Genomic DNA, 70,888 nt, shown 5'->3' with positions numbered 1-70,888 from the left:
AGATTGCCAACCAGAACAACAACCTGCTCACCACGATGATTATTGACGATCCAACGGCTGACTACGTGCGAACTGTGGAAGACGTGCGTATACCAATGATCACTCGGTTTGATCGATTGATGTTCGTGTTCCGCGATATGGATGGCAAGATGATGCGACTGAACGGCGAATTCGAACTCCAATTGACGATAGAAGACGTGATGGAGGAAGTACCTTCCTCAATTGCCTCTGCAAACCAGTTCTCCATGATCGAAGTGTTCGGTAATACCACCAAGAAGGAAGTGAAGCTGGACAATCCTCTGTCGTTTGATCAATGCTACATCTCGTCTGTGTCGTTGTATACGGACTTCGTGTTGCACAACGTGCCGACTGATCAAGTGGTGCTAATCAATGCTGGCGCTACGATTCAAGAGATCGCGATACCACGCGGTGCATACGACATCGAAACGATCATTGCAAAGCTGAATGCGAGTGATGCCCTGTTCGAATTGGTATACAGTGGTGAGAACGCATTCCACGTCACGGTGAATCACTTCTACACGATCGATTTCACGAAAGCACCAGAGATCAAATCGATCCTTGGATTTGAATCTGACATCTTGGTGAAAGGAGTGGACAACCCGAAGCGCTACTACATGTCGTCCTCGTGCAATCACGTGGTTGTTACTAACGGCACGGACTCGCACGTGTTGATACTGCCTACTGGATACTACACGTTCAGCGAGTTCATCGAGGCTGTGGGTGCTGAAATGGTGAAAGTGCTACCACTCACATCCATGACGATCGAGGATGACCATGTACGCTTCAATGACCAAAGTGAATCGTGGTACTTCGATCGATCCAGTGTTGATACGACGATCGATGGTTTTGAATGGACTCCATGGTTCAAACTGTCTCCGTCTGTGCAGAACCTGTGCATCGAGCGACCTATTGAGACTCAATTCGATCCTGCGAATAGTGAAACCCCACCCGATGAGACGAATGATCAAGGACTTGGTGGTCATGCATACCTCGATCCATGCTATGTCGAGTATGACTGGCAATTGCGCACGAATACATCCTTCTTCATACTGAAGCCACAAGTGACGTACACGATGACGAATAGTGATGGTTCATTGTTCGATTCTGGCACATTCTACGTAACGGAAGACACGGAAACACTGATGTCATTGGAAACACTCAGGAACTCGTGCTTATCACAGTTGAATGCGAAATATCAACAGGCACGTGATATCACATCATCGCACCAGGAAGCCATTGCATGGACTGGTGGCAAAGCAGATGATAGAGTAACATGGACTGCGAAAGCTTACGCGCCTGATCTCGAGTTTGACATGACAGCTGAGAACATGAATGTGCCCATTACGATTAACGAGGATAAGCGAGGTGGATCATTCGGGCCATTGTACTCCAAGGACAGTGTGTACAACGATAGTGTCTGGGTTGATACCACACATCTCGTCCTTGGACTAGAAGGTTACGACAAGACAGTGGATGTAACAATCGCACGAGGATCATACAGTGCTTTGAAGATCGCGCAGATGGTTGCTAATGGTTTCAATGCAATCGATGGATATCGGATATTTGATCGAGTGGAAAATGGTGGTCTGGTATACATAGGTCCTCGAAGTAATGATCATCCTTCGATGCTAGTCATATCCAATGACAACCCCTTCTTGCCATTGACTCCAGGATTGACTCGTAGAATCGATTTCACCTTTCATCGCAATTACTACATCAGGATGCCCGAGTTGACAACGCCTTACGAGTTTGCGATGGCAAACATTGATGGACTAACGGCGACGAACATGCTTAATAGGAGTGTGATCACGAATCGTGAAATGACTGTGACGTTCATACAGCCTACACGCGTTGGATTCATAGGTTCCCACTCGTTCACGTCGGCTGACTTCGTTGATTGGGAAGAGTCACAAACGTACAAGGGTGATTCAACGATGCGCTTCCCGTACGGCGTGATGAGTCTCGATGGAGAGAATGTTGAGACTGATATCACGTACACGGATGATGCTCAGACATTCACGTGGAGCATACCATCACGACTGACTCAGACTGATTTGGTGTGGCGCTTGAACCAGTGTTTTGATTCGGCTGCACTGAACATACAATGGATACCCGAGTCAGATGGCTATTACATTCACGCAGACTATGTGTTCTCGTTGAGTGGCAACCTGGGAACCATCGTTCCCGCTTCAGGATCGCAATCGCATACATGGCGTATCCCTTTCGACGATGGTGTGTACTATGCCAACTATGGTCCAATGGTTGCCGAGTATCCTGTCGATATCACGAACGGTCTATCGAACATACAGCTGTATTGCAACATCGTGAAAAGCAAGACGATACCACTGCTTGCGAATGTCCCGATGGACAGCTTGTACAAGAACTACTTCTACAAGAACCGCATGTTGGTACCATGTTCTGAATTGCTTGATCGCATCGTGTACGAACTTAAGGATGAAAATGGTGACCCGCTATCGTTCATTGGGAACGTGTACCTGCTAATCGGATTCACCGTTTCAGGAGGAAATAATAAATGAATCTAGTATTCAACATTGCTCGAACGTACGAACATGAATTCACAAGTAACAATCTCATCAAAAGCGACATGGTAATCGACAGAGTGACTATGAAGGGAGAATCGCCTGGCACCTGCCTTGTCCTTGATCGAGTGAACAACATGCAAGAACGACGACAGTCTCCGTTGGTTGTATTGAACCAACAGTACACGGAGAATGCACACATGAACGTCGTGGTACCCAAAAGTCGCAAATGGTCATTCTCGTTGAGCGATAAGACCGGTGCAACGATTGCCTTACCAATGCCGATTACAGTGTGCATTCACTTTCATGTTCTCCAAAGTAATTAGGGGGCAACTGCGTTGCCCCGGGGGAGACTACGTCTCCCCATACATAAATGAGTCATAATCGTGCACTACCGGTGAGTGTGATTAACCACAATACAGTAATTCCGAAGAACAACGAACGATACCATGAAACGTTCAACACAGTGATCATGCCTCGTGACCTTGTGTACAAGATCACTTCGATTACATGCAAGATCGATACCACTTCTCTCTGGAACATTCGTGCAATGAATGTGGTGAAGGTTCAAATGCTGTCAGGGTTTGAAATGGTTTACAATGTCGGTCCTGGCTACTACTCGATTACCGAGTTATGCCGTGCGATAGCCGATTCCATCCAGGTAGACGATGTCAACCGAGCATACCTGAACAGTGATGTGGCGACCGCTGTTGACCTTAGTGGCGCACCTGATTACACGAGCATCCTCAAGTTGGATAGTGTGGTAAGTGCTTCCACGGTTGCCACGGAACCTTACGACATCACGAATGGCATGAGTGTGATCCGAGTGTACAGTAGTATCAATGCTCAAACATTCGGTCTGAAGAGTCCGTTGATCGATAACCTGATTCATGTATCGATGGGACTGAACAACATGATCACCTGGGACAACCTATCGATCGATGTGATTGAACAATCGAACCTGGACTACATTGATTGGGTACTGACGGACGCGAATGACCGTCCGATCTCCTTGAATTCGAATGTGTACATCTCATTCACGATTTCGTGTTATTCGAAAGATACAAAGTAAAGAAGGGGAGACGGCAAAGTCGCCCCACATTGTTCCTCCCATAGTAAATGGATGAATACGTTGCTACAATTCCAATCATTCGATACAAGCCACACAAAGTGAAGTCGAGAAACATGATGGACAAGATGTTGAATCGTTATTTCGATAAAGTCGTTGAAAGTGAATTCAATCAACAGCGAATGAGGAGCGAACAATGGCGACAGAAGCGAACCTTGTTTGATTCGTATATGAATCTCTCACCCGCTGAACGTCGCCGTGTATCCGTCTCTGACATGCGTGGATATCAAATGCAGCGAATTGACGATGAGAACGTACTGTTGTACTCATTCGAGGACAATGTGGTCTACAATGCTAAAATTGAGAAACGATTCAACAAGATCATTGTCCAATCTGTGAATCACGAGTTGTCTGATATGGAGAAACGAGCTATCTTTGATAATCCATTTGGATATGAACCTGTATCACCCTATCGTCTCAAGTACAAGAGAACACAGGTTGGCGATGCACAAATCGTGAATATACCTGGTGATCTTGGAGCCAGCATCAACGAAATGAAGAATGCTGCTGATGCCATAACGGGTGCAGCTCAACAGATGGGAGAAAGTATCAACACATTTGCTCAACAGAGTGCAATAATTCATAATGATTTTTCTGGCTTGCGAGATAATGTGACAGCACAAGATGATCCAGAGCGAACATTCCTGTTGTGGAATGATGATAATACTACGGTATATGTTAGTGGTAAGACGCACAAAGTGCAACGAGGTAGCCCGAAATACAAGGATTTGGATTCTGCAGGCTATGTTGAACGTGGTCGATGGATGGTCAAACCCGAAGTACAACCTCTGAATGTGACGAATCAGATCGTACAAAAGATGGATGTGAAGCCCATTCTCGAGAAGTTGGATGAAGTGATTGCTGTGATGAACAGCTTCGATATCCAGGTGAACCTTGGCAATATTTATAATGCAATAGCTTATGTAGCACAACGAATCAATTTCCTGGAAGATAAGGACAAGGGTTATCCTAAGATGTTAGAATTGTTGGAAGGTGTAGAAACAAAATTGACAAATACGAACGATGGAATCAAGTCGTTGAGTGATAAGTATGCTAAACTGGCAAGAAGCATTGCGACAGGAGACGACAAGTTGATCCAGAAAATTGGTGACTTGGTAAATCAACAGAAGGCTGTGATTGAGGAGAGTAATAGATATCTGAAAGGAGTCGAAGCTCGTCTCCAAGGAATTGAAAACAAACCTGATCCTCCTGCAATTGCTGATATCCAAGCATTGATTCCAACACAAAGTGAAATGCGAATCGATGGATTGACAGAGTTCATGAAGGCACAGTACAATGATTTCTTGAAACAATGGCTAGAGCGAAACAGCTTCATTCAGCAATTTGTATCTGCTGAGTTGGCAAAAGCATATGATGAAATCAACAAACGGTTGGTTGAATCATTCAATACATTCACACCTTTGATTCAAAACGTGTCCAATGAATTGCAGACTACGAATCAGAATCTGATAGCTCTTGGTAATGCGGTTGCAGAAGAGGGAAAGGCAACTAGGAAACAACTATTGGATGGTACGAATGCTCTGGGCAACCAATATGAACAAGGACAAGCTCAAACAACCAAGTTAATCAAAGATTCTACGGGTGCAATTGTTAATCAACTTGCTGACAATCAGACTCAAACTAACAACCTGTTGACAAATGTTGGTAATGCAGTTGTTGATGGACATGCTCAAACTGGTCAGCTGATTACTACAATGAGTAATCATTTTGCTGATACTCAGCTGTCCCGGGAACAATTATATCAACAATTGTATCAGCAGAATATGAGAGGAATCCAGAACTTAATGGATACCATTTGGCAATCATATGAATATTTCCGGAATCAGCCACAAATTCAACCTGTGATTGTACTGGACGGTCGTCAATCTGAAAGTGTAAATGCTAGTTTCACACCTCAAGCAATCGATCAAGTGAATCGAGCTGCAGCCTTGATTGACGCGTATGAAAGTAAAGATTCTAATGACACCAAGGAAAGTTGGGAAAGCGATGATACTCGCGAAGATTTCATTGCTTTCTCAAGTTTGCTTGCTCGCAATTTCAACAATCCTGTTTTCGCTCAATTTGCAAATGACCTTGGATTCTCACGTCTCTTCAGGGCTTATCGTGATCGAAATGAAGACTCCGAACTGATGAGTTTCTTCATACGAGTAGCTAATAGTAAGGACCTAACTCATGATTATTTGAACTACATGAAAAACAAGATCAAACGGTTTGCTGTCAATGTAGATCAACAATTCGAACAATATCTACAAAATACGTACAACACGATCAAGGATATGTTCATTACACAGGGTTTCAATGGCTAAATGAAGACGGACAATATTCTTTTCACTTTGACTTCATGGGGCAGCGAAGCTGCTCCGGGGAAATCGTAGATTTCCCCCATACATAAATGGCAATTCCATTCACTGTTGATATATCTGCTTTCTATGGCGAACCTGATTTCCGAGAACAGGATAGTGGAACGATCGTGGACCGACGCAAGACATTGAATCTTCACAAGGAACTCGAAGCACCAGTGCAATCAAAGAGAGGGAAGAAACGAGGAGCGACGAAGCGAACTTCGGCGAAAAGTGCTGGAGCTATTGCTTTCAATGGGGCGACCAAGGACACCGGTGGAGCTATTGCTTTTAACGACGTTAGCTCAGGAGGAGGTGCGGCAGGGGGAAGCACAGCTTCCCCCTCGGCGGAACTTCGTTCCGCCGGTGCATGTAAATCTAATGCTTCTGGTGGTGCCATTGGCTTCTCTTCGGACACAGGTGGCGCACTGGCATTCAATGAAGCGCAATTGATGAACGAGCTGACCGGACTCAAGAAAGGTGGGGCACTTGGTACTCTTGCTGCCACGATCATCCCGGCACTCATTCAGATGGCTCCACAGATCATCTCGAGTCTCAAAGAGCTAGTGAAGGGTAAGGAGGGTGGCGCGCTGAAATTCGGTGGTGCTTCTGCTGTGTTCCTCAATGGAATCAACCCTAGCGAATACGACGACGTATTGAAGACCATGAAAGCCATTGAACGACAAAGTAAAAACATCGAAGTCCGAGGTGGAGCCTTGTACGCCGGTTCAAGTCGTGTTGGCACGTTCTTCAAGAATGCCTGGAACAAGATCAAAGGTTGGTACGACAACAATGCCGACAAGTTAAAACCTATCACCGATATTCTGGTGAATGCTGGCACGAATGCTGCGAATAACGCGATCAACAAGGGTGTGAACTATGTGAGCAACAAGACAGGATCGGACACCGTGAAGCAGCTCGCGAATGTGATAGGTGACATGGCAAAGGATGGCATCGCAGACGTCGCAAACCAGATTCAGGGAAAGGAAAGCAAAGCTGGCACTGGTTACGATATTTCTGACCTGGACAACGAGACACAAGCAATTGAAGTCCCGACGAAAAAAAAGAATCGCATCCTCACAGCCCTTCCACAGAACGAGAACAAGATGCACGAGTCAGTGATCCGAAGGAGAGTGTACTGAGGGGCAGCAACGCTGCCCCGGGAGGAAGCTCTGCTTCCTCCGTATTGAAGAAATTGTATATGCACGGCTACATGAATGTGGATGCTGAACCAATGACTTTCGATGAAGTTCGAAAACTGGCCAAGCAACTCGAGATACCCGATTTTGATGTGATGGAATTGGACAAGTACAAGAGACTGGCCAAAGAGTACAAAGAACCGATGAATTGCATCATCTGGATACCATTCGAGGATAATGGTAAGCTTGGTCATTTCGTCTCTTGCTTCCGTGAAGACGATGGCACGCTGAACTACCAGGACAGCTTTGGCGAGATGAATGACTTCCCGTTGACAGGTACGAACCGTGTGTTCCGTGTGAACAAAGTGAAATACCAGTCGATCTTTGCCAACAACTGTGGCTACTTGGCACTCCTTCACTTGTACACGCACGACGCTGTTGACCCAGCTATCCAGAGGGTGTAAGGGGAAGCGAAGCTTCCCCGGGGGCACGTAGTGTCCCCTACTGTAACTATTGTACTTAAAAGAGTTCAATACATAAATACAAATAGAAATGAAATTCGAAGAGATTGACTTCTACGACTACAAGATTCGTATGTGCCTTGATAATGGTATTCGAATGTACCTTGTCTCTGATCTGTTGAGACAGTACAACGAGAAGCACGGTACAAACAAGCTATTCAAGAATTACCTACAAAACAAGCAGACCCAAGAACTGATCGAACATATGGCAAAAAGCGTAGGCTGGAATTCCAGCCTACGGTCTGAAGGTGAAAATAGTGCCAAAAACGGTCAATCTACAGCTCGTGGGAATTCCCACCCCCTGTCAAACGAGGGGGAAAATGGTAAGTTTGACATTTGCGACGTGATTCAATACATCACGACATCATCGTCTGTCGGTACAAACAAGGGTTACATAGTATGCGAGGAACTGCTCCATGCTTGCCTTATGTGGGCAGATCCTGCATTTGCCTGCGATGTGCTTAGATTCCTAACACGTCTTCGACAGGAGGACAATGACTACCTTCGAAAGGCAAACGAAGAGCTGACCCATGAGAACAAGGAATTGAAGGATCGCCGTGTGCCAAATAAAGTAGGTCAACAATGGTACTTTTTCATAACGTACATCGTTGAAAATGATGATAATGTGCACATCTATTCACAACATGTTAAATCAGATAAATGGAAGAGTACATGTTCCAAAATGGATAGAGAGGGACGTGTATGTGTGTATAGAGTGAAAGACATACCGAATGGTTTCACGTTCAAAGACGAGATCGATAAAATCCTTTTAGACTTGTGTAAGAAGTATGGTGGGAAAAAGGTACGTAAGACTCATTATACGATTCCAATGGATGTATGGGAAAAAGAGAGATTTGACATTATTCCAGAAATAGAGAAAGAAGCAAAGCAGGCTCGTGTTGGCCTTGGTTGGCGAAGTGACTTGGATGGTTAGCCCAAAGTAAACATGGCGACCTTTTTTACTTTGGCCATCACGGTTATGTCAAGTCGTACTTGGAACGCAGTCCCTTACCTTTCTTCTGCTTGGTAGAAGTGTCGCTCGTGTAGTTCTGTGTTCCATCTCTCGGCTTTTGTACGAACTGGAATTCCTTGGTGTTGATGGCTTTGCTGTAGTCCTGTGGTTTGATTTCAACGGCTTCTTTGATGTCCAAGAGATTGTACGTGCGTCCCTTATTCACTTTGGAGGCAACGAAGTTGCCTCGGGAGGAAGCGAAGCTTCCTCCCTCTTTGGTCTTCTTATTGTCGGAAGTGCGTCCAAGTTCCTCTTCGAGTTGCTGCACTTGTCGTTGCTTCTCTTCCACTTCTTTGCGTTTTCGTTCATCACTCAGGCATGCCTTCGGTAACTTCGATCGCATCTTGTTGATTGCCTGTTGTTTGCTACTCAGTTCGTATGGGACGTACTCGACCAGCGAATCGTCATCCAGGTAGTACCATCGTGTGTGCATGCCCATCTGGATATCACGAAGTACCTCGCTCAAATTGGACGGTGGTGGTATCTTCATTTTGCGCCACAGATCCTCTCGTCCAAGGATATCGTAGTACAAGAAGATTCGAGTGGCGTTGTCCAGGATCTTGTTGCTCAATCGAGAGAATCCTTGGAAGGCAATGAAGCAACTGGTCTTCCGATGTCGACTCATGCAAGCCATGGTGTCCATGAAGTTCACCACCCAGTGATCGTTCGGCTTCGTGTACAAGTCGTCGAAGATGTAGATGGATGGATACGTGGTGTCATTGTAGATCGCCACACTTGATCCATCGTCATTCAATTGTTTGTACGCGACGTCCTCACTGTCCGTGAATTCTGGACGCACCTCGCTATCGGTGTTGATCCATTGCGTCTTGATGCCTGCTTTGTTTGCGACATGTTTGAGCACTTGTGGACACTTGTTTTCATAGCTCACCTTTCCCATGAAGAAGCAGATCTTGTCGAACGAGTGAGGTATCTCGTAGCACAACTGATTGATGAGGAACGACTTACCCGACTTGGAAGGAGCAATGATGAGCGTGAATTGATTGAGGAATGTGTCCTGACAATCAAGTTCCCAGTCGAACTTCATAATGCCCATGCTTTCCTTGTTTTGTCGAAGATCCTGCAATTGCTCGTCAATGGTTTGCTCTGGTTGGATGTAGTCGGCTAGTTCTCGCAGTATTTTGGCATATTGCTTGCTCTTTTCTTCATCGGTTTCATTCTCCATCCGTTGTTTGATGGTATCCTGCATTACTTCGGCTTGATTGAGCGTATTTTCTGTTCTTCTCGTCAATCGTTTGTTGTTGTACGGACATCGATGGTTAAATCGTCTTATTCGGTTCTTGATCGAGAGTAGTGTAGTGTCTATGTTGGGAATGTACGGACTATCTTCCATTTATTAGGGAGGAACTTCGTGGGAAGCCGAAGGCTTCCCGGGGCAACTGCGTTGCCCCTATTTACTTTGGTTATCACGACATCCGCGACGCCCAAAGTGAAAAAGGAATCTATCACACATACCTCTTACAAGAAATCGCAATCGAAGACACTATTCATACTCTTGATCTTGATTTGAGTTGCCGTGAGTGATATGTACGAAAACATATCACCATTTTTGCCCTCAAATTCATTGCTCGTACCAGTTACTACGATATCGATCGTTGCGTCCTTGTATTCACGAAGATCAGTACAGGGTACATTTCGTAGATCGATCTTAATGGGCTTCTTGTCGTTATTCACGATCTTCGTGTTCGGACTCAATTTCACTTTGAACTGGATCTCACCTTCGTATTCACTGTACGATCGACTATCTCTCTTCGTCTCATCAAGAATTCTTTTGAACTCTTCCGATTGCTCCTTGGGCAGTGTGATGGAGATAGTGTTGAACAGTTTCTTCTTGTCTGTTTCGAACTTCGAGTTGTCACCCACGAAAACAATGGTAGCATCGGTGATCTTGCAAACATACTTCGCCGATTCGCCTTCTTTCTTGAATCCAGTCGAGGTGAGAGAAATGTTAGAAGTGTTGGAAAGATCGAAAACCTGAATCTTGTTGCTCATATCTATTTATATTTATGTTTTGAAATCTTTAAGTGATATTAGTTATGGAGGCATCTGCGATGCCTCCCGAGGCGACGAAGTCGCCTCAAAGTTACCATACAAAACTGCGGCTCCCCTACGCTCCTACCGTGTTGGCACGGATCATGATGAGGTGCATCTGGAAAGGATCTGTATGTTTTTCCTCAAAATCGATTTCGAACTGGATCTGATTCGATGCTCGCATCGGGAACCACTCGGCCAACGGGAAGGCGAAGATGCGGAACTGATTCAACCACGTCTTGTACGTCAACAGCGTGTCGTACTCGTCGGACCGACTATTGCAGAGGTAGTCCATCCATTCGAAGAACGTGTGATCAATACCATCAGGTGTGTTCGTGTTGTCCACATTGATGATGCGCTTCTGTTCACCAGCGATATTCAATGAGATCCGACTAACCCGAATATTTTTGAGTGATAAGAAATCACCATTTTTATCCGTGAACATCATGAACATCATCTTGACGGGGAAGTTGACCAACACACGATCATCGATGAAAGTTTTACTATTGTTACCGCCAGGAGTAATATTGAACGTTTTGGTCATGATCTGGTTCTTCACCAACTGCGTGTCCTCAGGATCGAAGGTGGAATCATCGCTCGTCTTGTAACTGTGATACCACAGCGTACATGTATCGAAATACACACCGGCGAAAGCCGTGTCGTTCTCTGCACCATCCGGGGTATCCGCGGTCTTGATATTGGTTCCATTGATGTAGAAGTAAGCATCGTCGTTCGTTGGATAGATCTGAGCATCCATCTGTGTGAGATTGATGAATCGTTCCTGAGAACATCCTTCGAAGATATCCGCAAAGTTCACATTGATCGTCGTGGTTGCATAAGTCTGACCAGCTGGTTGTACGAACTTGAGCCTGTTGTAGAACAACTTGCCACTATAAGGTCGATTCATGATAGCCGCAGCTCTCACGGTTTTATCGGTTGTATCGTAGTCCAATGCATCGTAGTAGATGTAGGACAGCTCCTTCAGACCTTCGTTTACCGTATGGGTGTTCTTGTTGTCTGTGAGTGCATTCAACAGAGACCGAATCTGACCGATGTTTTCATTGTCTGCGCTCAGAGGCAAGGACGCCAAGTTCTCACCATTCCAGTAGGTGTACGTGACCTTCGTGTTGTTCACGATACCCGACATGTTCTTCTTCACCGGAACATAGATATCCTTGGGTGAACTGCTAGCATTATTTGCCAACCCGGTGATCTTGAGCTTGAAAGTCATTCGAGACTTGTACAGATTGAAGTACACGTCATCACCGGATGGTGCGATCGTCCAATTGATCACATCGGTCGACTTGATGTTATTGTACTGATTGCTGAACACAATCTGCGATTCGTAGTTATGCACAGGAGGAATTGTAGTAGCCATTTACTATAGGGGAGAAAAATCGTTCTCGCTATATAATAAATGTCAAGCACAGCAGAGAAACTTGTATATCTCCAGAATGGAGTGTTCAAACGCAAGGAGATGACGAATGGTCTCCAGTACTACCATAATGGAGCATTCAAGACCTTCGCATTACCGAGCGGGAATGGCACCTTCGTGCTCAGCAATTACAACAACGACTTCACCTGGGTTGATGCGAGTAGCCTAGAGTCTGAAGACTTCACCACGCTCGACAATTCGTACTTCAAAGACAGCAACAGTCAGGCAATCACCATTGCCACTCAAGGTACGATTCCATACTTTACCAGCAATAGCACATTCGGAGAGCTCGATCTGCCTAGTAGCGGCAAGTACGTGCTGAACATGGACGAAGATGGCAATCCTTCGTTCTTGTTATTCAGTGCGACTACGATCAACACGGCTATCGGTCTCGGTACCACATCGAACAAGTTCGCGATTGCCAACTGGAACTCGACAACGAGCACTCGTACAGATCTGTTCCTGCCAGATCAGTCCGGGACGTACATCCTGAAAGGAGTAGAGGCTGGGGCTTTCGGAATTCAGTACACATTCGAGACATTGAACGCCTCAACTCTATTCCACGATACCCTCGGTGTACAATCGACAAACATGTGTCTCATTGCTTACAAGGATAATACTGCATATGGTGTAACCGTACCTGCAATGGGTGTTTCTTCTGGTTATTTTGTATTCAAGAAGGAAACAAATAATGAAGTACCCACGACGAGCGTCCTTGACGCCTCTACCATCTACCAGGACATCCTCGGCTGCACTAGCACGGAGCGGTGTATCGTGATCAACGATGGAGCGGGTGTGAGCAAGTTGACCTTACCGTCCACAGCAGGATCGTACGTCTTGAATGTATCTAGCAGTGGTGTGTCCTTTTCAACACCGCCTGCCAAGCTCTCCAAGACGTTCACGTACACCTGGTCAGGCAGCGGTCACAGTGTCGTGTCCGAGTATCTCGGATCAGACAATTCGAACTTGACGGAAGGACTCATGTTATCTTCGAACAGCAAGTACCTGGTCACGATCGATTTGAGTCTCAAGTGTGGTAACTACGAACAGGCATTCGTAGGCTTTACAGACACGCCGACCTTGGTAATCACTACGTCTCAAGCAACGTTGCTGAAGACAACACTTGACAGTCCAGTACCATCTATGAAGGTGTCTGGCACATCGATTGTTACACCGACAAAGGACGGTGCACTATCGCTCGTTGTAACACGCAGTGGTGATACGACGATATCCCATACATATTCAAATTTCCAGGTAACCATCGTCGAACTTTAAGGGACAAAGTGGGGCGACAAAGTCGCCCCGGGAAGCCTTCGGCTTCCCACAAAGTGAAATAAGGGCGACTTAGAAACCATAGCTTCCAGTCTTTTACTTTGGCGGTAATCGTTTACCCGATACACATTCGAGTTGATCAAATGCAACACCATCGATATCAATGAGAATTATACCACCACCTAATGTCATCACACGATGACCTTCGATATCATAGATATTCTCATTGAAAGCACGGAGTTCAGCAATGTTTCGGGGAAGCGAACCTTCCCCGGCGGGACTTTGTCCCGCAAGTCCTCCTACTTCGTGGGGAGGCTTCGCCTCCCCGGGGCGACTTTGTCGCCCCACTTCACCCCACTTCACTATGTATTTATCATCATTACATGATTTCACAAGAAGATGTTGAAGATCAGGTGAATTTATCAACATATATGGAGGATTATACTCATTATGATAATTTGTACCTTTGGGATCATCAACAAATGAATTAATCATATCATGCACGTATTTACGTGTGATATCAAGACGTTCATCATTCATCCAACAGTTCATTTGTATTTCTATTTATGTTTACATTATTTAAATCTATTTAGGCATCCCTCATTTCACTTTAATCTCTGTCGGACTGATCGATATATCACTCCCACTGTCGTCATCGGATCCATTCTTCTCGTTGTACACGCATAGGCAGTGACATCTGTCCTTGCATTTCGAGTCCACCACTAGCTTGTGGTTCTTTCTTCCACTCATCCATTTCCATGCACTTTTCAGCCATTGAATAAAGCGGTTCATTTATGAACGAGATCAAGGAACTACGGAAACCAGCCAAGCGAAAAGGTGCAACTCGAGTGATCATCAGTTCATTCAAGAGAAACATATACTTCATCGATCTCATCGATTTCTCTTCCAAACAAGACAAATGGATTCAGGAAGTGTTGGGCAGACAGAAGTCCACCGGATTCCACAAGAATCGTGGATACAAGTATGTCCTTGTATGCATTGATGGATATTCGAAATACCTGATGGCTCGGCGACTGAAAAGCAAGAGTGCTACAGAAGTCACGCATGCGATGAAGGACATCATTCAAACATACGGACCACCAAAGCATATTTGCTCGGATCGAGGCACCGAGTTCACCAATGCCATCTTTCGTACCAACATCTTGGACAAGTATGACATCACCATGTATCACATGGATTCAGCGAATAAGGCAGTACTAGCCGAACGAGCAATTCGAGATATCAAGGAAGACATCATGGTTCCATTCAATCAATCGAAAGGTGTATGGTTCGATTTGATCGATGGTGCGGTTCGTAGACACAATGCAAGGAAGAACAGAGACACCGGATATACACCAAATGACATTTGGAACAACGATATCTTGTACACGGAGAAGACAGAACCATCCAACATGACAGCGAAGGACACAACACCTCAATTCGATGTGGGTGATTATGTTCGAGTGACACGAAGACCTCGTGTTCTGGAAAAGCGATCATTGACGAGCAAATGGTCTCAGGACTTGTATCAAGTTGTTGACATTGACGATCGATTCATGCCATTAATGTACGAAGTGAAGAATATGGAAAGCGGTAGCAAGCAGAAGTGCTATCATTGGGAACTCCTGGCTAGCAAATGCAAACCACAGCCAGCACCTCCAGTCACGCGATCCAAGAGTCGAAAGGAACCCAATGCATTGCGTGATGCAGCAAGGTCACATCGACCCATTACGAGGAGTCAGAAGAAAGTAGTGGGCACGTAGTGCCCACGGGGAAGCTACGCTTCCCCTAGGTGTTCGAAAACGATCGTGATGCTCTTCACACCACCTAGAAGCATGAGAGGAAGATTCGAATACGTACGAAGGACAGCAGAGCTTCCCCCAATATTCACAACAGCATAACCAGTATGAGACACAAGACTATTCAATGTATCGATGTACGGTCTGTCTAGGATAGGCGTGTTGTCAAACGTGACTAGCACTCGATAACCCTTTTCAACCACCGATTCGATTGATGTGCAATCGTTGAACATGTCTTCAGGAAGGTACGTTATGACAGTCGTGGTTATCAGGTACGATCCGGACGGCATAGGCGGCATACCATCACCACCCCATTCGCTATTGAATGATTCGGTAGTTTCTGGTGTGTATTCGAAGACAAATGCTTCGTTCGCTTTCACGATACAAGCCGCACTCCCCCACGAGTACTGAGGAACACCATCCACTGTCTCTCGAATTAGCACATGATGACCGTCCTTCTCTGGCATGTTGATGAGCATGTTGTCGAGCTTCTTGAACGTGTAGTTGTTTCCATTGCTGCTGAAAATGTACGACATTTACTTTTTACTTTGGATGATTTCATGGCGAAACTTTGTTTCGCCGGGAGGAAGCATCGCTTCCTCCCATTCGTTGATATGCACGAACGTACACACCCTTCAGACACGCACCATCATCGATGAACAGATCGGACAACTCGGGAGGCACTTCATCATCCACCACCTTGTAGACCACGCGTACATAGTAGTTGGAGAAGAAGTAAACAGCACGATTCTCGGTTACCACAGGTACCACATAAGGCTGTGTGTCATACGTCCTACAGAAAACGTTCAGAGGCACACCTAGCAAACCATTGGATTTCAATTGAGGCAATAGATACTCCCATTCATCCTCGGTAAACAAAGGTGGACGAGTTTCATCCAACGTCATCTCCATGCAATCATAGTCGTGCAATATTAAACCACAGTTCACATTTGCTTGCGGGGAGCAAACACTGAAGCCGAATAGACGCTCGGAATTGATCGGATACTTGGTGTGAATGACAATGTCGGCGAGTTCGATATTCTCGTCTTCACAAGTGCGTACCAGGGAAGACCATGTGTTGTTTTCTGTTTTCTTGTACTTCATTTAGGGAAGCATCTAGGGTTAAAAGAGAAAATATAAATATATAAATATATAAATGAATAGACCTACTCATACTTTGAATCCCAATACTGGCCGACAAATTCAAATCAACGGAGTTCGCTTCTGGAACCTTCTCAAGCGTGGATACAAGTACGACGAGAAATTGAATCGCTTGTACGATACACCTTTACCACCAGATACGACAAAATATGTTCCCAAGTCGAGAATACTTTCTCCCAGCAATCGCTCCATGATTATTGGTGGCACAGCATACTACGAGTTACTCCATGACAACTACAGGCGCGTAAAAGGACAATGGGTGAAAATGACCAAAGAAGAAGCTGAGGCATACGATAATGATCCAGACATTAGCATTGCATTCGCTGACCCCAATTCTAGTGATTCTGATTCATCGGAATCCGAGTTCTACGACATCGATGAATTCGAGTACGATGCGGATGGTCATTCCATTTTCCCATTCTAGGGATGCCTTCGGTAGCTCAAGGAGGAAGCCAAGCTCCTAACTATTTCACTTTGGTCACACGTGTATCACCACTTAAAGATTTTGTGACCCTTATATAAATGAGTTCACAACGCGAAGGATATACTATCAACCCTGAAACAGGAAAACAAATCAAGATTGGTAAGTCGACCTGGAAGCGATTGGCTGCCAAGTACTACAGGGTCGGTGATACGTTCACCGATCAGACCATGCCTGACACGAGAGCCTATGTGTCGAACAAGATATTCGGGAAGAAACTAGCAACACCGAAAGCACAGGCAACACGTCGTAAGCGAGTAGCAAACCCTGCCATCGAGGGAAAGCACGTGTACGTAGGAAGCGAGGCATGGAATGACCTCTACAACCAGTACGAGTGGGATGGACACAAGTTCGGTGAGAAGCGACAACGTCACTTACCCGCTTACCTGAACACCGTGGAGAAGAGACGTGAAATGAGACGCAATAAGGCATTCGAACGATTCGATCGCAAGGTATCACAAGGACGATTGAGTGATGTGATCGATTCAACTCTCGGGTATGCACTCACATACTATCACACCGTGCAAGGAGACATGTACAAGGAATGGGTGAAAGAGAAACGAACCAAGAAGGACTTCCGTCTCAACAACGATTTTGACAACAGGTTGTGGGTTCGACTACCGGGTGAGAAGAGCGATGAGGAAGTGGAACCGATCAATCTCATATTCGATGAGACAAATGAATTCAATGAAGTCTTGAAAAAGTTCATCCTCAATGGTATGCGTGAATACAACCAGTGTTTCGTCACCATGATGGCATACAACCTCATGTTGACACATGACGGAGATCCCAAGATCCTCAACCTCACCGATGATCGATTGGGACACCTTCGCATCGTTCGTCGAGATCGCATCGATGAGTGGATCGAGGAGTACCTGAAGTGGTACCGAAATGGTGTAGAGGAACAGGAGACAGAGGGAAGTGGGTTCGGGTACCATGGGTGGATCGGCTTCCACATTGAGATGTTCCCACTACGTACATTCGTGGGGTACAAGCAGCACACACCGTTCGTCATCGGACGCACAGCGCTCAACCCGGATTTCGATGACAACCGGTGCCTGCAGCGGTGTCTCATTCTGGCCAGTGAAGGCGGACACAAGATCGTCGCGAATTGCAAGATTGGCGATGCAACCGTGTACAACAAGTGGTGGAAGCAACCCGACAAGAACAAGGTGTTCGGAGTGACCATTCACGAAGTGGAGGAGGCGATGGGCATTCGTGACAATGCACCCTTCGTAAAGGCAGCTTCGCTGCCCCGGGATGCCAAAGGCATCCCATTCGATGCGAGTGAAGAGAAATTCGCCGCATTGGAGGCATTGTTGAAAGTATCGCTCAATGTATTCGAGGTCACACTCTTACCTGGGTACATCGATAAGACGAAGGAACAATTCGATTTATTCACATGCGATGTCGTGTACAAAGGTAAGGAGAAATCACGTTCCCCTCTCTCCCTCTGCATCTTGAACGACTTGAATCTACCTGAGGGCACTCCAAAGCACTTCTTGTACATCAAGGACTTGAACGACTTCAAGCATCGTATGATGCGACGAAGTGATGCGAAGAATTGTCATACATCGAGAAACGCAAAGTGCAGGTTCTGCGACGACTTCTTCGGGTCTCGCAAAGACGTTCATGCTCATGAAGTACAGGTGCACCGAGAACTCGTTGATGAAAGCGAGCAGTACGACTTGTCAACCAATGAGACTCGGTTACGATTCACCAACCAGCGATATGAAATGCCAGCACCGGTTGTCGTGTACGCTGACTTCGAGTCAGCCATTGATGACAAGAACAGACACAAGCCAATCATGCTATCATGTCTAGCCGTGTCACGCATTCCAGCCATTGACAGCCAACTTCGAGTCTTCCATGCACCACATGAGAGTGAAGAGGATCTTCGTCCTTTCATGGACTATCTCACACAATTGCAAGGGAGAGTGAAAACGTATCTCTTCGATGAATTACCACTCGAGAACTCTCCGAGCATCGAGAGGGACTTTCGTGCAACAACCGTGTGTCCCTTCTGCCACAAGAAACTGGAGAACGACAAGGTGAGACATCACGCACATGTGACAGGTGAATACACCACAGGAAAGGGAGGGATATGCAACTTTGAAGCCGGGCAGTATATCTGCACCTGCTGCACCAAGTGTAATCTCCAACTCTCCTTCAACAAGAAGAACTATCGTCTACCCGTATACTTCCACAATGGCTCACACTACGATTTCACGTTCATCATGAAACTCATCGCAGCTCATTCAACCTCTAGTGACTCCTTAGAAGTCATTCCAACCACTGAAGACAAGGAGATGCAGATCGAGTACAATGGCATTCAATTCAAGGACTCGTTGAAGCTCATCAGCAGTCCTCTAAGATCCATCGTGGCTCAGACACTCGGTGGTAACCTCGATTTGTACGTGCACACCAAACAACAACTACGCAAGTACTGTGAATCACGAGGTAAGCAATGGAATGACGAGTACATCGATCTGTTGACACGGAAAGAACCCATGTTTTACAGTCTCATCAAATCGTACGACACATTGAATAACACCACCATTCCTTCTCGTGAACAATGCATTGATGATATGAAGGGAGAAATGATGCCCCAAGGTGAATATGATCACATGGTGAAACTGTGGAAGATCTTCGATATCAAGACATGGGGTGAGTACTACGAGTTGTACAATGTACTCGATGTAACTCTCATGGCTGATGCATTCGAGCACTTCCGCGTTACCACACTGAAGGCATTCGGTGTTGATCCGATGCATTACATCACAGCACCACAAATGGCCTATTCGCTCTTCTTAAAGGTCACCATGGAAGGCGATCATAGCGAGAGTAGCCTCATGACCCTCGCAAGGAAATGGGCTCAGTACATCATGCGCATCAACGCGAATGAGGGACTTGAGGAGAAACAACTCGTGAAAGTGTTCTTGAACCGCATGGGTGAGTTCTATGAGAGCAAGGGAATTCGATTGATGGAGACAAATGATATTGATGACTTCATGCGTCTACTCAAAAACCTGCGAGGAGGCATCACACAGATCGTGAAAAGGCATGCCAAAGTCGACCTTGACAGCACCGCCAACAACGGAGAACAATCATCCATCTACTACCTCGACGCCAACAACCTGTATGGAGGAGCAATGCACAGAATGATGCCTTATGAAATAGTGGGTGTACCCGAGCGACGAGAAGTAATGGAAAGGATCAACCGTGATCCGAATGGGTGGGTACAATCACTCAAGACATTCGGTAAATATGGGTTCTTCATCGAATGCGATATCGAGGCACCAGTGGAACTCCATGATAAATTCAATGACTTACCATTCTTCCCCGTACAGAAGGCGGGCATGTACTCCGATGGAATCAAGAAGTACGCAGCGAAGAACGACATTGTGGACAAGGTCAAAGAGGTGAATACACCGAAGCTCATCTGCGATCTTGTACCTCGACGCAAATATCTCGTACACTACTCTCTGCTGCAATTGGGTCTTCAACAGGGATATCGTTTGATCCTTTCTGCTGGTATCCACCGCCTCATTCGATTCAAACAAGCACCCTTCATCTTCGAATACGTCAATATGCTCAGTGAAAAACGAGCCAAGTCCAAGACTACTGTGGAGAAGAACCTGTACAAATTATTAGCAAACTCAACCTATGGCAAATTCGTGGAGACTGGGTTGAAACGAATGAAAGTGAAGTTCGCTAGCACGTGGAATGAACGTGAAGCCATCATTCAGAAGCATGGGTACGATATGATCGCAGGAACCACCATGTATTCCGAAAATCTGATCGGCATTAAGCTGAACACACCGGTGCGCAAGGTAGAGAAGCCGTTCTTCATCGGGTTCGCTATCCTCGACATGTCCAAACACATCATCTACGATTTCTACTACAACATGCTCAAGAACACATTCGACACCGTGGAGTTGTTGGGACAGGACACGGATTCGCTCATCGTGCAGTTGAACGACCGTGGTAACATCGTTCACAAGATGTGTGACATGTACAAATCATTCGACTTCTCTGAACTCGATAATACGAGCTACTTCTACGGAGAACTCGTAAAATACTACGAGCATGAAGTGGACAAGAGAAAGTTCCCTTCATTGGAATCATTCCTCAACTTCAACAAGAAGTTGCCGGGACCCATATTCAAGGATGAGCATAACGGGCATCGCATCACTGAATTCGTGGGACTTAGACCAAAGATGTACTGTTTGATTGACGAGAAGCATGTAGTGCATAACGCAGCGAAGGGAGTTCCTCGCAATGTGGTGATTGATGGAGAGAGGATGAGCGTGAAGAACATCGAGCTGTACAAGCGCGTCCTTGAGGCAGAGAAGAAGGAAGATGCAGTGATCGAAGGTACTTTCAAGCGTATCAACAACCAGGCCTTCAATATCAGCACGAAGGAGCAAACCAAGACCCTCATGACTTGCACGGATAACAAACGTTGGATCTTGGACGACAACATACACACACTTGCATTCGGGCATTATAGACTGAAGTAAAGGAAGCAATCTTTCACTTTGGACAATGGGGAGGAATCGAAGATTCCTCCCGGGGCAACGTACGTTGTCCCCATCACAACCATGGATATCATGGCCTACAATGGAAGTCAGGTTAACATTGCAGAAATTTGCCGAAATTGGCAGCCATGGGTTTCCGCGCGTTTCTTGTTATGGACAATACGGTAGCCAGGCAGGCAATGGCAGAAAATGGTGGAAATGGCAGAAAATGATCACATTGACCAGCAATAACAACCATAATAGTCATGGATATCGCACATTTCAGCACTCGTGTTTTACTCATGAGTGCTGAAATTCTTATGAAACGCAAAAATCAAGGTACCAGTTGAGGGGGTCTGAGGGGTGACTTTGGGGGATTTTTTGTGTTCTGACGGGAATACGCGAAAACAAAGATGGGGTCAGAGGGGCGACTTTGAGCCGCGCACTCTCGTAGATGAGGTCGGAGGGGCGACTTTGGGTTCCGCGCGTTTCCCGTCATGGCCATCGAGGTGACCAGGTAGGAAATGGCAGGAAATGGCCGAAAATAACAAAAAACGGGTTGCCGCGGTTATTTGGTAGGAAATGGATTTCCGCGTGTTTCCCGTCATTCCCCTACTACTATAAAATATCCACATTCCTTCAAACGAAAGATACTGTTCAGGAAAACAATTGTGAAATGGAGTACTATCACAAAGCAAGCAATGCTGACTCATTCTAGCACATTAATTTCATGCAAACGATACTGATTATTAGAAAAGCAATATTGATAACTATTTCCATATAATATTAGTGTCTTTATATAGCTGTGTATGTTTCTTCTATGTATTCCCCATTTCATGTGATTTCAAGAATTAGCTTCAATTCACAAGTATTTATTGTAATATTATTTAGCTATTAGTAATAACACCACACACATCGAATGAGAACAAAATACCGCTTTCACAATATCTAGAGATACGGTTTTGCTATCAAAACTCTCGTTTTTCCATTTTTTTCTTGTATAAAAATGAGATATTTTATTATTCCTTTGGTTTGCGCAATTACTATTTGTAGACTATCCATAATTGTTATTATCCCTAGCTTTGGCTACTAGTGAGTGTGCTGAAGGGTTGGTGTCCTTCAGCATTGAATTGACGTTCGAAACGGGAGCCTCGACGTGCTCGTTCGTGTTGAAGGATCGTGCGACTGGCGAGGAATTGGAGGATCGCTCGAACTTCGGTGACTACAGTTCGGTCTCGATTCCGATATGTCGTCCTGCAACGACCTATACTATGGTACTGAAGAAGCAAGGCACTGGCGGTTGGGGCAACAGCAAGGCGACGGTGAAGCTGGCGGATGGCCGCACGCTTCTGTCGGAGTCGTTGGCTGCCGGAGCGACGGAGAAGGAGTACAACTTCAATCCTGCGTATTCTGTGTATCCTCAGTGGACTCACTGGAGCTACCTGGTGGACGGCACGGCCGCTCCTGCGGGCTGGAACACTCTGAGCGGAGCTCCCTCGAACTGGGAGACGCAGCGACCGGGTCAGTTCCCCGCGGCCAGCGGTGTGACCCAGTACTATTTCACCAAGTTCCAGATCGAGGATCTGACGGAGTTCGCTTTAATCGACATTGCTGTGAACGTGAAGGCCGGAGTGGTTGTGTATCTGAACGGAGAGGAGATCCGTCGCTACAATCTCCCCGAGAATACGGAGGTGAAGGAGGATACTGCGGCTACGGGCGAGAGCGGCGAACCGTTCTTGCTGGTGACTGGAGAAACCGTGCAGAGAGAACGGCTGGTGGTGGGCGAGAACATTCTGGCGTTCGAGCTGCATCGCTATGAGGCGAACGAGGAGACGAACAGCTTCGATGGATCTGCGATTCTGATTCTGGACGGCATGAATATGTTGCTGGATGGTACGGGTACGACGGTGCCTGCTTTGACCGGAAACGAGGGATCGGACAAGGTGTTCGATAACAATCCGAACACGAAGTTCTTGTCACGTACTGGAGTCTGCGAGGGTGTGGAACTGATCTGGTCGTGGAGCAATGATCGTCGTGAACCGATCAGTGGTTATGGTCTGGTATCTGGAAATGACTGCAACAACCGCCATCCTTCGGGTTGGACTCTGTATGGTTCGAATGACGGAGAGAGTTGGGCATACCTGCAGTCTCAGACCTTTCAAATGTTCACTTCGTACAATCAGCAGAAGCAGTATAGCATGTTCAATATGGATCCGTACAACAAGTACAGATTGGTGGTTCTAGAGTGCTCCAACAGCGAGACCTCGATGAACTGTGATAACTGGGGAGCGACGAAGAGATTCCAGCTTGCTGATTTCTATTTGTATGCAAAATTAATCCCTTCGAATGAGTATTGCCATAAGGAAGGCGACTTTGCTGTAACAAAGAATGGAGAGACTGCTTATGCTGACTGTCCGTCATATTATGAGGGAACTCGAAGTCGTTATTGCAATGAAGGAACGTTTATGGAAGAAGTATCTAAATGTAATCTCACCATTCCTCAGGGTATTGATTACGGAAATTCAACACTGGAACTGATTCAGAACAAGGAAGTGAACATCGTTCCTGAGATTTTCGGAGCTGAGGTAACTGTGTTATCGTTACCCACATTGCCTGAAGGTCTGACTCTGGTTCCTTCGACTGGAGCGATCACTGGCAAGCCGACCACGGTGCAGGACTCTAGAAAGTACACAATTATAGTGAAAAATCAGGCAGGATCAAACGATAATAGTACAATTAGCATAGCAATAGTACAAGCTCCAATTGATGATAATGAATCTAATGGTGGAATTGATGGGATGGTTGTGGTTATTGTGGTTATTGTGGTTGTTGTGGTTGTTATAATTGTTGTCCTAATTATATTGCTGATCAAAAAATCAAGCTCTAAGAAATCGTTACCAAAGACAGCTAAATCTGCGAAGTCTACGGCTCCTAATCAAGCTCAAGTAAAGACGAAAACTGATGTAAATATCTAATGTCTAATTCTAGTCCAATATATTCTTATTTATATGTTTTGCTGGAATAATAATAATTGAAACAAATAGAATGGCAATGGCACTCATTCAGTTGAATTGATTTACAAGTTAAGTATTTCTATTGTATCAATGACATATATGAAAGTGTATGAAATAATATGGGGTAATTCATTGTGTATTAGTTGTTGGAATAATATACTGCGAATATTTAGATGTTTGGGGGTATAAATTGAACCACTAATGGGGCTATGATTGAGGTAGAGTCACGATATTTACCAAACATGAAAATAAGGAATATAATACTTGATTTCTTTTGTCATGTGTATTTAGATAATGGACAATACTTCCATTTATTCTCTTCTCCTTACAACACACATATTACAAAAAACAGGCATTTGATACACATAAAATAAGCTGTTTGTTTATAGCTATGAAGAGGCATAACTCTATACTAACGATTTCTTAATGGATATATAAGAGGACAGAGTGAGCAAAGTATACATACCAAATAACTTTTATCCTATGTTCGTATAAACAATGTGAGTCATTGTCGAATGGAAGAATCATATGCTGTTATTATTTCACTCTGCAAATTAACCTTAAAACCACATAAAGTGGATTTTGACAAACAATAATAGAAGTTAGTGAATTTTATGTTTATGAAAGGCAATAAAAAAGAGAAATGAGTACAATAATGATAATGATAAAGAAATGAGGCATAATTAACACAACGAACAAACGGAGTGACAGTAACACTATTGGTGAAATAGAGTAATAAAATCCATTATTTGAGGTAATAACATGGATGCTATAAAACAAGAAACATCTCCAATTTTAACTCTTTCTACAATTATTTAAAAAATACTATATGCAGTACGGGAATATGCGCATATTAGCTTATTACATCGACAATCAGTTTGAAAAATGGTTGTCATTATGATTTAATAACAATTCTTATCATTGGATTCTTCGTGCTTTTGTACAGTATATACAATAATCTTCATACTTTTTATACTGTTCTATTATTTTTCTCACTAAAATTCAAAAGTGAACAATTCTTTTCGAATATAAAACCTAGTCATAATATAATATACTTTTAATAATTATAGATCGCTTCATTTAATGCAGTATACACAAATCAAATAGAAATGGTACTATCCAAATACATTCACATCCGGTTTATGAATATAATCTCAAAGAATCAGTTATTATTTAGCCGACTATCTTGATGGCCTCAATATGACCATTAAAATCAATAATAATACATTTCTATTTGAAACAATGAATTGAACTCGATCCTTTCAAAACAACATTTCTATTGGTCATATTTATATTTAATTATTTCTAACATCGATCACATCGAGGATTGGAATATGCTTGCTTAGCCAATTTGCGTTGTGATTATGGAAATGAGTCAATTAGTGATTAGATCCTATAGGAATGACCAACGAATGATAGTAACGGATTATAAACAAACAAAGTGTGTAAGCATTGAACATAAATAATCAATGAAATCTATGGAATGGAGTGATCAATGCTGGAGTAATATCTGGCTCATTTCGATTGTATCGTAGAACAGTGTGGTGCTTGTGAATATGCACACTACATTACCTTATGGTCATGCTTCTGTTGCAAATGCAGGTATATCTTCCGATTCGGATACATACTTTTGAGAATATTTCACAAGATCGGCAAGAATGGGAGAAACATCTATGAGTGAAATACAATAAACTAGATTATCAATACTCTCAATAGATTTTGATTGAACAGAATCAAAAGAATTAGGTAGATTAACATCTCGTAGATTTGGAATATCTAAATACAATCAGTATTCAATTGTCAAAAATACTTTCCAATGTTACTGAACGAGGACATTTGAAACTATTTCCTTTTGAATTAATAATAGTTGTTAGATTTGGAAGATCTACATTCAATCATTTCATATCCATTATTTTTTACTTCGCAGTATCAAGGAGCATGATGAATCATTCTCCTTTCCATAGAATGCCCCTAAACCTAGTTGGATGAATTGCAGTGATGGAAGATCTATTGCCAATAATTATACTCAAAGTCGTTCAATACTCTCGATTATTGTTGTTAATGAGTCGCGGAATGCATTGTGGCCTATAGAGATTAATTGTAGATTTGGAAGATCTATACATTACCCAAATACTCAATATCATATCAATACCTTGAATCACAAAGGAACTGCACGAAAAATTGAATGATTTACTTTCAATTGTACCAATTTGAATAGATTGTAATTTGGGCAAATTCTTCAATTCAAAGTCTCCAGCAAAATCACTGAAACTGATCGACCAATTTGAATGGACTCCAATGATTCACAATTCAATATGTGGAATGATTTTGAATTGCTACATCCATACCTATTCTTTGTCTGAGTGAATGAATTGCTTCCGATTTTGATCGTTTTCAATCGATTCAATCCATCGATTTTGAATGTTTGCACTGATCCAAAACAATCATCGCCGATTTCGATTGATTCCACTCGAGTAAATCGCGAGAAATCAAAAATAGCATAATCAATATCATTACAAGCCCAGTTGGGAATAGCTATGGAAGTAACAGATGCAGTAATCGATTGAATATAATTGTGACAATAGAAATATGAGTGAATAACATTATAGACATCTATAGTCAATAACAAAAACAATACATACCTTTAAAAACTTTATTTTTTGCTTTCTGAAAAGCGTTAGGTAGCTCAACATGTTGAAGATTTGGAATATCTTAATACTATTAATATTCAATATTCAGAATTACTTTCCAATGTCACTACGCGAGGATATTCGAAACTACCGAATTCAGAAACGATGGATGAAAATACTGGGAGATCTACAATCGATCATTTCGAATCATTTCATTTATACTTCGCATTATCAACGAACTTGATTCATCATATTTCCCAGCAAGTGCAGCATAACCGAGTTGAATGGATTGTAGTGATGGAAGATCTATATCAATCATTTTATTCGAATTCATTCAATACTTTCAATTATTGTTGTTGAGGAATCACGGAAAACACCATCACCTAATGTAATGGATTGCAGATTGGGAAGATCTATGCATCATTCAAATATCAATATCATATCAATACCTCGAATCACAAATGAACTACGACATAAATTGTATGAATACCTTCCAATTGTACCAATTTGAATGGATTGTAATTGTGGTAGATTCTTCAATTCAAAGTCGCCAGCAAAATCACTAAAACTAAATTGACCAATTTGAATGGATTCCAATGATTCACAATTCAATATGTGGAATGATTTCGATTTGTCATTTCCAATACCATTCTTTTCCTGAGTAAATGAATTGCTTCCGATTTTGATCGTTTTCAATCGATTCAGTCCATCGATTTGGAATGTTTGCACTGATTCAAAACATTCATCGCCGATTTCGATTGATTCCAAATTATACAACAATGAAACATCCCAATCAATCAATACACAATTGTCACTCAGTTTCAAATGTTTCATTCCCATATTCAATGGCTTGCTTCCATTTCCTTCATATTTTTCATCAATATCACATTCAATTCCATTATACCATTCACATTCATTCACTAATTTACCATATCGATCATACACTTTTCCACTTCCAAATCGATTATCATCACACCAATATCCTTCATATTCAATACATCCATTATTATGATAACTCGTTCCATATCCAAATCGTTTCCAATTGATCATTATGCCCTTGTACACCAATATTCCATCATCATCATACATTTCACCATATCCAAATGGAATTCCAATTTTACCTTCTTTTTCTTCCAATACCAAACCTTCAAATCGACTTCCATGATCCAAATCCACGATTTCTTCTACTACTACTCCATTATTATATGAAACAGAACCAATTTGATGATTTCCAATCACTTTCAACACTTTCTGCTCATTGACCAGAAATCCTTGATTCATAAATACTCCATTATTGAATTGCAACACCACACAATCTCTATTACTCAACATGAGTGAAATCCAGCCATTTGGTTTCATTTCTTCACCCAAGTATATTTGCACATTTTGAATCATAGAACTATCAATATGATAGTTACTAATAGCAGAATTGACAAAATCAGCAATGTTTTCCATCGAAAAATGGTAAAACTGGAAGGAAACGTTTTTGTGGGAAAAACCTACATTAAGCTTTTTCTCATGAACGATCATCAAATTCCTCCTTTTTTATGACACATACATCTCCTTTTATGATGGTATTGCTTAAACATGGATGTGATTACATAGTCTATATGAATCATTTCGAAAAATGAGACTATCAATACGTGAATAGTGAACACCTCCAAAAAGTACATTATACGACATATCTATGATACCCCTCACTTTATTTATTCACAACTCTCAATTTACACAGAACATACTAACACGCTCTGAATCATTTTCTCTTGATCTCAATGAATTCTATCATACTATGAACCTGTAGTTTGCACATTACCATGATTCAATTGTTATTCTCATATCATTGTTACCTGTTGTATGAGACAAGTGTTCCAGTAATCATTCTTTCATTACAGTACAACTCAACTCATTGCATATACCATTTCTAAATGCGCAAACCATTCGAACTCTCTCCTCAATCCTTAATCTATTTCTATTTCTATTATTACGATGATGATGATTGCCCGCCCTCTCCCATTCCATTCTTTATCACCAGACAACCCCTTATTTCTCCTCCTTCAATAAAAAAAGACGTTCATAACAACAAACACTCCACAATCCAAACAACCATTCCGCTATCCACGTGCACACAGAGAATCGCTTCACTGGCGCCTTCTTATAAATCTCATTTTCCTTTAGCAAATAATTTCTTCGCCTCATTTCCCCGCCCTTTTTCCTACCTCGTATCCATCGACTCACTCGCCAATTCCCGCGGTTCTGCTCTTCCCTCCATCCCCACTTCCTCCGCTGCACAACGACATACACCAATGAAACTCCCGTTCAAATAAGTCCCGTTTTTTGCCAATGCTCGTTCCACGTCTTCCTGACGGTGGAAACGGAGAAACAGGGAATTCGAGGTGCTGGACCGACTCTCTGCGATGAAACTCCCACGCTGAAACTCCTCCAACACTCTCGAAGTATCTCCCGCGGGAAACCCGAACACCCGAACCTATGGGTTAAGGGGGTGGGGATGTTCAACCCAGGCAGTTTCATCGGAGAACTCTTCGTGAAAGCTGATTGGACGAGAGGAAGAAACGTATTCCGGCTGATACACTTGAGGCTTGGAGGAATGGGAGGGAGAGTGGGAGAGAGTGGAAAGATCGCTTTCTGCAGCGGTTTTACCATAAGAAATGGAGTCGCCTCGAGGGTAATCTGTGTCACGACGCATGTATAGTATATCTGTGTCGTATTCGTTGTTCTGAACGTTAATATGCTAAATAAGAAACGAACGACCGGGGGTAATGTGTTGTTGCGGATGTTGATGGCGGAGTTCTTACGCATCGATCTATTATGTAAAGACAATGTATAAAACGAAAACTGTTTCATTTTAAGTTCATTTCTTTCTTTTTCACTGCGAATTCGGCTATTTAAGTTCTCCTCTCGTTTTGATTGTAGTAACTACACAATCATCAATAACAGCAGTGAATCAAACTTTTGAAGTTGGTAAAATAGGAGGCAGAAACTCTGAAGTGGTCGAATCTGAACTACGCGGAACTGACATCTACTAATTACAAAATTCACCTATCTCCACATTCTCTAATCTAAAAATATAAAAGGTTCGAAAATCAAAATCAGTTCTGTCAGATTGGGTTTTTCACAAACATTCGAATCCTCCTCCTCCTCATTGGATTTCTCAAAACCTTCTCCTATCTTCTCATCACCGTCAATTTGATTCTCATCCTTCTCCAGAGCTTCACGCTCTTCGGGCTCGTTCGTTTTCTCTTCTTGTTCCTGTTCTTTCTCTTCTTCACTCTCATCCGATATATGCATATTCCTCAATGCCTCGATTCGCTTTCTCGTCTCGTCCGCTTCCTCCTCATGCTCTCGTTTCTTTGGCTACACATCAACATCCACACTCATCTCCACCGCCTTGCTTCCATCGCAACTCGCGCAGCCACGGCAGCCGCATGTTACGCACTCGACGACCTTGCCAGGAGGCAAATTCGCCTTGGGAACCTAGGAAAAGGAGAAAACAGAGAGAGTACACGACAGATGCAAGTAGAGCGGAAATTGTGTTCGCCATTCTGCGCACACGCGATACAGCATAGTTTTTCGTACCCTTTCTAGAGTGATGATGCGAAACGACACAACAATACCTTTTTCCACATGGCAATTAAATCTTTGTCCGCTATTTTATTCTTTATGCAAAAATCGTATAGTTCTCTGGAAATCTGCTTGTCCTTATATGCTTCCCATATATATCGGCTAGGAAGGAATGCTGAATGAAGAAATTCTTACGATTTCTGGTGGTGAATCTGAAGGATCGGCCAAATTGACTCTTGCTTCCGTTTTCCATCATGAGGTTGACTTTCCGCTACATGTCAAAATAGTCGTAATCTCAAAATTACCTTCTCTCATCTTCATATCAAGTTCGTTTAATGTAGGCTCGATCACCTCCCAACCCTAATATTTAACTTTAAATTACCAGCAGCTACTTCTGGTTTCTTCTTTTTGTCCCAAGGTCGCATGATGAGATTTTATTCTGACAACATCAGGACGGATGTCTATTCAAACAAACAACAGATTATTCCAATAGTACAGTTAAAAAGTCATCTTTCTCTCTGCATCATACAATAGATCAAATATCTGTGGGTAAGATCGATATTTGGGAAGATGTACAGCTGAATAAAGCGTGGTTGAGTGGAGAAGACTGTCGGGTTTGGTGAGTGAAAGTGGGTTGTTTCTGCATTGCAAGTATGTCTGATAGATATCCTGCATAATCTAAGAGAAAACCAAGGAATCAGATGAAAAACTTCAATAAGGGTATTATCACCCACAGTGATCGATACAAGAAGAAATAGACAGATTTCCTTGCTAATACGATAAAGATAGCTAGAATCAACAAGAAAAATGACAAACTCACAGATGATATACCTGATAATCAGCAACCTTTGTAAGAACACCAATTTCACTCGAATTCTGCTCAGAAGGCTTGCTATTCCCATCCCCTTCATCTGCGTGACGTGAACCAATGTGAAATCCCTTATTAATAAAATTTGCTATTTGATATTCGTAATAATCCTGCAAAGAGCGAATTTCGCAAAGACTAAAGATAACCCGATTCTATCATCATAAACGAATAGGAAATAGATATACATTCGAGATTATTGACAAACAAGGAAAATAGGTCAGACTCATAAAACTATATATTGTTCATTTCTCCTTGTACATAAAATTGTATTGCCTCATCAGAATATCGACTTGTCGTTGTTCATAGTTCACATTATCGAGTTGGAGTGATTTTGGATTTCTTTCCACCCGTAAATGGTTTATAGAAGGGAGTGAATTGCGTTGCGAGTGATAGAATGAGGACTTTGATAAAGGAACCTAGAATCACAATTCAATCAAAAGGAAACGTTTACATGATGGCTATGGTACAAAGTGCGATAATATAAGCTACAATATCACTCGGATCTCAATTCTTACTATCCCAAACAGAGAATGACAATGAGAGATATCACATTAACATAAATAGATTTTTTCTGTTTCATAATTAATGTGTTTAAACTATTGTACTATTTGAGTCGTAAGGTATATAATGTGTGTTTGGGAGCTGAGAAATGGAGCAATAGTAGTCAAGTGGTAAGATAGGTCCCTGCCACGGATCAGGCCCGGGTTCGATTCCCGGCTATTGCATTTATTATTAATACTTTTATTTTCATATAATGCCAAAATCCTCCTGCAATTCATATTTATTGTCTGATTCAGTTTCATTTAAAATTGAATGGAGTTTACACATCTGTAATACACTGCAAAAAGTCGATTCCGTACTGAAACATCGAAAAATCGAAGAATGAAAAGCTGCCTTCTTGATTATCGAAGGATTATTTCACCCTTATTTGTTTTTTATACTACTATTTTTATGTTTTTTCTCACTTCAGTAGGTAGAGTGACAGATGGACTTATCTTTGTACCTTCTACAGGGACTGGAATTAGACCTAGGTGACATCCATGCTCTCAACTGTGGAGGCAGGACGTGATATCGATTCATTTAAAGATGAAGTAGCATTCCTTCAATTCGCTTGACCCTAGTCGAAAAGACTGCTGAAATCCCTTTCTAGCAGTAGTGCGACACAAATGCAAGTGACATCCGGCGACTTATGCTTCAGGTATCGTTGGTTCCCTTCGCTCCCCTTCCAGCTATTTGATCTATGAAAACCTGTGTTTCTTGACCTTGACGGAGAAGAACATGCAGAAGCGTGCGATCTTTGCGTTTTTGGAAGATGTGAAAACATCCTTCCTGAACTATGTGCAGACTGAAAACAGCACCGAGTTCGAGCTGTGCATCGTGCTTACTCTGTAGATGGAAGACAATTCTCGCAACTACCGCTCGTCCCTACGCATTTGCCCGTTTCGGTAGTTTTTGCGTTGTATTGTGAACGGCAGACAAGGAAATCCAGGCAAAACGCCGTCTGTACGACCAGCCGTCGAGCAGTCTGGACAGCTATGCGCAGCTGAGCGAAAACCTAATCGACATCCAGAACATTATGCGAAAGAACATCGATGAAGTGGTGCATCGCGTGGAAAAGCTTGATCGTAACTGAGCGGAAGTGAAGTGAGACAAAGATGTGACGGCGACGAGCGAGCAGCTGATGGATGATTCGAAGAAATACAAGTGGGGAGCGAAGAAGCTGAATTACATGGTATGGAAGAAATGAGCGAATCAGAGCGTAGACGATGCTCCGAAAGTATGCGCCGCTTGCTTTCATTGTGGGATTTGTACTGATAGTAGTTTACTTCCGTTTTCGATAAATAGTGTGTTTGTTACTTCTAAATGTTGAGTTTACGATGTTTGATAAACAATGTGAAGGATGGGTTCTAGTAAGAATTTTCATTTGTTCTGAAATTCGTTTTATGAAACATTCCGTTAAGGACGTTATCTCGGAATTGCCAATTCTCATAGTTGCGGCGATTTATGTAAGAATTGCTAAGGTGTGATTATTACAGATTGTACTGTGTCCCTTTACGAAGGTGGAAGAGAGTTTCAATGTGCAGGCATCCCATGACCTTCTCTATCATGGGTTCGATATTGACAAGTACGATCACCTTGAATTTCCCGGAGTTGTACCAAGGACATTCATAGGATCTATAATCACATCGTACATATGATTAACAATCCTTTTTCGTAGACTAATGAGTTTTCCTATAGTTCGTGTCTTTCAGTTTTTGGAAATTCCCAAATACTATTCTCTCCTTGGTATTTTATCGGAAAACCGAAGTAATTCCTAGTAATGCGCTTCGCCTTGGTGTTACTCAATTTTATGGGTATCCATCGTCTGCGCAGAGCATTGGTAAAGAAATACGGATCGTCTGCCGGACATGCCTTCATTTGGATCTGCTGCAGTCAATTTCATCTCATGTTTTACCTCGGTCGTCCTCTTCCCAACACATTTGCATTGGCCTTAGTGACGTATGCATTCGGCTGCTTTCTGGACGGGGTATCTTCGTTTGTATTCAACTCACTTCGCAGCAATACAAGCATTTTATTTCTTTGTTTGTTTTCTGCTGCGTGGTGATTCGATGCGATACGCTCGTTCTCCTCGCTCCCTTTGTCCTCCTCCTCCTCTTTTCTCCTTCCATTTCGTTCATTCAAATCATCGCAAGCGGAATCACATCCGGCTTTCTTTCCCTTCTTTTAAGCGTACCACCTTTAACCATCCTTCGAAATAGGCGTCCATAGACAGTATTTTTTGGAGATACGCGCTCGTTCCGGAGCTTGTCGTTCTCTATTACAACACAATCTTGAACAAAAGCTCGAATTGGGGAGTACACTTTTACTTTATTTTTCTAATTGCTTTCAGACACAACCTTATTCTTGGTATTTCGTTTCGGTGATTCCGCGTCTCTTTTACAATTGTGCTCCGTTTCTTCCCTTCGCTCTTTGTCCTCCTCTCTCCACGTTCCTCACCAAGCCCCTTTCCAAACTCCGTTTCGCTTCTCCTCTCCATTCAGAATAGAAAATCTCTGGAAAGCCACCGAATCCAAAGAAAACCAATCGAATCACTTCCTAAGCCACATCAAACGACTCATTTTCTCCCTCTTTCAGCCCGATCCTCTCATCGGTTCTCTTCTTTTCCCCATTTTCGCCTTCATTCTCCTCTACTCCATTCTTCCTCACAAAGAGCTTCGCTTTATTCTCATCATCGTCCCTGCGATCAACGCCTGCGCCGCCGGTATTCTCCTTCCTTTTCCTTCATTGCAGTCGGTTTGGCTCGCGTTTGGTCGCATTGTTCGCAGTCGTGGTGGAAGAGTTTGCTTCTTGCCGGCTATGGAATCGCGACGTGATGCTTCGAATAAGCGATGAAGCGTAGTGTGGCACTAACGATCCTGTTTTTAATCCCATCGATGTATAATTATCCGGGAGGCTACGCTTTGATGCGAATGAATGTTCGATTCGATGGTTGGTTCTTGAAAATAGAAGGAAATCGTGCAACGTCAGGCAGGAATGGACTCGCATACAATGCCGTGGCTGCATATCGATGTGTATTCCGCTCAGACGGGTACTGAAAAAGAGAAAAAAATGTGAGTGTAGGCGTTTCACGGTATTTGGAGATCGATGGAATTCGATATGACAAAACGGAGAATCTGACAGACTTCTCTCGATATGATTATCTGCTTACGCATGATCCAAAGGAAGCAGGAGAGGAGTTTCGGGTGATTGGAGTGGAGAAATGTTTTTCTGGAATTGACTGGACACGCAGATGGATAAAGATGGATGACTGTGTGTTCCTGATGCAAAAAGTGTAATATGGGGATATTTTGTTTGTTAAATAATGTGTTGGAGGTTAATTGGGTGAGACGAGATTCGTTTTTAGGATAGAAGGATAGGACTCTGATGTTAGGAGAGAATCACATAGAAAGAAGAGCATAATGTGGAGAATGAGGTAAGGATGCCTTTATAAACACAATTGAGTTGGGGTATACACCAAGAGAATTGGAAATGACTCAGAAAATGCTAAAAGGTATGACTAAAAGAAACAGGGAAGAAAGTGAATAAAATGTCAAATAACAATCTTACAGATTATTTGTTCATTGTATAGCAATGGTCCGCCTGTTTGAGAGTATTAATATAGAAATAGCATAATAACATAGAATTGTTGACAAAGAGTGGAAACTCGAGTTATTTTCTCAATGACTACATTACCAGGGAAAAGAAGATTATTTCCATTAATGGAGTACACTATGAAGTCACTCTATATCAAGGAGATCATTCCAATGAGTATTTGTTGAGTGAAATGAAAGAGGGTAAAGTAGAAGGTCGTTGCCAATTATTCAATCGTGGAATCTTGAGTCTTGCATGGATGATGAAAAATGGTAAACGAATCGGTAAATTAACTGAATATGAAAATGGTAAAGCATTACAAAGAGAAAACTGGAATTCGGTTCTTGGAAATGATGGAGATCGCAGAAGAATCGAAAATAGTAAAGAAGGATTGATCATGACAATTCGAAGTAAGCGTGGAAATGATAATGATCAAGAGAATGATAATGATGATATTGTGATCTATCGAGGTGGATTTGATGAAGAAATGAATCGAGATGGCTATGGAATCGAATATGATATAGAAAATGATGGTAAAGAGAAGATAGAAGGATATTGGTCAAAAGACAAATTGATTCGAGTGATTCGTGAATTTGACGCTGATAATAACCAAATGATCGAATATGCTGAAAACGATGATGAGAATGGAAATGATGAAATATTGAATCGAATTCCTATCTATATAGGAGGATATAGTATCGAAAATGGCAAATTTGTCCGAAATGGATTGGGATATTTGCTTGATGAAAGCAGTGGAACAGCAATTCGTGAAAGTGAATGGGAACATGGCAAAGAAAATGATGGAGGAATTCGATTGTATGAAGGTTGGTATGTGAAAGGAATGAATGAAAGTATTCGAAGTGTATTAAAGAATGAAAATCCGAATGAAATGAAAACTGAACCAATTGTAAATGTGCCTCCCAAACGAATTGAAGTGAACAATAGTTGTGAATTGAATGAAATGGACTTGCAAGTAACAGAATTGGTGATATGTTCGTATAGTTGTAATGAATTGAATGAATTGAAAATGAACCAATTGGAATGGTTGGAATCAATCGAAATCGGCGATGAATGTTTTGGCTCAGTGCAAACATTCAAAATCGATGGATTGAATCGATTGAAAACTATCAAAATCGGAAGCAATTCATTTACTCAGAAAAAGAATAGTAATGGAAATGACAAATCGAAATCATTCCACATATTGAATTGTGAATCATTGGAATCGATTCAAATTGGTGAAAGGAGTTTCAGTGATTTTGGAGGCGACTTTGAATTGAAGAATCTACCACAATTACAATCTATTCAAATTGGCACAATTGGAAGTTGGTCATACAATTTCTATTATAGTTCATTTGTAATTCGAGGTATGGATATGATATTGAATATTTGAATGATGCATAGATCTTCCAAATCTACAATCCATTACATTAGGTGATTGTGCATTCTATAATTCCTTATCAACAATAATTGAAAGTATTGAATGAATTTAAATGAAATGATTAATGTAGATCTTCCATCATTACAATCTATTCAACTCGGTTATCTGGCACTTTATGGAAGAAAGGATGATTATTCAAGTTCATTGATACTTCGAAGTAATGATGAATTGATTGGTTATGATTTGTTTTGTAGATCTTCCAAATCTATCATTTTTCTATTCTAAAGGATATAGTTTCTGTTATACTTATGAGGTGACATTGGAAAGTATTATTAAGTGATGAATGTTGATACTATTTAGACATTCCAAATCTAGATATAATCAGATTTAATTATTCTTCACATGATGATATCTCATTTGGGAGGGTAGATTATCTGATGGTGTCAAGTACTGCTTGCATTGACCCTATTGTTCTTTATAGATATTTCTCGCCGTCTTGCAGATATTCTTAATAATCCCCAAGCAAAGCATTAGAATACCTGTTACCGCAATGTATTAGGAGGTATTGTAAGCCTTTGTTTGTTTATTAAATACATAATTGAAATGAGAATTCATGTTACAAGAGAGAAACAATCAAAAACTCTACAAAGCTATTTCGAAAAGATGTCACCAATAAAAATCTTTAACTAAGCCCATAAACCAAAAGTGCAAATGCCTTCCTCCACAACCATTCTCAAACAAACAACCATCGTCCTTACAACGAAAATCCATTCATTGTTCTCAATATCTGGAAATCCGTAAGCCGCTTCTCTTCCACCTTCGTCTTCTCCCGACGACTCAGCACATTCTCAATCTTTCGATACACCGCCTCTTCTCCCTCCGTCGTCAGCACGTCCACCATTCCGCTCTTCGTCGGCTTGCTTCCCATTCGCACCGTTGGAATGAACGGATGCCCAGACAGCGCGATCGGAGCGTCGGAGAACAGCAAAAGAAGCGAAGCTCCCGTCGCTCCCAGGGAAGTGATCGTCTCCACATAGTCCGACGGACTTCCCATTCGCATGATCTGAACTCCCGGTTTCTCCGTTTCCACCATTTCTCCGTTCAGAATCGAACTCGGAAGCTCTTCTTCCGAGTCAAACAAAATCGACCGGAATTCCGGAATTCCAAGAATCTTGTCGTTTTCTGGAATCACGACCACGCACTGATTCCGCACCAATTGTCGAATCACGTTCGCCAGCAATTTCACAGAGTTCGAATCGATCGACGTCCGATTGGTCAGAACTCCAAAAATCAGGCCTTTTATTGGAACGTGCGGCACCACTTCCAACATTTTGCGGTTCTTCATTGTCTCGATGATCCACGAAAAAGCCTCGAATAATGGACTTCCAAAAATCCTACCTTCTTCACAGTGTTGTGAATGCCTCCGTCCTTCTGCACCGACGCCTGTCCGAATTTCCCCATTTCCACTCCGCAGTCCTCTCTAAAATGCAGATCGAAGTAGGAGAGCAGGCTCTTCTCGCAGCCGTGTTCCACCATAAACACAAAGCGGCTGAAGGGATGCAGCATGTGGCCCATCGCCACACGATCGTAGTTTTTCATTCCGTCCAAAGCCGACTCTCCATAGCCCTCTGCACATCCTTCCGTATGCACCAACGACTCCACAAACGTCACTTCTCCCTTCTCTGAAATGGGGAAACCGGAGAAACCGGAGAAACCGGAGAAACCTATCCATCATCCACTCTCTTCATCTCCACATTCATCAAGAAGTTTCATATATTGAGTTTCCCCGTTTCCCCGTTTGTAGTCGCGCAGCGTGTCGGCGATGATGGCGGCGATTTGTCCGCTGCAGAGCGACGTGGGGAAGACAACCAACCCCGCGCGAGCGGCGACTTGTTCTCCCTTTGCGTGGCGCGTTGAATCGACCCATCCGATCTCCTTTTCAAAGCGCAGACCGTCGAAGTAAAGCGGGCGCAGCTCGATGGACGTCGTTGCAAACGGCACTCTGGACGGAGCGACCGCGTTGGCGTAGCGCGCCACGTCCGCCTCCGACTCGCAGTACCAATTCCTCCAGATCTGAATCTGCCGATCAGTCCTTTCGCTCTTTCTCTCACCTGGCTGTGCTCCGCGCGCTCTCCGAACGTGCGACGGCCCTCCGCCACGCGAAGCACCTGCTCCACCGACTCCTGCACCAGCTCCTCCAGCGGAACGCCCTCCAATAAGCGGCCCGCGTTGATGTCCAGGTCCTTCTCTAAGCGGTGGTAGCGCTTCGAAGTCGTCAGCAGCTTCAGCGTCTGCGTGTTAAGGAGCCTTCACTCGCGGATTTCTCGCCAGAACCGCGGGAGCGAGCGATCGAAGGATATCGGAACGAAGGGGAAGTTCGTGATCGACCCGTTCCCCGTGGAAAACATGATCACATTGCACCCTCCGGCCACCTGCCCGGTCACACTCTCGATGTCGTTCCCCGGCGTGTCCATGAAGTAATACCCGCGCGGCTTCTCCCCGATCCGCTCCGCGTACCGCAGCACTCCCTCCAGCCGCGTGTTCTCCGTCTTCTTCATCGCCGCGCCCAGGCTTTTCAGCGTGATGTTGTACAAACCGCGGTAAAAGTTCCCTCCGGACGGGTTCGCCTGCCCGCTCACGCCGTGCAGGTTCGCCACGGCTTCGTAGTGCGCCTGCGTCGCCATGAACGCCTTCGCCGTTTCCACGTTTCGCACTTTGTCCAGAATGTACGCATCCGCGCCCATCAGCTCGTCCGTTTCCGCTAAAATCGCACTTCCCCCGCGGTGAATCAAGTGCTCCGCGATGGCGCCCTGCAGCGGATTCGCGGTTATTCCCGAAAACGCGTCGCTTCCGCCGCACTGCAGCGCTACGCAGAGCGAAGCGAGGGGCTGCGGGGATCGCTTGGTTTTGGCGGCAATCGAAACTCCCTCCAAAACGGAGGCGCGGAGCGAGGCTTCGTCGGATTGTGCGGATTCGAGGGAGATCCAGGAGATGGGGAGGGAGGAGGCGTCGAACCCCATGGAAGAAAGCGAGGAGAGAAGCGAAGTCTGAGCGACGAAGTCTCTAGAGAAGAAAAAAGAACGCGATTGGCGGTACGAGGGGTGGAAAACGACGATGGCGGCGCCGACGTTGGGGTGAACGAGGAGGCCGCTGAGCGTGCGGAGAACGAGGGAGTCGTTGTTCGGTTTGGTTTCGCTGGAGCCTTCGGTGTGAACGCAGCAGACGATTCCATCCACGTTCTCGAGTTTGTGGTGAGAGTATTCTCGGGCACAGACGCGCGTTACGCGCTGGACGATGCTGTCTAGATCGCAGGGACTGTGAAGGAGTACTGCAGAGCGAGGAGGCAGAGAAAACAACCACGTAGTTTCGAGTTCCCACACCGCGACGTTCGTCACGATAGTATCCTAAGAAGGTTTCGTTCTGATAATTTGGAACAAGTTCCATAGGAGGAGCAGGCGTGAAGTTTTCCTCATCCAAAACGTAGGAAACAATACGATCGTCGAAATTCGCTTCTTTTGGCCAATTAAATAAAGGATCAACAATCTCTATAAATTAGAATACAAATGGAAATATACTCAATGCTTTCCTTCCACGTTCATTCATAATGTACTCACCAGGCTGAATCGTCTTCAAGGCAGTACCAAACTGCATGCCCCATGAATACAGTCCATCATTCTCCTCAATTCTCTTCACAGCAAAACGATGTCCTTCTAATACTGTATGGGATATCGAAACAATATTTCCATCCAATAATTCAACCAGACTCCCCATAGGAATCTCATTTATCGCAACAGCAACATTATCTCCAGGCTTTGGTAAAATCGCGACAGCGTTGAATTTTACAGGAGTCACCTCCTCTTCGTAGCTAATGGAATTATTAAAAGACATTAGAAAATGAAAAAAGTGATAATGTGCAGTTCTGAGTGAATGAGTAGCCAAAATAAAGGAGAGAAATGAAGGTTTGTAAGAGACAGATAGTACACGCCATATCCTCATCCAAACCATTCCCTGTCCATGGAAAACGACAATCTGTCACGAAATATCTTAACATTGATGCAGAGTGTATATATATGGTAGTTATGGATAATTAGAGCAGAGATAGAGGGAAAAAAGAAAATACATAATAAACAGCGTATTATGATAGTAATTGAAAATGCAAAGTAATGTGTAAAGAAACTAGATAACTTTCATATATATATATATATATACTTTGTTTTCCAAATATACGAGAAACGTCAGATGGTATAGTGTTTTACTGAACAGTGTATAGGAACACTACAACTAGTGATATCGAATAAAAGAATTTTCTCTTAAAAAAGACACAAAAAAATATTGTGATGAGTAATATTGGCAAGCCAACTCATTTATAGTTGCCTGATAAGTAACAACTATATAGAGCAAACCATAGGATTGATATTGTACTGATAACTAGCTGTGCACTTTTGGAGGTACAAATTGCTGTGATTGAGCTTGAACAAACGAAACGTGTGTTGATTTAACCATATGAAATAAAAGTGAGAATAAATGGCCATCACAAAGTGTGATTGTATCGAACAAAATTGGATACTTGATCTATTATGTGAAAATGACCATCAATCAAAGTTAGAAAAAGAATCATGCAGTGTTTACAATTTATGAGTGATAAGCGAAAAATGTGAAAGAACAGAATGTGATTCCATTAATATTGGAGATCATATTCTTTACTTTTCTGTAAGTTTGCAATAGGTGTAAGAAAAAACTACAAATATACCATATTTTGACACGAAGTGATATAGTAGTAGAGTTGTCAATAAAGAAAGCAAGTGTATTAATGATTATAAAAGTAAAATTGAATAATAATCTCTTTATCAATTATGAAGTAACGATTCAAACTCACAGGACAGGTAATACTGTAATAACAACATATTTATATATTTAGCACAAATAGAAGTGAAACAAGGATTTCTTTTTTCTTTTCCATCTAATTGCACATTGGTGTTTTCGATAATGAAGTACAGTCCAATTCATTCACAAAATAGTCTGTATTCAATCGCTCAGAATATTGAATAGTGTCATATGTAGTTGATTACCATTTTGAACAATAGTACAAACTGGATATTATATTTCAGCTCTTTTTTAATCAATATTCCATTGTCTTCATATCACCAAATGGACAATCGATAGAAACATACTAGTAAAACCAATCTGGAGTGTGATAATAGAAAAAATCAATCGACAATTGAACTCAAAGGAATGACCAAAAAGTGATGGTCAAGGGATTTTAAACAAACAAAGTAAGCATGGAACATACAATAATCAAAGAATACATAAAACCAAAATACCTAGAATATGTTCACTCAAAGTAGTTCGTATTATTCCTATTTCTAAGAAGATTCATTTACAAAAACATTATCATCATCATCAGCTAAATCAATACCATTAGGTAAAGTTGGTTTATTATCATCACAATTGTCAGCAATGATAGGAGGTCTTGTGAAATCAGGCTTATCTTGTTTTATCGAACTATAATTATAACCATTACTGACACTAATTTTGTCGCACTAAAAAAATATCGCGAGATTGGAAGAAACATCTATGAAAGAAATCAAATGAAACAACATAATACCTGAAATTGATATGTCTTGAACCAGCTTAAATGAATTAGGTAAATCAATGTGTTGAAGATAAGGAATATCTATATTCTATCAGCATTCAATTAGTAGAACTACTTTCCAATGTTACTACGCGAGGATAACAGAAACTATATCCTTGAGAATAGATGGATGTAAAAATTGGAAGATCTACATTCTATAATTTAGAATCATTTCTTTTTTACTTCGCATCATCAGGGAACATGATTTATCATTATGTCTTCCCCAAAGTGCCCATATACTGAGTGTAATGGATTGTAATGATGGAAGATCTATATCAATCATTTCATTCACATTCATTCAATACTTTCAATTATTGTTGTTAGGGAATATCCAAAAGTTTCATATCCTAATTCTATGGATTGTAGATTTGGAAGATCTATGTATTCAAATATACAATATCATACCAATACCTCGAATCACAAATGAACTATTACGGAAGTTGTACGATTCTTTTTCCATAGTACCAATTTGAATAGATTGTAATTGTGGTAGATTCTTCAATTCAAAGTCGCCTCCAAAATCACTGAAACTATATTCACCAATTTGAATCGATTCCAATGATTCACAATTCAATATGTGCAATGATTTCGATTTGTCATTTCCAGTACTGTTCTTTGCCTGAGTAAATGAATTGTTTCCGATTTTCAAACTTTTCAATCGATTCAATCCATCGATTTTGAATGTTTGCACTGATTCAAAGCAATCATCGCCGATTTCGATTGATTCCAACCATTCCAATTGGTTCATTTTCAATTCATTCAATTCATTACAACTATACGAACATATCACCAATTCTGTTACTTTCAAATCCATTTCATTCAATTCAGAACTATTATTCACTTCAATTCGTTTGGAAGGCTCATTTACAATTGGTTCAGTTTTCATTTCATTCGGATTTTCATTCTTTAATACACTTCGAATACTTTCATTCATTCCTTTCACATACCAACCTTCATACAAATCCATTCCACCTTTCTTCTCTAACCCATGTTCCCATTCACTTTCACGAATTGCTGTTCCACTGCTTTCATCAAGCAAATATCCCAATCCATTTCGTACAAATTTACCATTTTTTATACTATATCCTCCTATATATACTGGAATTCGATTCAATATTTCATCATTACTATTCTCATCATCGTTTTCAGCATATTCGATCATTTGGTTATTATCAACATCAAATTCACGAATCATTCGAATCAATTTGTCTTTTGACCAATATCCTTCTATCTTTTCTTTACCATCATTTTCTATATCATATTCGATTCCATAACCATTTCGATTCATTTCTTCATCAAATCCACCTCGATAGATCACCACATCACTATCATTATCTTTTCCACGCTTACTTCGAATTGTCATTATCAATCCTTCTTTACTATTTTCGATTCTTCTTCGATCTCCATCATTTCCAACGATTGAATTCCAGTTTTCTCTTTGTAATGCTTTACCATTTTCATATTCTGTCACTCCACCGATTCGTTTACCATTTTTCATCATCCATGCAAGACTCAAGATTCCTCGATTGAATAATTGGCAACGACCTTCTACTTTACCCTCTTTCATTTCACTCAACAAATACTCATTGGAATGATCTCCTTGATATAGGGTTACTTCATAATCGACTCCATTAATGGAAATTATCTTCTTTTCCATGGTAATGTAGTCATTGAGTAAATACCTTGATTCTCTGGCTTGTTTTGAAGAATCTATATAATTATGGCTTATGGATATGAATACAATCAAAATTGTTGACCATAATGAAAAAATACTGATTTCCACTTTTACCTCAGATTATTCTATAATTTTGGCGCATTCCTCTTATTTCTAAAATATGCACATAATCCTCAGAATACTACCTTATTGCATAATTAACAGAATAATAGGTATATGTTTTCAGCAATTGACTTTTTTGAATGATTGAGACGTTTCTATGTATACCATTATAGTAGATATTACTTATTTCTTTGTCATTACCATCAGGAGAATAATCCGTAGATATTTGTATATTATTGTGTATACAGAGTATTCTAATTTATATTATTGTAGTATTATTATGGAACTAGTGTTGTCTGACCAGTTTCCTTTCTCTTTTGGATTTTTATGATTCCTATGGTTCTTTATTTCTCTAGAATACACTAATTTCCTGTGTTTGAAATTCCTATTGTCGTTTTGTGTTTTCTATGCCATTCTCTCAGGTTATTATTGTATAAAATCGTAGAATTCGCCTTTTATTTCTGTCTTTTACATTCCTGGATAATATTATTGAAAAATGAAGGTATGCATCCTGCTTGGGTGTTGAACATAGCATAATAGGTTGTATATTCCATATGAGCCTTTTTTATTTCGATAATTTCAAATGATTGTTACGAATCCATATTCTCAAAACCTAGCAGATGATTACATCAATGTTCTCTTTTTCGTTGTAGTCATTCATCCGCTTATTACACGTATTATTGTCATTATTAGTATCTTATTCCTGCTTTGTAATTTGATTTAAAACCTTGACCCACTTTCCCATCCATTTGCAGCATTTTCCTTATCACATTCCCTCCTTAATCTTAATCCATTCCTCCTCTCTTCAACAAACATTGAACAACTAAAAGAATGGATCATTTTCATCAAAACTACTGCTCTCACTTTCATTATCTTCTTCCACCTCCACCTCCATCGATTTCTCCTCTTCTTGCTTTTCACTATCCTCTTTCACTCCCTGTGCTGTCTGTTCCATCACTGACAATAAGCTTGGAAGGCCTTCAAACGATTCCAGTTCCAATTCCTTTTCTTGCATCGCTTTTTCCTCCTTCAGCATCGCCTGCGCCACATCAGCTGGCATAACCTACGTTCAATCACCTTCCTTCTCCTACAGAGTGCTTCTCCAACTCCATTTCGTCATAAATTCGTTTGAGTTCTGCCAGATCTTCAGGAGAGATCGCCTCATGGCTGAACTTGCACTTGTCTCCTCTTGTACAGTTGTGAGTAATGTGGAAAAACATGCAACCCACTTTCTTTGGATCGTGGCTATAAATACAATTTGCTGGGTGTTAGATTACTCCATTTCCTACGCTCAGTGCATACACCGTTCTTTAAAATATTGTAACATAAAGGTGGAGGGCCATCATGAAGAAATTCGCAATCTTTCCGGTGACATCGACCCCTCTTGAAAAACTTGCACTCTGTTGCCATTTTCATTCGTTTCTGCGTTTCAACCTACCTATTCATTTCAAAGAATATAATGAAATACCAATTCTGCCTGTCGTTCTAATCGAGTTGGCTTCTTTGTTTGATTTTTTGTTTTTTCGCTCTTCTTTTGCTTTGTGGGTAATTGCTTGTTTGAAGTTGGAAGATATACGAAGCCAGCAGAGGTTTCGACCAGTTCAAGATGTTTTGGGTCCTTTCCTTTTTATCTTATACACACATTTAAAAAGTTACCTAGCGAGGCAGGACTTTCTCCGCTCTCTGCTAATTCCTCCTTTTGTTTTGATTTTTCTGGGTTTCTCGGTCTTTTCCTCTGGGCTACATTTGATTGAAAGCAATACTCAAGAATACGAGGAGGTTTGCTTAGGCTTAGTTGAAGACGAGGACCGCTTAGCTTTTTTGAAGATAAAATGCTCTTAAAGAGAGCAAGCATATCCTCCCACTCTCTGTTTTTCAATGATAAGATGCGTGATTGATTTTTACATTTCCAATAATAGGCAATAATTCGTTCATTTTTGCCGCTCTTTCTAAATTCAATTTGTATTATCGATGGCCAAGAAAGAGAATGAATCTACAGATGGAGAATACTCGAGTCAAGGTAACCAGGTAGAAGAGGATACTGAAGAGGATGGATACAATGAAGAGGACGTGTGGATTGCTTTAAATTCTTTCATTGTAGGAAGATTTTGACAGTGAACCGGAAGAGCCATCGAAAAAGCGCGCTGCTCCCCAAAAGAAGAGCGCTCCGAAATCTCCAAAGAAAACAAAAGTTTCTAGTTCAGCAGCAACTAAAAGTGGGTAATATTGAGATTAGGTTATCTTTAGAAAGTGCAGGCAAGAAAACAAAGGAAGGTCAAGAAATGATGGGATGTTTATGTCTAGAAAAGGGTGTGAAAAAGGAATTGACAGAAAAGCAAGGATATGAAGTGGTTTTACGGTATATCAATGAGCAAAACAAACCTTTTAATGCCCTGACGATCTTCGAGAATTTGCACAAGGAAGTCAAGAAAGCATACGTTGTGCGAATCTTAGCCCAATTAGCTCAAGAGTGGATGTTAGTCGTGTAGCTCATTTGTAGTGGCAAAATCGTCGAGAAGGAATATGGAAAAAGCAAAGTGTATTTTGCAGATCAAAGCCAATTCCCCGAGATCGATGAAGCCGAGTTCCAAAAGATGGATCAAGAGATAAGCGCTCTGGAAGAAGAGGAAAAGTCTCTCCAAAGCGAGGTGGGAATGTTAAAGAATGGTTTGTTCCTCGCAATGATTGAAGAGTAGAACTGAAAGAACTGGATTCCGCGCTGAGCGAAGCCGAGTTGGAGAAGGGAATCGCCGAGATGACCGCTAATATCAAGCGAATGGAAGAGCGTGTGGCCAGCTTGCAGTCGTAATGGATCGGATTGTGGAGTGAATCGCAGAGCCGATGTGATTGATCCTGCAGAACTCGCCAATCTTCGATCGGAGATTGCGCGTGCTGAGAAAATCTGGAGACAGCGGCGAAGCCAATGCCGTGAAGTGATCGGCAGCATGGCGGAGGGGATGGACAAAGGGGATCGCGAAGTGATGGAGATGATCGGATTGGAGACGGAGGAAGAGCTGGGCATTCCGCTGCCTTTTAAGCGATGAAGAGGAAGGGTTGGGAGGATGTGTGTTGTGTAGTGAATGAGTTTATTAGATTGTTTGTTTGTTTCCACATTTATTGGAGAACTATTTGTTTTCTTTTTTGCTCCCACATTTATCGGAGAACTATACGTTCATTTATTCATTCATTCATTTGTTCGTTTGTTTGTTTGTTTGTTCCCAGATTCATTCATCCAATTGCTCTTTTTGCTATTTCACAACAAACACTCAAAAAGATCCAGCTACGAATTGACTAAAAATGCCACAGGCGTCGAAACGTTCCCATTCGTGCTCCGCCCGCCTTGTTCTGCACGGTTCCATCGGGAGCCTTCCCCGCCTTCCCCGCCTCTTCTCCCTTCATCGCATTGCCCGCATTGCCCGCATCCAAAGGACCGGAACTCGTCCCCACGTTCTTTTCCTTCCCCTCCATCTCCGTCTTCGCATTCTCTCCAAACACTCCACTCCTCGCCTCGCGTTTTTTCTCCTCTTCGCCTCCGCTCGTCTTCTCCGCTTCTCTTCCTTCCTCCTCCGCACGCCTCATTCTACTCACCACGCCTCTCCACTCCCCACGAATGCGCCGAACTCGACGGCGTCAGCTTCCCTACCGCTCCGCTCGCCTCCTCCGCGTCTATTTCTCATCGCCACGCCTCGCATTCACCCGCCACCAATCGATTTACGCGGTAGCTCAGCGGCGCGGGACGCAGCAGATCGCGTCGCAGATGCCCCGAACTGTCGATGCAGTGCTTCGGGAGAACCGCGGGATTGTGCGCCAGCGATTCGTCCATCCAATCATACACGCCGTCGTTGGGGATTTGCTTGGATTACGCGATGAGCGCTCGCTTACTTTCCGCTTCATGAGGTCTTGGAACAGGCGGCGAAGATACGCGTAGTCGGGACAGTCGTCGAAGCGCAGCGCGCGACAGTATTCCAGGTACACTTTGAGCTCGTCGGGATAGCCTTCGCAGAGATCGGCGACGGAGAGCTAAGGGAAACGCAAGAGGAAAGGCGACTTGGACTTTGAGCTCCATGATTTTGGAGTATTTTTCCTTTTTGGTTTCGGCGCGAAGGCCTTGCCAGGGGAGTTTACCTTTGAGGAAGTAGAGGAAGATGTAGCCGAGCGATTCCAAATCGTCGCGGCGACTTTGCTCCATGCCTAAATGATTGCCCAGCGAGGCGTAGCGAGGCGTTCCTGTCAGACTTTTGTTCTCGCGATAGCTGGATGTTAGTTGAGTGAAAGAAATGGAAAACGGAATGTGAGCTTTGGTGATGGGGTTTCGGTACCGTTTACTCAAGCCAAAGTCGATGAGGTGGATGATGTTTGCTTTCTTCCCCAAACCAATCACAAAATTGTCAGGCTTCATGTCGCGGTGAATAAACAACTTGGAGTGCAGAAACTCGATTCGGAGTAGCATTTCCTGAGCTAACATGCAAACTGTTTTCAGTGTGAATCGTCGGTTACAATAGTTGAACAAGTCCTCCAAACTCGGCCCAAGAAGCTCCATTACCATCACATTAAAAGTTCCTTCCACTCCGTAATAGTACACGCTTGGAATACCAATTCCTCCCTTTAAGAGTCGATATACTTTATACTCAAAACCCAGTTGCGGGTTTTTCGATGTTACTGACTCCAATTTGATGGCCACTTCCTCACCTATGCAATCAAATACAAGACAGAGCAAACTACAAGAAGAAATGTCCGTACCGATGTAAATGTCGCCAAATGCACCGCCTCCTATTTTCCTACCTAGTCGATAATTGTATCCCACTCGTAAATCCATTGGGTTCAAACTTTCACTCAAACAGTGGGATAAACTACACAAGTACCACTCTTTTTTGCAGAAACATACGATGAGCAACAAAAAAGATAGCACGGATAGTTTTTTGCAAACTTTTGTTTTTGCAGTTCCACACGTAAAGTAATAGTCTATATTTATCAAGAATTCACGTTCAAAGATTCATTCTTTGAAATATTAGCAATGGGAAATACTATTCGGTTATTCTATGGATCATTAGAATACGGAAACAATGAAGATGCGATTCTCAAGTAGAAGTTTTATTTTCCCTGTTTGAAGAGTGTTTTCCATATTGCACACATCATTACTACTATCATCATTATTAGCTTCACTTCACTATTCAACTCACAAAACAATTAGAGTTTTATTCAACCCTTCTCGGTTTTCTTCTTAACTTATTCCAATGAACGAATCTCAGAACGAGGTTGCTTGTAACTTTTGTGGGATGTGTGGATGTACGATGGATATTGCTGTTGCGTATCTCCAATGCTGTGACTGGAATATCGAAGGAGGTAAGATAGCACAATGAGAAATTGATTTTGTAGCGGTTTCGTTGTTTTTTGATAAGTATGCCTCGTCCAGCATTTTTATGGTGTAGCGGAGGAGCTCCACTGGTAAATGAGCCAATCATAGGGACGGATGATAATAACCTGAGTGGACTTGTGAATACTCCTGCCAACTGCAATCACTTTGCTGAGGGTGTATGCGCCCCATCATTTCCATTCTTACACGCAGATCAAACCATTGACTTCATCCACTCTTGTGTACAAGGAAGAGTGTGTCTATTGTTTTTCCAAATGGGTACAGCATTCTCCCTCTTCTCTTTTTTTATCTCATAGGATCAAAACAAAGGAATCGACGTCTGTCTTACCTGCTACCAGGGATTCTGCACGGGTTCTGCAGAACACTCCCGCTTCCACTTCAAAAAATCGGGCCATCCGCTCTATCTTCGTCTTTTCCGTCATGAACTCCCTTCCCCTGCTCCCGCCTCCACATCCGCAGAAAACGCCGATTCCTGCCCAGAAAAACTCACGAAGCTCGCAATCGGCGTGGAAGGAGGCGCTTTACCCCCCTCTCCGATCTACGAAACGGACATGCAAGTCGTGTGTCTGGCTTGCGATCTTACGATGCCAGCGCCAGACTTCGTTGTGTTTGATCCTGTTTGTGACACACAGGTGCGTGAAATCGGGGAGCGGATCTTGTTGAGCGCGTCTGGCGAGAAAGAAAAAGAGCTGAGTCAATGGGAGGCGGAGAACGCGAAGCCATGTCCGCACTGCGAGGCCTATCAACGCCCCGATCCCTGTCCACACGTCGATCTGAGTGAGAATCGCTGGGAACGCTGAGGGACAGAAACGATGCGATGCGAAGACTGCGAGTTGGCGCGGAATCTGTGGCTGTGTTTAGAGTGCGGAACGTTCCATTGCGGAAGACAGCAGTGGAACGCGACGGAGGAAATGCCGGGAAATGGCCACGCGATCGAGCATTTCCGGAAAACAGGGCATTGTCTGGTGGTGAAAATCGCCTCGATCCAGGAAGTGAGCGTCGCTGCGGCTTTCTAGCGATTAGAATCACGCAGATGTGCATTGCTACGCGTGCGATGACGATCCGGCTTGCAACTACGGCGATGTGCTGCTGCCGTCCATCCACTCCGTCCTCACCGCGTTCGGCGTGCTGGCAAACGGGAAGCTTGTCGGTCTACCGAGCTCGCAGCACGAAAAATCGCTGCTGGAAATGAATCTTTTCGTGAACACGGAGTTCGATTTCTCCATGGTACTCTCCACACACTCCGCCATTCACTAGAACGATCCTCAGGGCGATCCCTACCCGCTTGCAGCCACGCCGTCCGCTTGCGGACTCGACAATCTCGGAAATAGTTGCTATCTGAACGCCATTCTCCAGTGCCTTCTGCATCTCCGCTCGGTGAACCGGCTGCTCCAGAACGCTTATTGGAGCACGCACTTCCAATACTGCACCAACCCTCTTCCTTCCAGCTGTCTTCTCTGCCAGTTCTCCAAAGTCGCTCAGGAAATGCGCAACGGCGCGGCAGGGAAGCACGTGCAGCCCAGGCTGCTGAAGCAGGCGATCGGCGGCGTAGCGCCGGATTTTAACAACACACAGCAGCAGGGTTCGGAACGAAACACGCAATGAATTGCAGATTGCTTCGAGTTTTTGACGGTGTTTTTGGACGCGTTGGGCGACGCGGCGTGGATGCGCAGATTGTTCCGCATTCCCTTTCATTACAGCATGAAGGTAGGGGAGAGGAGCGATTGGAGAGCAGTGCGAAACGTGCGGAGCGCGATCGAACGGTCCGCAGGACGAAGAAATCGCGCTGAACGTTCAGATTGCGGAGCAGAACGAATCGCTGGCACAGCTGATAACGGCGAGCTTGGAGGGAGAACAGGTCGAATTGCAGTGTACTGGCTGCAATGGAAGTAGAAATGGAGAAAAGGATGAATGGCAGAATCGATGTGGACACGAACGATGGTGATCGATGAATTCCCCTCGGTGTTGTGTGTTCGAATCAATCGGTTCATTGTCGACCCGCAGACATTCGCCATTCGAAAGAATACTGTTTCCCTCCATCATGGTGTTTTGTGTGTAGAGTGCTGTGGAAATCGATGAGGAAATCGCAGTGGCGAGGTGTCTCGACCCGGAATTGAATATGTCGAAGCTGTTGGGCGTGAGTGCTGATTTGTAGAACCGAGAAAAGATGGTATAAATTGGCAAGTGTGTGTCTGCATCGTGGAGACAAAGCCGATTTCGGGCATTATGTAGCTGCCTATCGCGAAGAAGGTGTGAAAGAGTGGGTGTTGTGCAACGATTCGAAGGTTGTCCTGGCTGCAGATGCTCCAATTTCGGAATGCTACCTTGCATTCTATGAGAAAAAGTTGTGAGTTGTTTGTTTTTAAAAAGAAAAGAAAAGTGTGAGAGTGATTCGATGAAACGCCCGTCTTTTTGTTTGGCTGTATTCGAAAGAATAATCAATAGAACTCCTCGCTTTTAGGACGAACCAATATGGTGCGTTTTGTTGTATCTGCTTTGATTTCTGTAGCCCCAGAACGAGTTTATTGAGCTACATCAGAAACGACACGGAGTTCGTTTTGATTACTATGAGAGAAAGTGGGGTTTCATTTCTTATTGTTGATTTTGCTAGGAGAAAGAAGGAAGCACGAGCAGGTCACGAAAAGGCAAAATACGCAAAGAAAGTGCATGGAATTAAGGGAATTCTGCACAGTGCTCAACGATACAAGGAGAAGGCGGCCATGCGTAAAGAGTAAGTGGTGGGGAATGGGTAGGACGTAGAATCAAGATGCACGAGGAGCGTTCGAACAAGCACGCCACTACGGACGCCACTCCCGAGGGAGCTCTTCCTGCCTACCTTCTGGATCGTGAAGGAGTGTCTCGGTCAAAGATTCTGAGCAACACAGTGAAGCAAAAGCGTAAGGAGAAGGCTGGAAAGTGGACGGTGCCGGTTCCGAAGGTGAACCCGATCGCCGATGCGGAGATGTTCCGCGTTCTCTCGACAGGAAAACGGAAGCAGAAGCAGTGGAAGCGAATGATCACGAAAGTGACGTTCGTGGGCGAGGGCTTCACGCGGAAGCCTCCAAAGTACGAGCGCTTCGTTCGTCCGACAGGACTTCGGTTCAAGAAAGCGCACGTTACTCACCCCGAATTGAAGACAACGTTCTATTTGGATATTATCGGAGTGAAGAAGAATCCGCAGAGCAAATTGTACACCGAGCTGGGAGTGATCACGAAGGGAACGATCATCGAGGTGAATGTGAGCGAGTTGGGATTGGTGACGGAGTCGGGAAAGGTCGTATGGGGTATGGAAGGAAGGAAGGACTGAGGGATAGGCAAGTACGCGCAGGTAACGAACAATCCGGAGAACGATGGATGTATCAACGCGATTTTGCTTGTGTAGTTTGGTTTAGAGCGTGTTTAAGACAAACAGAACACATAGACACAATACAGTAATAAAACCAGTGAGTTAGAATTGGGAAATGGGCAGAGACTGAGAAACCACACTCCCTTGATACACAGATGCTTTAGGAACATAAGCGAGTTTACGTTTATAAGAAATTCCTGAAAGCAGAGGCGAATAACCATGAATGGAGGGATGGTAGAGGACTTTGGCCACATAAACATTCGGAGCGGACTTGCTACTATTTGTTGAAACTCTCCAGGAGAGTGTAGGAGTCACAACTTCGACAGTTTGTTTGGAGCTTAGTTCCTTCATAAAACGGGTGTATCTCTCTCGAAAGGAGCGTTTGTCTCGCTTTCGATGCATCATAAAAGAAAAGATTGATTCGCCTCCTTCTTTTGACTTCGGAGAGCTGCAGGCTAGTTGTTACACCAGAGTATTCAATTTCATACATGTTGCAGAATCTGAAGGAATAGATAGTGCGTCTTGTGAATCACTAGAAGTCATATACTCCATTCTCTCGTCTTCAGTACTAACGGTAATGGAGTTATCACCGCTAAGTTGCGCCTCTGCGCTCATGAGGGGAAAACCAAACACAAAGTATGACACACAGAAACAGGGAAAAGTGGTACCCAGTACTATTTTTGGAATGACAAAAGTGGAAGGAAATATTAGAAAAAGCGATTGAATCCCCCAATTTGTTTTTTCTTGTGCGTGCGTCGTATTACAGATATTCAAGTGACGTCATATCACAAAATTGAAGGATGTTCAACGCGATCAAGCAGAGTGCTCAGAAAAGTGTAATGACAGTAACGTCATGGTATCGTGTACCAGCAAAAGTAAAATATTGTGAGAGTGAATAATGAAAACAGGGAATGGATCGTTTTGAGTTACTAGCGATGTCTTCCTGTGTCCCATTTAAAGCAAGCAAACAGTATGATTACAAATATCATTTTGTATGCCCGTTTCATGTCGTGGCTCCCTACTTGTTCAAATCCTACTTTCCAGGTATTTTAATATTGTTCAATTCATGGTATAGATTCTTCGTATCCATGGTTGCAGTATGTAACTGAAGACAATGTGATTTTAACAGCGGAGTTCCGAGACGTGCGCTATTTTATAGCTGTATGAGGGATAGATGAACGGAAATATAACAAATCGCGTAGGTGTGAACAACAAGGTGATTGCCCACAATTATCGGTAGGTCTCTGTATTGTTCGGGTGATTCGCATAGCGATTTGTGCTGTTTCCACCTCCACAAGGAAGAAGAAGCCCTCGAGACCCTCAAAATGTATGGGATGGATCCGTCTCCCTCCAAACCGCCCCAATCCCAACCGCGTCCCAACTCTCTGGAAGAAGTCGACGCGCTTCTCTCCCAAGCAACATCCCGCGTCGAGCTGCACAGCTCCTCGATTCGTCGTCTCCGTGAAGAAAACGAGCCCTACAACGCCGTCCACGGTCTTCAACTAAGCGAAACTTCGCCAAAGAAAGGAGAAGTTTGAACGTTGAGACGGACTGAATTCAAGCCGATTTTGTTGGCCGGACATCGACGAGAAGCGCGCGAAGACGCAGAAGGCCGCGATGTGTCAATCCTAATTCCTTTTGTTGTGTTTGTTTGTGTGGATGACGAGCAGACGAGCGAAGGCCGCGCGCTCCACATCCAGGACGGACGGTCGATGGTGACATCGAGCGTGGTTCTGCCTGGCGGAATGGTGGGCGGAGGAGCGTTCGATGTGGAGGGGAATTGCAAGGGGATGATTGAGGGAATCGTGCATTCTCCGGGAATGAATATTGTGTGGAGAGAGGGAGGGAGTGATGAGTAGAACGGACATGTGGTTCCGAATACGCATGCACAGAATGTGTATGAGAATTGTGCTGCGATTATCAACGCGGATGTGCTGTCGGATTTTGTGGTGGATGTGGAACTGGGACTACTGGACGATATGCAGGAGGAAGTGAGGAAGATGCGGAAACAGATGGGCGAGGAACAAATCAAAGAGGAAAAGCAGAAGATAATGAAGCCGATGATGGAAGCGATTCAAAAGTCGCAGTGAATGAATCTATTAGTCTGGCAATGAATGGAATGTTTGTTGAATCGATAGCAGGCCAATTAGGGTGAAGAAGTGTAGGAATTCTTGTTTTCTTTCAGAAACATGGATTAACTATTCTATCTGAATAAGGAGGTTTTATATCTAGATAAGAACTATTCCATTCCTATTCTCTGAAGTGGTGGGGATATGAGTCGAAAGATCAGTAAAGATTTCTTATCTTCCATCATTTCTCATACTATTGAAAAAAGAAATCTGAACAACAACACATTACAACCCATATATGCAATTACACTCATCCATTGAACAACTCAGATGTTAACAAAGCTTTATTCTTCATGTATGATTCATTGGTGACATAATAATTACGATATTTTTACAAATTTGTGAATACCTAAATACTCGATTATCGTTAACTTTAGCTCAGTATCACCAATCTTGGACTAACAACTCAAGAGGCTTTTCCTATTTGCAAATCAATCATAATCATTACACAATATGCATAGTATAGAGACTAAGAATGGAAATTTCCAAATGTTGGTATATAATTCAAATCTGTGTAGTCTTTCATGGTATTTACTATATAATCAACAAGGATGAATATAACTAATATTACTACAAATAACAATATCAGCAATGTTGATAATGATAAAGTGGAGGATAACAAGAATGGACTCTATGCTAATGATAAACATACTTATCCCAGTTGTGAGACTTCACTGTAATTATGATTGGAGACAGTAATCAACTACCATTTTTATTGCAATTAGCGAAGATAGATAACATAAACAATATCAACAACTGGAATTCTAGAGTGAGTATTTGGAATGAAAGATATCACTCAATGTTCTTAACTTCAATCATTCAAATAAAGATTAGTATTTCTGTGAAAGGGTAAAACTAAACAGTAGTCAAAGTATTATCATGCGGACACACAACAGAATACATCTGTAAGCTACTATTCAATTGGTGGGTTTTATGGTAAAAAGCTCATTCAAGTATGAGCAGGCATAATGCTAGATTTCCATTTTATTTGCACAAATGGAATGATGGAAAGAAGTAAGGGAATGGCGCTTTTTACGCAAAACCCGGTGGCCGTTTGATTTGAACAAAACGCGGCGTGACAACAAATACAAACCCTTTATTGGTCGTTGGAATCGACCAACCGATTTTGAGTCCACAATTATCGTTCCTGGGTTGACTAGCCGATTATGTGGTCAATAATATCCAGGTGCATGAAAGCAGTAGACATACCTAGCAAAGGTGAATTATTGTTATTTCTCTTGTATTTACATGTTTGTTTGCTTATTTGTAATAACCGAAAGCCAATATGTGTACATTGTCATCACAAATCCATCTATTGTTGTCTATGCAAGTCATAAGTGTCTTTGGTAAAGAAAGAACATGCATTATTCCATTCTCATACAAGATTCACCTATCAATGGTTCATTCGATTGGATCAATCCTTATAAGTTCAGAAATCCATTTATCACTTCCATCACTGTTCTATTCAAACCCAATCAAGTCATGTTCAATATTGTGGATTCAACCAATGTGGTGACAAACATCAATGGTGAAGAGGTAATGATCTCGCCTGGTTATTATACACTGAGTGAAATCATTGCCATTCTGAACACCATGATTAATACTACATTCTCAATTTCCACAATGGCTACAAGTTATGAGTGTATTTGGATCCACTCTCCATACTCTATCGATACCACGAGGTACATATGATATCGTAACGATCATTGCAATGTTGAATGCGAGTGATGCTCTATTTGAAGTAGTGTATAGTGGAGAAAATGCATTTCGAGTCTATAACCAGTTTGTGATTCTTCCTCTGACACAACTCATTCATTCCTTGAATAAAGCGATTCATTTGTCGATGTGTGTGTGGAACATGAATGAGATCAAGGAACTATGGAAACGACCAAAACGAAGAGGTGCAACTCGAATGATCATCAGTGGATTCAAACGAAACATATACTTCATCGATCTTATCGATTTCTCTTTCAAACAACACAAATCGATACAGGAAGTGTTAGGATCACAAAAGAGTACTGGATTCTATAAGAATCGTGGATAAAAGTACGTCCTTGTATGTATTGATGGATATTCGAAATACCTGATCACTCGGAAACTGAAGAGTAAGAGTACCACAGAAGTCACTCATGCGATGAAGGATATCATTCAGACATATGGTGAATCACCAAAGCCTAGTTGTTCGGATCGAGGTACCGAGTTCACCAATGCCATCTTTCGTACCAATATCTTGAACGAGTATGATATCACCATGTATCACATGGATTCAGCGAATAAGGCAGTACTAGCTGAACGAACAATTCGAGATATCAAGGAAAACATCATGGTTCCTTCCTTCCATTCAATCAATGGAAAGGTGTATGGTTCGACTTGATCGATGGTGCAGTTCGTCGACACAATGGAAGGAAGAACAGAGACATCGGATATACACACAATGACATTTGGAACAACAACGATATCTTGTACACGGAGAAAACAGAACCATCCAACATGACAGCAAAGGACACAACACCTCAATTCGATGTGGGTGATTATGTTGGAGTGACACGAAGACCTCGCATTCTGGAAAAGCGATCATTGACGAACAAATGGTCTCAGGACTTGGTTGAAGTTGTTGACATTGACGATCACATCATGCCATTGATGTACGAAGTGAAGAATGTGGAAAGCGATAGCACACAGAAGTGTTATCATTGGGAACTGCTGGCTAGCAAATGCAAACCACAACCAGCACCACCCATCACTCGATCCAAGAGTCGAAAGGAACCCAATGCATTGAGAGAGGCAGCAAGATCACATCGACCCATTACGAGCACCCAGAAGAAGCAGATGAAGCGTCCCCTAGGTGTTCGAAAACGATCGTGATGCTCTTCACACCACCTAGAAGCATGATAGGAAGATTCGAATACGTACGAAGGACAGGAGAGGTACCAACATTTACAACAGCATAACCAGTATGAGATACAAGACTATTCAATGTATCGATGTACGGTCTGTCTAGGATAGGCGTATTGTCAAACGTGACTAGCACTCGATAACCCTTTTCAACCACCGATTCGATTGAGTCGCAATCGTTGAACATGTCATCGGGAAGGTATGTTATGACATTCGTGGTCACCAGGTAGGATCCGGACGGCATTGGTGGCATACCATCACCACCCCATTCGCCATTGAATGATTCGGTAGCTTCTGGTGTGTACTCGAAGACAAATGCTTCGTTCACTTTCACGATGCATGAAGCACTGCCCCACGAGTATTGAGGAACACCATCCACTGTTTCTCGAATTAGCACATGATGACCGTCCTTCTCTGGCATGTTGATGAGCATGTTGTCGAGCTTCTTGAACGTGTAATTGTTTCCATTGCTGCTGAAGATGTACGACATTTACTTATTTACTTTGGGGAAACGATGTCTCCCCGGGGCAACACAGTTGCCCCCGTTTGGCGCTGATATGCACGAACGTACACACCCTTCAGACATGCGCCATCATCGATGAACAAATCGGACAACTCTGGAGGCACTTCATCATCCACCACCTTGAAGACCACGCGAAAATAGTAGTTGGAGAAGAAGTAAACAGCACGATTCTCAGTTTTCACAGACACTACATAAGGCTGAGCGTAGTACGTCCTGCTGAAGACGTTCAGAGGCACACCGAGCAGACCATTGGATTCCAATTGAGGCAATAGATACTCCCACTCTTCCTCGGCAAACAAGGGAGGATGAGTTTCATCCAACGTCATCTCCATACAATCATAGTCGTGCAATATTAAACCACAGTTCACATTCGATTGCGGGGTGCGAACACTGAAACCGAATAGACGCTCACAATTGATCGGATACTTGGTATGGATGATGATATCGGCGAGTTCGATATTCTCGTCCTCACAAGTGCGTACCAGGGAAGGCCATGTGTTGCTCTCTGTTTTCTTGTATTTCATTTAATCACAGCGTGAACTAGGTGTTAGAAGAGATAAATATAAATACATAATAGAACAATGAATAGACCTACTCACATATTGTACACTAATACTGGACGAAAGATTAAGATTGGGCACTCAAACCTGGAAACGATTGGCAGCCAAGTACTAAATGATCGATGGGTAGTTCACATACCAGTTCATTCCTGATTTACGAGCCTATGTGTAGAACAAGGTACTCGGAGTGAAACAAGTAACACCTAAAAGATAAGTGACACACAGGCGCACGGGTGATCCAAAAGGTGAGCGTAAGTATCTGATTGTGGGAAGCATAGCATGGAACGAACGATTTCTCGAGTATGAATGGAATAGACATGAATTCGGTGACAAGCGAAAACAACCGTTGCCTGAATTTATGAACACGGTGGAGAAGAGACGAGAAATACATTGAAACAAGTTTTTCGCTCTGTTTGATTGCAAGTCGCGGAAGGACGCTTGTCAGATGTGATCGATTCAATTATCTCTCGGATATGCACTCACGTATTATCACACTGTAGATGGGAACATGTACAAGGAATGGATGAATGAGAAACGAACCAAGAAGGACTTTCGCCTCAAGAACGATGATGACAATAGACTCTGGGTTCGGCTACCTGACTGTAACCGTGAGGAGGAAGTGGAATCGATCAATCTAGTATTCGATGAAAGCAGTGAGTTTAATGAGGTAGCGAAGAAGTAAATCCTGAATGGCATGCGCGATTATCCTCATTGTTTCATCTCCATCATGGCATACAATCTCATGTAGACACATGATAGGGAAGCCAAAATACTCAATCTTACCGATGATCGATTGGGACACCTTCGCATCAATCATAAGGATTGCATCGATGAGTATTGGAGGATTATCTGAGATGGTACAGAAACGCCGTGAAGGAACAAGAGACGGAAGGAAGTGGATTTGTTTACCGTGGTTGGATCAGCTTCCATGTCGAAATGTTCCCACTTCGCACATTCGTTGGTTACACACACCGCACACCTTCGATCCTTAGATGCATGGTGGTCAACCCGAATATCGATGACAACCGATGCCTACAACGATGTCTCATTCTGGTAAGTGAAGGAAGACACAAGATCATCACGAATCGTAAGATGGGCGATCCGAGTGTGTACAACAAGTGGTAGAAACAACCAGATAAGTACAAGGTATTCGGTCTGACAATTCACGAAATCGAGGAAGGAATGAACATTTGCGATAACAAGGCATTCGATCAAAGTGAAGAGAAATTCGCGAGATTGGCAAAAATGTTGAAAGTTTATCTCACTGTTTTCAATATCACTCTGTTACTTTTATATGATGACAACTTCAAGGACAAGTATGCTTTATTCACAAACTCTCAGGTATTCAAGTCACAGGTGGATGGAACCACCCTCTCTCTTTGAATCGTGTATGACATGCGAGGGGAGGGGAAGGAAGTATTCCCAAGTACTTCTTGTACATCAAGGATTTGAGCGATTTCAGACATCTCATCTTTCGTCAGAGTGATGCGAAGCATTATCGTCTCGCAAGAAACGTGAAATGCAGATTCTGTAACGACTTCTTCGGATCACAAAGAACTGTCCAAAATCATGAAGTGCAGACGCATCGCGAACTAATAGATGATCGTAATCAATACGAGTTATCGAGAGAAGAAACACGTCTGCGATTCACAAACCAACGATTCGAAATGCTAGCACCTGTCGTCGTGTACGCGGACTTCGAGTCAGCCATTGATGACAAGAACAGAAACAAGCCGATCATGTTATCCTGTTTGGCCGTGTCACGCATTCCAGCCATTGATAGCCAACTGCGAGTCTTCCATGCACCACATGAGAGCGAAAAAGATCTTCGTCCTTTCATGGACTATCTCATTCAATTGCAAGAAAACGTGAAGAAGTACCTCTTCGATGAATTACCACTCGAGAACACTCCCGAAATCGAGAGAGATTATCAGTCTACGTCTGTGTGTCCATTCTGTCACAAGAAACTGGAGGATGACAAGGTGAGACATCATGAACATGTGGGAGGTGAGTATTCGAATGGCACCGAGACCCGTTTTTTCGAGGCTGGACAGTTCATCTGCACCTGTTGTACCAAGTACAATCTACAACTCTCATTCAACAAGAAGAACTATCGTCTGCCAGTTTACTTCCACAATGGATCGCACTACGACTTCACATTCATCATGAAGATCATCGCAGCTCATTCAACCTCTAGTGACTCCTTGGAGGTCATTCCAACCACTGAGGACAAGGAGATGCAGATTGAGTACAACGGCATTCAATTCAAGGACTCGTTGAAGCTCATCAGCAGTCCACTGCGTTCCATTGTGGCTCAGACACTCGGTGGTAACCTCGATTTGTACATGCACACCAAACAACAACTATGCAAGTACTGCGAGTCGCGGAGCAAGCAATGGAATGACGAATACATCGATTTGTTGACACGGAAGGAACCCATGTTCTACAGTCTCATCAAATCGTACGAGTCATTGAACAATACCGTCATTCCTTCTCGTGAGCAATGCATTGATGATATGAAGGGAGAGATGATGCCCCAAGACGAATATGATCACATGGTGAAGCTGTGGAAGACCTTCGATATCAAGACATGGGGTGAATACTACGAATTGTACAATGTACTCGATGTGACTCTCATGGCTGATGTATTCGAGCACTTCCGAAACACCACACTGAATGCATTCGGTGTTGATCCAATGCATTACATCACAGCACCACAAATGGCATATTCGCTATTCTTGAAGGTGACAATGGAGGGCGATCATAGCGAGAATAGCCTCATGACCCTCGCAAGGAAGTGGGCTCAGGATATCATGCGCATCAACGCCAACGAGGGACTTGAGGAGAAACAACTGGTGAAAGTGTTCTTGAATCGCATGGGTGAGTTCTATGATAGCAAGGGCATTCGATTGATGGAAACAAATGATATCGATGACTTCATGCGATTGTTGAAGAACCTGCGAGGAGGTATCACACAGATCGTGAAACGACATGCCAAGGTCAACATTGACAACAAGGAGCAAGCAACGTCGTGCAGTGAAGGCATCTACTACCTGGACGCCAACAACCTGTATGGTGGAGCCATGCATCGAATGATGCCTTATGAGTTGGTGGGTGTACCTGAGCGACGAGAAGTGATGGAGAAGATCAATCGTGACCCGAATGGGTGGGTGTAATCACTCAAGACGTTCGGTAAGTATGGATTCTTCATCGAGTGTGACATCGAGGCACCAGTGGAACTCCACGACAAGTTCAATGATCTGCCATTCTTTCCCGTACAGAAGGCGGGAATGTACTCCGATAGAATCAAGAAGTACGCTGAGAAGAACGACATCGTGGACAAAGTGAAAGAGGTGAATACACCGAAGCTCATCTGTGATCTTGTACCTCGTCGCAAGTATCTCGTACATTACTCACTGTTGCAACTGGGCATTCAACAGGGTTATCGTGTCACTCACATTCACCACCTATTCGATTCAAGCAGGCACCATTCATCTTCGAGTATGTGAACATGCTGAGTGAGAAACGAGCGAAGTCTAAGACCACCGTGGAGAAGAACCTGTATAAGCTGTTGGCAAACTCGACCTATGGCAAATTCGTGGAGACTGGGTTGAAACGGATGAAAGTGAAGTTCGCTAACACATGGAATGAACGTGAGACAATCATTCAGAAGCATGGGTATGATATGATTGCTGGGACTACCATGTATTCTGAGAATCTCATCGGCATCAAGTTGAATACACCGGTGCGCAGGGTGGAGAAGCCATTCTTTATCGGGTTCGCCATTCTCGACATGTCCAAACATATCATCTACGATTTCTACTACAACGTGCTCAAGACGACATTCGATAATGTGGAGCTGTTGGGACAGGACACGGACTCACTCATCGTGCAGTTGAACGATCGCGGCAACATCGTTCACAAGATGTGTGACATGTACAAATCGTTCGACTTCTCGGAATTGGATGACACGAGCTACTTCTATGGTGAACTCGTGAAATACTATGAGCATGAAGTGGACAAGAGCAAGTTACCTTCGCTCTCCTCGTTCCTCAACTTCAACAAGAAGTTGCCTGGTCCTATCTTCAAGGACGAACACAACGGACATCGCATCACAGAGTTCGTGGGACTTAGACCGAAGATGTACTGTCTTGTTGATGAGAAGCATGTAGTGCACAAAGCAGCAAAGGGAGTTCCTCGCAATGTGGTAATCGATGGAGAGAGAATGAGCGTGAAGAACATCGATTTGTACAAGCGTGTCCTCGAGGCAGAGAAGAAGGGAGATGCAGTGATCGAAGGTAGCTTCAAACGCATCAACAACCAAGGGTTCGATATCACCACAAAGGAGCACATTAAGACCTTCATGATTTGCCCTTACAATAAGTGATGGATCTTGGACGACAACGTGCACACACTTGCGTTTAGACATTACCGATTGAAAGACATGTAAAGGAGAAGTTGTTTCTAGTTTGGTCGGGGAATTAGAGATTTCTAGAAGTGATGTAAGGGTTTCGATACATGTACAGGTTGATCCAGGAGAATAAGCCCTTCTCCGGTAAGCCTTAGATGAGCATGGAGTAGTGCATGGTCTTTCTTTACCATTCTAGTCGGTAATTAGCACGGTTTTGCGCGAAAAGTTGATCCCTACCGACGTGCGGCGTCAGGGGTGGCTCGGATTATATGGAAACGTGGGGCGGAGGGGCAGATTAGCACGGCTGATCGGGCTGACGGGTAAAACAGCAATTATGGAGCGAAAAAGGCGGCCTAAAAAAATCGCTCACAACAAGCCAATAACTGACTACCAGACTTGTAATGATGTTTTTATTTTGCTTTCTATTTCACACAGAAAGTGCTATTGTGAATAACAGATATAAATGTGATTTATATTCGTAGAGAAGAAATAGACAAATATTGCATTTCCATAATTATCAATAATTTCTATTCAGAATAAACCTCATTACATACTTGTTAATATCACATTTTATCTTTTATTTGTAATAAACATAGAGGGGAAGCCAATCAATGCATTGTTACATCATTTCAAGAGAAGAACTTGTATAAGGTAGGTCGATGTGTGAACACTTACTAATGCCGGAATCTTATTATACTGGATAACACAAAAATCAAAACAAAATACGGAAAATGAGCAGAATAGGAGAAAACAAGTTTTATGAGCTAACTGCTTAAAATAGATTTATAAAGGAGTTTAAATATGCAACTGCAGTTGATATGACTTTATTTGGCAACTAACAGATCATCATGCCCTATATACAATATACAATGAATTCTTGTTGTTTTAGATAAGGAGAGTAAGAAGCACAGCTGATTAACCAAAATACGCAACATCGTCTCACACTTGTTTTGAGTCATAATGCCATGGTTATGTTCCTCTTATTATGAAACATCCAACAATTTGACTTCGGCTAAAGAACAGATACTTCATTGAGTACCCCTTAGTATGTGTATATAACAAGGTATTATTGAGCAACATAAATGAAAATCATAGTATTGCTATTTTTTCATAAACACAAATCGAAAGGATATTAAACTGCTGATGTAAAACCACATATTTTATGTATATGGCAGAACGGGATATTTATCTTTGGCAAACCAGAATCACAGGATCGGTGTTTCCCTTTCATTTAATGGAAAGAAACAATGGTTTCTGGAGACTTACAATACAGCATTCTAATCAAGCTTATCAAATTGAAACACCTATGAATAAGTGGAATATAGATGGCCTTGCAAATGTTTACAACCAGAAAAACACAAAAATAGCGGAATTAACATTTCAGAACGGAACAGTCAGTGGCCCGTGCAAACTGTACGATAGTGAAGGTAAATTGTATTTTAAAGGGACTTTGGAGGACGGATATCGTCAATGGAAAGGTACAGAATATGATAAGTCTGGAAATGTGAGATTTGACGGATTTTATGAAAAAGGGGAAAGAATTGAAACGATTGTTCCTCTAAAAGAAATGCCAGGATTTTGGACAGAATATGATAAAGATGGGAGACTGATTAGTGTTACTGGACGAGATGATTATGGTAGAAATGAAGGGATTTGTTACTTCTATGATGAGAATGGCGAGATCAATCGAATCAGTGAATGGAAAGAAGGTAAAGAAATGTCAGATACTGGATATTGCGAGATATACGATATTCCCCGGAAAAATTGGTATAAAGGACGTTTTAAAAAAGGGAAGAGACTGACCAAAATTCCTTGTAAAAGGAAGAAAGGTTATTGGCAAGAATACAACGAAGACAACCAGCTCTTTGCTATTTTTGGCCAAGACAAAGAAGAGAAAAGAGATGGAGTTTGCTATTTTTATAGCAATGGGTCAATAAGTCGCATTAGTTTTTTGAGTCATGGAAAGGAAGTTAAACTGATCAAACAGTTCAATGGCTCTACAATGGAAGAGTATTATGAGAATGGACAAAAATGTTATGAAGGAGGATTCTTGGATTCTTTTGAATTAGATTATCCCCGAAATGGTGATGGTGAGGAATATTATCCAGATGGGAAATCTCTATTATTTAAAGGAAGCTATAACAATGGAAGAAAACATGGAAAAGGCAGAAGCTATAAGAATAACGAAATAAACAGGAAGACAGTTTGGTTAGCTGGTTATTCTAAAGAAGGATTGTTGCTTACACTCTTGGCAGTAATAGCTATGTTCATCGCATCACTTTTGATCGATGTGATTCTGGGTCTCGTTTTTCTGGTGATTGCTATTTTGCTGATTATTATCCGATGGAGTTGCTCTAAACTATTAGGCAATTCAATTTGCAACAGAACTGACCTAAAACTAATGGCAGACTATTTCAGAGATGAGTATTCGAAGAGTACCAAAACCGGAAAAGGAACGAAAAGGCTACTGAGTTGTTTCTTTGGTAATATTTATTTTTCTGTTATTTTCTTCGTATTTTTATTGCTGATCTGTATTTGTACTAGTGCTCATTTTTACTACAATGCTGTTAATACGTATGTTAGTGTATTTCAAACGACATACACTGCCAAGTCATTTAGAAATAACAATATTGCAGGCTTTCGATTAAGCTTCAAGCCATTTCTTAAAACAATAGAAATAGAAAACCAATGTTTTGAAGTTGCTTCTGTGTTCCAACTCAAGGGACTGAACTCGCTAAATTCTGTTAAAATCGGTTCGAAGTCGTTTACTAAGGGAACAAGCAATTTCGGAAATGATGGATCGAAATCATTCCATATTTTGAATTGTAAACATTTACAATCAATCCAGATCGGCGAATCTAGCTTTAATGATTTTGGAGGTGACTTTGAGATAAGAAACCTCCCTTCTTTAAGGTATCTTGAAATAGGTGTGATGAACACATCATCCTATAATTTCTATTCTGTAAAATCGTTTATAATTGAAGGTATGGAGCAGTATTACTAGTCCATAATTGAATAGATCTTCCTACGCTCAACACGATATCTTTTGGAGATTCTGTATTCTATGATTTCCAGTTGGCTGCTTTCAATAGTAGGGAATACCACGAGTGTGAGTGCTAATGACTAGATCTTCCTGAATTGCATTCAATCAATCTGGGTCAGCATGCGTTGTATGGTAAACATGATGTGTCCTGTACATTGATGATGGAAGGTACGCCAAGTAATGAGTGATGTAAACAATAGATCTTCCGAAATTATCATCAATCCATTCTGTAGGATATAGTTTCTATTATCCTCGCAGTGTTTTACTCAATAGTATTGCTAGGTAGTATTGATAATCATAATGTAGACATTCCTAATCTTGAAAGTGTGGAATTGCCAGATTCATTTGGATATTATTTTTACTTAACTGTAAATAGTATGTGTAAAACGATTTTTGTATAACGTGTAGATGTTCATAAATTGTTGTCACACTATGTACCTAGCAATGTTTATCACATCGATGATTTGTATGAATCAGTGGATGTAATTCCATCGGATGCTGAAAAGATCATAGTGAAAGAGAATTCTTTTGGTAATGCTGAAACCTTATCAATCAATAACTACCCGAATTTGACATCCATCGTATTTGAAGATAATACGTTTAAGAACGTGAATTCTGTGGAGATCAATGGAGATAATATCGAAGAAGTTGTTATTGGGGATAACTGCTTCTCGAAGTCGGAGTCTGGAGTGGAGGGAAGTAGAAGATTGGAGGATACAGGCAGTATTGCTTTGACTCTTCCACATACAGAGCATATCAGAATTGGAAGTAAGTCAGCACTGAATGTGAATACATTGGTGTTAAATGAGCTATTAGAGAGAGTGGAATTTGAATTGGGCAGTGAATCGATGATGAATATCAATTTGATTCGGTATAGGTTTGGAATCTCAAATAGTACTATTTACAGTATCAAAATGGTAATTGAAAGTAATAAAGGACAAAATGAGAAAATCGAGGTTGAAGTGATTAATACTCCTACTCCTACTCCAACACCCACTATGACGCCAACACCTACTCCAACAATGACGCCAACTCCTACTCCTACTCCAACACCTACTCCTACTCCAACTCCTACTCCAACACCTACTCCTACTCCAACTCCTACTCCTACTCCAACAATGACGCCAACTCCAACAACGACGCCAACTCCAACTCCTACTCCAACACCAACACCTACTCCAACACCAACACCTACTCCAACTCCAACTCCAACACCTACTCCAACAATGACGCCAACTCCAACTCCAACAATGACGCCAACTCCAACTCCAACAATGACGCCAACTCCAACGCCAACTCCAACTCCAACACCTACTCCTACAATGACGCCAACTCCAACTCCAACAATGACGCCAACTCCAACGCCAACTCCAACTCCAACAATGACGCCAACAATGACGCCAACTCCAACAATAACGCTAACTCCTACTCCTACTCCAACAATGACGCCAACTCCAACAATGACGCCAACTCCAACTCCAACGCCAACTCCAACACCTACTCCTACAATGACGCCAACTCCAACTCCAACTCCAACTCCTACTCCAACGCCAACTCCTACACCTACTCCTACAATGACGCCAACTCCAACTCCAACACCCACTATGACGCCTACACCAACAATGACGCCAACTCCTACTCCAACTCCTACTCCTACTCCAACAATGACGCCAACTCCAACAATGACGCCAACTCCAACACCTACTCCAACTCCAACTCCAACTCCAACTCCAACTCCAACTCCTACTCCAACAATGACGCCAACTCCAACTCCAACTCCAACTCCAACTCCAACTCCTACTCCAACAATGACGCCAACTCCAACTCCAACTCCAACTCCAACTCCAACTCCAACTCCAACAATGACGCCAACTCCTACTCCAACACCTACTATGACGCCAACTCCTACTCCTGAACCTTGGTTCCCTATTTATGATCCTTTCATTCTCGGAGATAACTGCAATTATGCAACTCCTGATGTTTGCTTACAGGAGATTATTTCTGAAACCAATCTGACTAATTTATATTTGGCGATTCGTGATGCTTATCCAACCAAGGCTTTGGCTTTTACTCGTGTGATTGCTCTTTCTGGAGTTGATCAAACCAATATTGAATTATGGAGAGTCTCTCTGAGTAAACAAATTATGAATACAGCTACCATTGATTTATATATTTTGCCTGATAATAGGAAAGGTCGTGCAATTAGTACGGAACGCGCCTTGCTTCATCTGGCTCTTGCTCAATTCACGATTCCTCGTATTCTTTACATTGGTGATGGTACATTAAGTCGTGAAGGATTTGCTGATGTATTGAAATATATTGTGAAAAATAAAGATAAAAATTGGTTTACATCTTTGGAAGAAATTTATGTTGTTAGAAACAATATTGCTATGTATGATATCATACAAGCAGCTGCGACTCCTGGTTATGCTACTGGACTTACTAATCAAATTGTATCTTATTTAAATACAATGTGTACTGATAAGACCAATTTCCCTAATTTGAGATTGATTAACCTAAGAATGAATGGTTATAACTTTCAAGGATTTGCTAGTTTTGCTAATGAATTGAGAAATGCTTGCTCTGAATCTACAGGTGTGGATGTACTTGCTGACGAAACGAATCCGAAATATCCTGTGTTCTGTGTAAGTGATGAAGATTTTCAGGGATTTTCAATGACTCGAACTTATTATTATGATATGAATAATGCAAAAGATGCTGCTCAATGTCGTTATAATTGGAACTGGGAAGTGAATGGAAGGAAAAATAATGACATCATTGGTCCTTATCCTCTGGATACAACTAATAACTGCCCTGGTTATGTACTTCCCACGCCTGGCACTTCTCCAACCCCTTCTCCTTCTCCTCCTCCTGAGTGTGGTGAGGGACAAATTGCGGTGCAAATTCAACGTACCTGTGGTTTATGGAAAGAAGAAGAATCATTTGAAGTTTACGAGGGAATAGAAGCTAATTTGGGAAACCTTATCTACAGCCAATCTGAATGTAGTACGTTCACAATATATTTGTGTATGAAGCTAGTGGAACATACAATTATAATGCATGATAGATGGGCAGATGGTTGGAGTGACGGATCATCAGTCATTTTGAGGAATGGTGATTTGGCTCTAACCTTTGACTTGGATACTATGACAAATGCTGTGACAAAAGCGTTTAATGTTGAAGCTCTTGTTCCAACTACTTTGCCTCCTCCAACTACTTTACCTCCAACCACTCCGCCTCCTCCAACTACTCTGCCCCCAACTCCTGGAGAAATAGATACACTAACAGTTTGTGAATCAGAATATCCGACAATTGGTTCTATACCTCGAACTGTTAAGAATTTAATATTCGGTTCTGGATGTTATATAAATACACCTGAATTGACTCTTGGTGGTTTTTCTAACCTCCAATCTGTCCTATTTAAGACAAATTCGTTTAATAATACACATACTGCATATATTGAGTCTTCCACAGTAACTTCTATTACATTTGAATCTAATACATTTAATGGAAATTCTAATGATGGATCTCTTACTTTATATACGTCTGTTCTTGTTTCATGTACATTTAAATCTAACGTCATGAAGAAAATTAAAACGATTTATCTACGAGAATTGTCAAAGACAGTTACATGGACAATTTCACGTCCCAGTTTAATATCCGTAACTCATATTAAGTATTATAAGGTGGGAACTATGATTCCAATGAGATTAATGTCTGCTATCAAAACTAATGGAGGTAATACTGGATCGGTTACTTTTACTCCCTATACTCCAACTCTTGCAGCCTTATCTCGATTGATTACTCCCATTGAATTGTCTTTGTCTTCTGTTGATACAGGATGTGCTGAGGATCAATCTTTGCTGGAGATTATTCGTACTTGTGGAGTGAATGGCAGCGAAGAATCCTTCGATATCTATTATGGAGTGGAGCCATCGAGTTCCACCGAAGTATTTAGTCAGAGTACTTGCATTGCTGGAACATATTATACATGCATAAGTCCTATTGAGCACACCTTAGTAATGCGGAATACAGGTCTGAATGGCTGGTCTTCGGGCTCTCATTTGATTCTGAAAAGTGGAAAGGTTTCCTTGGCCTATGCTATGGAAAGTGGAAACACCATTGCTCACAAAACCTTCAATTTCGGTCTTGCAGTTAA

At 42.5% G+C, this 70,888-nt stretch overlaps 14 protein-coding genes; 7 read left to right on the top strand and 7 right to left on the bottom strand.

Annotated features, from left to right (window-relative positions):
• Positions 1-29,123: 29,123 nt before the first annotated feature.
• On the bottom strand, positions 29,124-29,490 carry GSBLH_T00002052001 (uncharacterized protein; the record flags this gene model as incomplete). XM_013040563.1 has 2 exons in its annotated part: positions 29,300-29,490; positions 29,124-29,268 (listed from the first exon to the last, which is right to left on the bottom strand). Exons 1-2 carry the CDS (start codon positions 29,350-29,352, stop codon positions 29,124-29,126), a joined length of 198 nt encoding a protein of 65 aa, XP_012896017.1. The 5' UTR covers positions 29,353-29,490.
• Positions 29,491-30,455: 965 nt separating this feature from the next.
• On the bottom strand, positions 30,456-30,983 carry GSBLH_T00002051001 (uncharacterized protein; the record flags this gene model as incomplete). Its single annotated transcript, XM_013040562.1, has 5 exons — positions 30,456-30,575; positions 30,605-30,682; positions 30,716-30,824; positions 30,858-30,933; positions 30,968-30,983. The coding sequence occupies 5 exons, from the start codon at positions 30,981-30,983 to the stop codon at positions 30,456-30,458; spliced, it is 399 nt and encodes a 132-aa protein (XP_012896016.1).
• A 159-nt stretch (positions 30,984-31,142) lies between these two features.
• Positions 31,143-31,757, bottom strand: GSBLH_T00002050001 (uncharacterized protein; the record flags this gene model as incomplete). XM_013040561.1 has 5 exons in its annotated part: positions 31,143-31,205; positions 31,239-31,340; positions 31,373-31,451; positions 31,483-31,682; positions 31,716-31,757. 5 exons carry the CDS (start codon positions 31,755-31,757, stop codon positions 31,161-31,163), a joined length of 468 nt encoding a protein of 155 aa, XP_012896015.1. The 3' UTR covers positions 31,143-31,160.
• Positions 31,758-32,481: 724 nt separating this feature from the next.
• On the top strand, positions 32,482-33,371 carry GSBLH_T00002049001 (uncharacterized protein; the record flags this gene model as incomplete). The annotated part of the gene is made up of 8 exons (XM_013040560.1): positions 32,482-32,529; positions 32,562-32,621; positions 32,652-32,728; positions 32,760-32,891; positions 32,923-32,975; positions 33,006-33,155; positions 33,186-33,262; positions 33,294-33,371. The coding sequence occupies 8 exons, from the start codon at positions 32,482-32,484 to the stop codon at positions 33,369-33,371; spliced, it is 675 nt and encodes a 224-aa protein (XP_012896014.1).
• Positions 33,372-33,407: 36 nt separating this feature from the next.
• GSBLH_T00002048001 (uncharacterized protein) lies at positions 33,408-34,576 on the top strand (the record flags this gene model as incomplete). Its single annotated transcript, XM_013040559.1, has 7 exons — positions 33,408-33,536; positions 33,567-33,718; positions 33,749-33,816; positions 33,849-34,057; positions 34,090-34,260; positions 34,290-34,385; positions 34,421-34,576. The coding sequence occupies 7 exons, from the start codon at positions 33,408-33,410 to the stop codon at positions 34,574-34,576; spliced, it is 981 nt and encodes a 326-aa protein (XP_012896013.1).
• Positions 34,577-37,787: 3,211 nt separating this feature from the next.
• GSBLH_T00002047001 (uncharacterized protein) lies at positions 37,788-40,927 on the bottom strand (the record flags this gene model as incomplete). XM_013040558.1 has 6 exons in its annotated part: positions 37,788-38,763; positions 38,794-39,118; positions 39,151-39,330; positions 39,406-40,241; positions 40,276-40,584; positions 40,615-40,927. The coding sequence occupies 6 exons, from the start codon at positions 40,925-40,927 to the stop codon at positions 38,381-38,383; spliced, it is 2,346 nt and encodes a 781-aa protein (XP_012896012.1). The 3' UTR covers positions 37,788-38,380.
• Positions 40,928-45,271: 4,344 nt separating this feature from the next.
• On the bottom strand, positions 45,272-46,313 carry GSBLH_T00002046001 (uncharacterized protein; the record flags this gene model as incomplete). XM_013040557.1 has 6 exons in its annotated part: positions 46,222-46,313; positions 46,105-46,188; positions 45,917-46,071; positions 45,738-45,882; positions 45,540-45,709; positions 45,272-45,511 (listed from the first exon to the last, which is right to left on the bottom strand). The coding sequence occupies exons 1-6, from the start codon at positions 46,301-46,303 to the stop codon at positions 45,272-45,274; spliced, it is 876 nt and encodes a 291-aa protein (XP_012896011.1). The 5' UTR covers positions 46,304-46,313.
• A 417-nt stretch (positions 46,314-46,730) lies between these two features.
• GSBLH_T00002045001 (uncharacterized protein) lies at positions 46,731-47,529 on the top strand (the record flags this gene model as incomplete). XM_013040556.1 has 4 exons in its annotated part: positions 46,731-46,918; positions 46,949-47,115; positions 47,145-47,253; positions 47,285-47,529. 4 exons carry the CDS (start codon positions 46,731-46,733, stop codon positions 47,490-47,492), a joined length of 672 nt encoding a protein of 223 aa, XP_012896010.1. The 3' UTR covers positions 47,493-47,529.
• Positions 47,530-47,717: 188 nt separating this feature from the next.
• Positions 47,718-49,264, bottom strand: GSBLH_T00002044001 (uncharacterized protein; the record flags this gene model as incomplete). XM_013040555.1 has 5 exons in its annotated part: positions 47,718-48,301; positions 48,331-48,468; positions 48,497-48,701; positions 48,735-49,137; positions 49,171-49,264. 5 exons carry the CDS (start codon positions 49,262-49,264, stop codon positions 48,122-48,124), a joined length of 1,020 nt encoding a protein of 339 aa, XP_012896009.1. The 3' UTR covers positions 47,718-48,121.
• Positions 49,265-49,739: 475 nt separating this feature from the next.
• GSBLH_T00006380001 (uncharacterized protein) lies at positions 49,740-50,622 on the top strand (the record flags this gene model as incomplete). The annotated part of the gene is made up of 5 exons (XM_013040554.1): positions 49,740-49,791; positions 49,825-49,846; positions 49,878-49,980; positions 50,015-50,080; positions 50,119-50,622. 5 exons carry the CDS (start codon positions 49,740-49,742, stop codon positions 50,620-50,622), a joined length of 747 nt encoding a protein of 248 aa, XP_012896008.1.
• A 12-nt stretch (positions 50,623-50,634) lies between these two features.
• On the top strand, positions 50,635-51,901 carry GSBLH_T00006379001 (uncharacterized protein; the record flags this gene model as incomplete). The annotated part of the gene is made up of 6 exons (XM_013040553.1): positions 50,635-50,814; positions 50,846-51,049; positions 51,080-51,404; positions 51,435-51,529; positions 51,558-51,711; positions 51,741-51,901. The coding sequence occupies 6 exons, from the start codon at positions 50,635-50,637 to the stop codon at positions 51,899-51,901; spliced, it is 1,119 nt and encodes a 372-aa protein (XP_012896007.1).
• A 316-nt stretch (positions 51,902-52,217) lies between these two features.
• Positions 52,218-53,215, top strand: GSBLH_T00002043001 (uncharacterized protein; the record flags this gene model as incomplete). XM_013040552.1 has 6 exons in its annotated part: positions 52,218-52,241; positions 52,268-52,297; positions 52,332-52,399; positions 52,434-52,553; positions 52,583-53,106; positions 53,137-53,215. 6 exons carry the CDS (start codon positions 52,218-52,220, stop codon positions 53,202-53,204), a joined length of 834 nt encoding a protein of 277 aa, XP_012896006.1. The 3' UTR covers positions 53,205-53,215.
• A 22-nt stretch (positions 53,216-53,237) lies between these two features.
• On the bottom strand, positions 53,238-53,783 carry GSBLH_T00002042001 (uncharacterized protein; the record flags this gene model as incomplete). XM_013040551.1 has 2 exons in its annotated part: positions 53,238-53,623; positions 53,657-53,783. The coding sequence occupies 2 exons, from the start codon at positions 53,781-53,783 to the stop codon at positions 53,271-53,273; spliced, it is 480 nt and encodes a 159-aa protein (XP_012896005.1). The 3' UTR covers positions 53,238-53,270.
• A 112-nt stretch (positions 53,784-53,895) lies between these two features.
• On the top strand, positions 53,896-55,284 carry GSBLH_T00002041001 (uncharacterized protein). XM_013040550.1 has 7 exons: positions 53,896-54,043; positions 54,077-54,212; positions 54,244-54,311; positions 54,343-54,404; positions 54,439-54,700; positions 54,731-54,997; positions 55,028-55,284. Exons 1-7 carry the CDS (start codon positions 53,969-53,971, stop codon positions 55,256-55,258), a joined length of 1,101 nt encoding a protein of 366 aa, XP_012896004.1. The 5' UTR covers positions 53,896-53,968; the 3' UTR covers positions 55,259-55,284.
• Positions 55,285-70,888: the final 15,604 nt, after the last annotated feature.

The sequence above is a fragment of the Blastocystis hominis genome, assembly GCF_000151665.1.
Source record: "Blastocystis hominis, Singapore isolate B (sub-type 7) whole genome shotgun sequence assembly, scaffold_16".
Lineage (NCBI taxonomy): Eukaryota > Bigyra > Opalinata > Blastocystidae > Blastocystis > Blastocystis hominis.
The sequence above is the reverse complement of the archived record's forward strand: the minus strand, read 5'-3'. Positions and strand labels throughout refer to the sequence as shown.

Coding starts and splice junctions, on each gene's coding strand:
- GSBLH_T00002041001 (XM_013040550.1), top strand. CDS start 53,969: ATGTTCAACGCGATCAAGCAGAGTGCTCAGAAAAGTGTAATGACAGTA. Junction 54,312..54,342: donor TAACAGCGGAGTTCCGAGAC/GTGCGCTATTTT, acceptor TATGAGGGATAG/ATGAACGGAAATATAACAAA. Junction 54,405..54,438: donor GTGATTGCCCACAATTATCG/GTAGGTCTCTGT, acceptor TGATTCGCATAG/CGATTTGTGCTGTTTCCACC.